At 46.3% G+C, this 60,948-nt stretch overlaps 2 protein-coding genes across 2 annotated transcripts; both read left to right on the top strand.

Annotated features, from left to right (window-relative positions):
* The first annotated feature begins 1,509 nt into the window (after window positions 1–1,509).
* On the top strand, window positions 1,510–6,839 carry LOC146207877 (uncharacterized). Its single transcript, XM_084591209.1, has 3 exons — window positions 1,510–1,943; window positions 3,839–4,020; window positions 5,956–6,839. The coding sequence occupies exons 1-3, from the start codon at window positions 1,644–1,646 to the stop codon at window positions 6,782–6,784; spliced, it is 1,311 nt and encodes a 436-aa protein (XP_084447335.1). The 5' UTR covers window positions 1,510–1,643; the 3' UTR covers window positions 6,785–6,839.
* A 2,573-nt stretch (window positions 6,840–9,412) lies between these two features.
* Window positions 9,413–27,093, top strand: LOC146207876 (uncharacterized). The gene is made up of 3 exons (XM_084591198.1): window positions 9,413–9,969; window positions 16,629–16,801; window positions 25,608–27,093. The coding sequence occupies exons 1-3, from the start codon at window positions 9,676–9,678 to the stop codon at window positions 26,539–26,541; spliced, it is 1,401 nt and encodes a 466-aa protein (XP_084447324.1). The 5' UTR covers window positions 9,413–9,675; the 3' UTR covers window positions 26,542–27,093.
* Window positions 27,094–60,948: the final 33,855 nt, after the last annotated feature.

The raw sequence follows: 60,948 nt of genomic DNA, 5'->3' as shown, positions 1-60,948 counted from the left end.
AAAAGCAAAGACAGTACTGAAAATGAGTTTGCGTACTTAGTAATTACGACACCCGACTACTGAACCGGAGTACCCTGGAACTCTGCTGCCGGCGGCTGTGTCTTGATGCAGGCGAAACGGAGAGGCGTCCGTGTGCTGTGCGATATTATTGCACGTTAAAGCTTCCTAGGAGGTCGAAATTACTCCGTAGCCCTCCACTACGGCCCCTCATTCTCTCTTTACGCTTTCACCCCCCACCTTCCTCTCTTCCCTGACGTCGTGGTACCGGTGTCCGCCGAGGAGTATGGCACATATGTCACCTTTCCTTTCCTGTAAGCCAATTTACAGTTAACTTTCTGCCGACAGAGATCCCCCAAACGACGGCGGGTTTTGTGCAGCGACCATGCTTTAAGTGTTGAGTACGGATACGAAGAGGGTTTCGTTTACTCCACAGGTCTCGCGATCGGAGGAATAGTGTGTTATAGAGAAGGAGACAACGAAACGATGTTGCAACTAGTCGAATGTGCATACAAGTGCGCCCTGCCGCGTTAGGACTCTTTCGCAGCAAATTTGCACTGCTGAAATGCTTAGCATTAGATTAACGTCTAACACCTTCTTTTAATTATCAAAATTGCGCGCAGTTAGTTTCCCGCCTGTCTCCTTCAGTCAGGTATTCATGCTTCATTTGCGTTGTTATAGTACACCCTGGAAATGCCTAATGATTCACAAATTCATTTGAAACCTAAGTGCTGGAGCACATTTTAACGCAAGACAGTAAGAAAAGTGCAAAATATTGTTGCGAAAACAACGCTACGCTAGTCGTCGAGCCATTTCGCGTGGCACAGCATGGGCCAAGCTGCGCATGCGCGAGGAGCCGCATGACGTCAGAGGCAGAAGCTGGTGTCGGAGCTGCCGTCGCGGCCTCGCTTTGCCGCGCGCTCTGCCGGTGCCGGAGAAGTGACGTCATAACCACAGCCGGTGCCAGCTGCGTACCACTCTCCCCATTGGTTGTGCTGAGAAGAGGTGTGTGTGTGGTGTATATAGAGCTAGGAGCACGCGGCCAGAATCGACCAAGTATGGAGAAGGAGAGCCCGGCCGCTGCTCAGCGCGTAGCCACATGCAGCTGTCGCTTTCGCTACAAAAGTAGGTTTAACAGGAGATAAACCATTGCCATTTTTTTAAAAACGGTTAGGTGCAAACGCTGCTCGAAATATTATGGTGGCTGGCAAGTGCTGCGGCGTTGTAATGCATTCCTGCAAACGGTTGTGCTGCTAGCGGCGAGCTCTGACCGGACCTTATATGAAACTTCGGTGGAAGTTTCATGGCCAGAGAAGCATTTAAGCACACTGGCTTAACAAAACGAAGATGCGATGCAGCATGCGGCGAAACCGACAGCACGCCCCTTCCAGTGCCCGTGCTCTGTCACCGCTACCGCGCTCTTGCCTGTCAAAGCGGCTGCGTAATCATGTGATGGAAAAAAAAAATGCCCATACGCCCACAGAACGTTATGCCTTATCACTAACCTCCGCTCCCGGCTCGTGACGTCATGCATTCAGCGAAGTTGTTAGCAGCCAGTCGGCGGTCATCCCGTGTGCCGAAGAGACTGCACCGACAGAACACCTCACGACTTCGAGTTGCTGTGCCCTTGTCCAGAAGTCCAAGAGATGTCCAGTAAGCCAGCATCATGCTCCGCTTCTCTGTCACCCAACGATCCCGTCGAGATAGTGCAGTCGGCCCATGGCAACAAGAAGGCCAAATACGCCGGCCGGACGTTCATGTTGCAGTCGAAAAATGGCCTCCGCCACCGCTGGCGCTGCGACTTGCACCATTGCAGGTCGCGGCTTAGCACCGACGTGTACGGGGATCAACACCTGGTGTACGCCTACCAGCCTCATAACGTCGAAGTACACCGGCTTGCTGAAGAAGGCAGGAAGAGGCGCTCAGAGGGAGGCGACAAGCAGCAGGTGCGTAGCTGTGCACATGGCGAGATTCGCTGCTTTGAATGTAGCCGTTAGCAACGCGAGTCAGTTTTGAATTGTGCGAGGAAAATTTCATCCATGATAAACCGTGTTTGATTGCATTGTGACCCAAGATCGGAAGCGGCTCTTGGATCAGTAAACATATCGACACGTCAAAATCCTACGGTAGCTTTTTTTCATGATCGCCTTTGTTCAGAGTCTTGCGGTCTAAATGAGCATAGTCTGATTTTCTTACGGTAAAGCAGGCAACTGCATTAACAGTGTTCACACCACAACCGGCAACAATGGAAGTGCCGCTTGCAGAGTTCGATCCTTGCCCTCCCTTCCGATAGCATCGAGTGAAATGGTGGATAACACTGACGCCACACACCTACTCTTTTTTTTTTTTTTTTTCTCAAATAGGCTGGTGGCTCGGTTTATCGAAAACTTTATCGTCACAAAGCGATTCTGGTTATAGAAGGTGTCGTAGTGGAGTGCTGCGGAAATTTCGACTATCTAGGATTTTTTAAAATGCACTGACATCTCACAGGCTGTTTATTTTTACCACAGAAGATAATGCATCTTAAAAGCCTCATGAGATGTTATTTGCTAGACATTCTTGGTGATCCGGCTCTTTTTGAGCGAACGCTACGTCACAACCTGCAGCCGAGCCTCGTTTTAGGTCTCGGCTTCTCCATCTAGTGCATGAATGTAGGCAGGTGTCTTGGTTATGACAGCATATTTTTAAGAATGCGCCTGATATATATATATATATATATATATATATATATATATATATATATATATATATATATATATATATATATATATATATATATATAAAGCGATCTAAGCGCAAAGTTTACGTTGTTAAAGATCGGTATATGTTGTTAAATGCTGCTATCAGCGCCTTTGTCAAAGCAACTTAACATGGTTCCTGTTTTCGAACTTTAATTGAAGCCCGCAAGATTAGAGGACTATCACATGGCTCCCACGCCGTGGTATATGCAGCTCATAACATAAAGGCATCCCGATGAGTGGAACTCGGTAAAGCTAAGCTATGATGAAGAAAAAAGCACAAACCAATGAAAGCATCGATGGTATCCGCATTAGCGCGGTTATAAAGATAATGATGCATGATGATGCAGTCGTTGTGTTACTACAGCGTCGCCTGTTTTTCAGAGCGCAGCCCTTAGGCGCCTGTGCGAAAGAGAGAATTTCCGTGCTCCACTTCTGAGAGAAGAATTTCTCAGAAGTGGAGCAGAGCTCGTAGCTCTGCTCTGCTTGCTCATCGGACACCCGAGAAGGGCAGAGTGCGGGCGTCACCGAGGCCGGTATCAACAATCGCCCTAGACGCTCACTCTCTCCCCGCTACCTCGCTCGCCCCTCGCGACTGCATAAAAAATATAAAAATATTTTAAACGATAACTTTAAGAAGGCCGTTTACTGGAAAAGACGGCATCGGCGTTGTGTCGAGGAATGCACGTCAGGCGTGAATGTCGAAGTGTGGTATATAGCACCTTGTCAAAATGTGCGCGGTTGCCAAACAGTGTAAATATATGCAGTATTAGCAACCGCATTTTCTTGTTTTTTTTTCTTGTTTTTTTTTACTGGCTGAAATATAGAACGTTGTATGTTGCGCATCAAGGTCACAGTGCTTCATTTTGGCCGCTCTCTCACCACTGCGCCTTTTCCATACCAACAAGATGGCTGTGTATAAAACGCAGTGCACAAGCCACCAGGAAATCGTTATTGAATTCAGTGTTTCAAAGTAATGCTGATCCATTCCCTTCGAGGCTGTCATTGCGTAGTTGCCTCGCCTTAAACACTACACATGACAGAGTCTGCACGTTCCATTCAAGGTGCATTTCAAGACTGACGTTCGGTGCTCTTTTGCGCAGCCTCGGAGAGTGATCGAAAGCTTCCGGTACGTGCTGGAAAAACGAGACGGAGGCCTTCAGACATGGCACTGCGAGTTCACCACATGTCCCGCACGATGCCGTACCACATACGACGGTCTCATGGTGGCCGCACCTTCAATGCATTCGGAAGATGCGCACGTCCAAATGGGCCAGCCGTTCACGTGCGTATTCCGCGCCCTCTCCCTTTCTTAAACGCATTAACTGTTGGGCTAGTTGGCGATCAGTCTTAAAATTCATCTTATTTAGCGCTAAAGGACACGGCAAACAGTAAGAAAAAAGCGTTTGTGTTGTACGTGTACCTTTTGCACTAAATAAGATGAACTTTAAGACTCTCCCTTTCTGTCTGCGCTTTTATCTGTACCGCTCACTCAGCGCGTACGCCTCGTCGGGATGTAGGCGATTGCTGTATTGCTGGAGCGGAAATGCGGACGCCTGCGCACCAAAAACGCACGCGCATGGACCACTCGCACGCCTGCTGCCAGTCTGAATACTGGGCTCACGATTGTCGCGACTGGATTGCGTTGATATGTGTGCGTCAAAATAGGAAGCTTTCGAGGACCTAATGGACGCAGCTGGCACATATGATTAATGCGAGGGATATGACAGACGCCTTAAGCCCTCTGTCATATCCCTTCATTGTACTGCACTAGGCGAAGTCAGTCTAAAAGTTTTAAATTTTTTTCGAACGGCACAGTGTATCCACAGCTGGAATTCGCAGCTGTTGCAACGTTTTCTTGATTAGACAGTGCATAAGCTCTGAAGGGTGTGCCTGGGTTGGTTATAACCGCAGGCGTACTGCCGGCCCGCATAACCACGCATCAAATTATTCCCTTTATTAACAATTGTTGCAACTGTACATTGACTCCGGTTGCTCTATCTAAAACGGCACCCACGCGATAGCTCAGTGGTTAGGGCGCTCGACTACTGATCTGGGCTACCCTGGTTTGATCCAGGTCGCGGCGGCGGCGTTTTAAAGGCGGCGAAACACAAAGCGTCCGTATACAGTTCGCGATGTCAGTGCATGTTAAAGGACCCCATTCGGTCGAAATTGGTCGGACTCTACTCGTCAACAAGGATATTATCATATATATAGAGCCTATCTTAAACATTGTTCGCCTCTTTATTGTTTTATAGCCAAATGTTTACTCTACTCGACAACAAGGGGCATTCGTCATCGCCATGATTAATAAATGATGTGGATGATGATTGGTTTGGTTTGGGGGGGGGGGGGGGGGGGGGGGTTAACGTCCCAAGCGACTCGGACTATGAGACGCTGTAGTGGAGGTCTCCGGAAATTTCAACCGCTTGGAGTTCTTTAACGTGCACTGACATCGCACAGCAAACTGGCGCCTTGCTTTTCGCCTCCATCGAAAAGCGGCCACCGAGGCCGGGATTCAATCCCGCATCCTTGGGCACAGTAGTCGAGCGCCTTAACCACTGCATCACTACGGCGGAGCAGACTAACGACTCACTAGCACGAAGCGAAAAGGGAGTCGAACGGGTCTCGAAAGCTAACGGAGAAAATCCTGCGAATGCCACTGGAAATAACTGAGCGACAGCAATACAGAAGTGCAGATAGTAGCATGTTAGGACTTATTCTTGCGTTAAACTGAACGCCATACAAGAGCATGCTTCCAAATAAACTTTCCCACATATTACTGTAGAACATCAGTTATCTCGTAGGCGGTCATCAGCTTTCCGACAAAAAAAAAGAAAAAAACAAGCTTTCGATCAACGCAAACTGATTTTTCATACATTTCTATAAACAGTACTTTTACCGTGCACCCGGTACTTGTACCTTGTACCATTCAGAAATGAAAATAAATTTTGATTTGATTTAAGTTTCTCCCCTCCCCCTCCTTTTCCGCCCTGCGACACTATCGACACCGCACTGTGTCGATGGTTACAGATCGATGCTTGTGTATCAGCATCTCATTTTATCTTGTTCTCGTCTTGGCGCGTTATGGTCTGAGATGCCGTTGTTTTCCTGACCCTCAGCTATTGCTCATAATGTCGAACATGTGACTCACGGGTTACAAACTGTTCTTTTTTCGCACCTGTAAGGGATGTGCGGAATATTTCCTTGTTCTTCGCAGGGCCAAACAGCACCAAGAAACTTGCAGTACAATGAGCCAACAGCTGCAGCAGCCGGAGCATCAACATGACAGTGGAGGGGGACCGGTGCAGGTGCAAGATAAAATAGCAGCCGATTTGCAATCACCATCGTCTTCTCTTTCGACTGCCGCGACCGACTTCGGTGACGTCACTGCCTCCAGAGGTGGCCGTAAGTCTCACCGGCTCGCCGCAAGACATGCGCTGCTCACTGGAGAGCAAGGAACCGGTGCGACATCATCAGGTCCCTTCAGCAGCGGCTGCGACGGCAATAGTCAGCCCAGCTTAGCTCAGAATTCGAACGAGTCTGCCGTGACAGTTGATAAAGCGGGTCACTCTGACGTGGTCAGCCCGAAACACGAAGATACGGACAACGCAAGGAATAAAAGCGACAATGAAAACCTAGACATCGAATTTGACACCATGGACACGGCTAATGAGATTACAAATCCAATAATTAATTCTTCGGGCAATCACGCTAGCGACATCGAAGAGCAGCGATTGCCCAGTAACTGTGTCTACGGAGGCACAAGTGCGGAAGAGGCTGGTGAAAGACTGCCGTACAAGAGCGCTGTCAGCCTATTCCATGACCAGGATTTCGGATACAGTAGAAGCCTCCATGCGCGATGCGAGCAAGTTCTACAGATGATGCGTGGCAATGGCTACAACCGCGAGGGGGACCTGCGAACGAACATCCTCGTCCAGATGCAGCGTCTTCTCGAGGCTGAGACGAGCCTAGTGGACCAAAAGCGTCGAGTCGAGACTGTGCGAGAAAGGTTACTCGAGCAGAAACTCCAGAACATCGTACCATAAAAGGTTCCTGCACCCCTGGACATCTATGGCCTTCCAATAAATGTGGTCATATTTATACAGGCTATGGTGAAAGGCTGCCATGGATATCTGAACTCCCGAGCGACAAACTTCAAATATTTATAAAAAACCGACTTATATGCAGATATATATTTTTTCGAACAAAGACTTTCGTTCGCACTGACAGACTGCTTTATCACTTTGTTCTCCGACAAAACGTTTCGGAGAGAAGATGCGTCAGTTTCTCAATCGCTGTTTATTGTATTTTTTTTCGAAAAAAAGCAATGCCCTAACGACTCATCAGACGGCTGACGCCAGATTTCAAGGCCTTGTATAAAGGTTCCCTTTGGGGCCATGAAACAAAACATAGCGAATGAGATGTCTTTCCCTCACCGCTACCTGTCCCGACTTGCTTCTTGTGATTTTGCACCCACGCTCTGAAAACAAAACGGAGAGGTGACGTAGTCTATAACTGGCAAATTTTATTGCTAATATCGACTTGAGACCAATGCTTGTAAGAAGATGGCGCAACTGTACCATAGATTCGACTTAAATTTTGGATTCCCCGGAAAGGTTCGCAGTGACTATGGTGTGTCCTTTAGACAACATTCCTGTCGGGCACTTTATAAGGGGTAACTACCATTTGTCTACTGGTAGATTTCGAAAATACTGATTTTTTTGAACAAGGTGATTCTGTCGGTTAGGGTGATAAGTGTAAGCGGGGCGTATGCGCACAACGTTAGCTAAAAGGGAAGGTTGCGGTTAGGGTTCCTTTATCCGCACTAACCCCATTCGAAAGCTGTGTAATGGGGTCTATGAACAGCACTGTTTGGAGAGAAGTGAAGGGTTTTACTTTTTTCTTAAATGCTCGAAAAGAAAGAAGCGAACGGAATGTGTATGCAGCGTTTCCAGATATGCAGCAGTCATTGAACAGCCTTTAGAATATTTTAGTCTGAACATCCGATTTTCTTGACCCAGTAAATTGGTTGCAAATTAAATTTATGCTCAAAAATATTTAAATGTTTTGAGATGATTGCACAAAGACTCACAAGCTTTCAAATGCTACAATAACAATGCAAATCGTGCCAGTAGATCTCAAGATATCGCGTGCAAGGGTTGTCAGCATGGAAAAAAGTCAGTTCTGAGAAAAACAAGAAAAGTTTGAGAACCTGCAACACTTTATTATAGCCAAAAACAGCCATGCATTTGAAAGGGTTCATCTCTGGAATGCACCAGGTTTTTAGTTAGTCTTCTACAGCTGTGCACTTTCTTTTCATTTGGAAGATTTCTGCTTGTATACGCTTTGCATCAGATGCTGCAAGCAGATGCCAATCCTTCTCGGCTAACCTTACAATGACTGTATCGCTATAATTCACGCTCAGCTGCTGCAAAACGGTTTTGGTAGCGCATTCCTTGCTGGCGTTGAATCTCATGACTGCTTCAGTCACAGCAGACGAGTGAAAACAAGGAGGCATACTTGGTCGTGGGCACCAGGGACCAAAAGATGGAGTGAATACTCTGAGTTTTGGATCTTTCCCCGTTGGCAACACTGCAGTAACTTCTTGTCGGAGAGGCGGATGAAAACAGGCTTCTTTGCAGCTGCGACATACTTCGGCAAGTTATAGTGGTGCTTTGGGAGTGGCTCATGTTTAGCCAAAGCCTGTTGTACTTGCACCAGAATTCCTGGCCTGGAGCTAAATGCATTTTCTCTGGAGTCGGCAACCTTCAGATGAGGGCGGCTCGCTCACGTGTACCGACATCGCTACCATGCATCATCAATGTGCATGCGCAGATTTGTTTGAGGGCGCTAGATGACGCCACACGTCCGTCAGCTGCAGGCGCGCACGTGCTAACAGCGAGGCGCTGTGGTAGTGGTGGCGTTGTGCTGGGAGTCTGAAACTGCGAAGCGATGGCTGTTGCAACCGAAGAAGCCGATTTTCAGTAGCACAGGGCTGTTTACCGGTGAGACTTGCTGTAATATTCTTAGAAATACGAACGTCTGCTTCGATGGAGTGGAATCCCTATCCGTCTTTGATGTAAATACGCACTATAACCGGGGTGCAGGTTCAATGTGCTTCCTTGAAAACTCTGCCAGAAAGTGCAATGCTGTTTTGCTTGAAAAATTTTGAGAATGAGTGCTCGTACACCATGCCAGAACAATGAAGTTCGATTCAAAGCTGAATGCATGACTATCGCTGCTGCATTCAAAAACAGGCCAAATCAGAAGAACCAAAACTTATTCAGCTAGCTTCTTTTAGGTCTTGGACGCTAATGGCATACGGAAGAAAGCGCTCTTTACTTGTGTACGTTGATGAAAACGCATGCAGTTCAGTAAAAACTCGGTAGAACTGTCTGTAAAATGGCCAGTAGTAACTTGCCGTATTTACTCATGCTTTGGTTCTGCTTCGATTGAGAGGTGAGCTTGCTCCCCCCGAAAAAAAGAAAAGAAAAAAGAAACGGAACATGTGAACAATACCGAGGCTCTGAGCAATCTAGATTTATTTATAAAAGAAATGCACACAGTAGAGAACAAGAGAAAAACCGAGAGGGAAAGCGAGGGCTTCCCAATGATTGACGATCTAGCAGGTCGCGAATGAGAGGTGCGTAGCTTTTCACAAAGCCTAAGAGCGCCCTCTTTATCTTTGCTTAGACCATAGCTCGGTCAAAGGCTTGGACGATCTTCGGCAGTGCGCCTTTCCGACCGCCGCTCCTGGTGTCAACTGCTGGCGTGAGCACGGACCGCGCACGCTCGCTAAGCCGATATCTATCTGATAGCAGTTGCAGCATCTGAGCACACCCTGTTACTCTGTCAAGGCTCCGTCTACAGACGAGTAGGCGCTCGGTGAGGAAAGCGTGGATCGGCGCCGCTACAAGGAAGCCAGAGGATTTACAGTATGTCGGTAAACAGCAACAAGTCGCCGCCCCCAAGGGGACCTGTTGAACTTGTGCCGTCTGGTCGGGGCGGCACGAAGGCAAAGTACGGTGGCCGGACGTTCACGAGCACGACGAACAACGGCGCGCGCTACCACTGGCGCTGTGACCAGCGCACATGCAGGTCGCGGCTCACCACCGACGTATACGGCAAGGAACACATGGTGTTTTCTTTTGTACCCCACGATGAAGCCGAGCACCGGCGAGCTGAGAGGAGTAACAAGAGGCGGCGCTCTGAGGCGACTCACAAGCAGCAGGTAAGGGCACACCCTACTACACTCGCCTCCTCTGCTCTGTGCTATGTCTGCTGTGCGCAACATAATTCCGTGTGCACTAGAGAGAAGAAAGCTGATCCAAGAGCTTCTTTTACTTCAGAATTGCAGCTCGGTGCGTTCCGGTGGGAGGAGGGCGGCTTTGCTAAACATCGTGAAACATGCGAGTTGCTGAACGAACAGCGAACGCTCCGCATGCTGCTTTGCTCGGGTACGCAACCATGACGCATCACATTTGTTTGACAAGTTTCGTATCAGTCGGCTCGATCTACATATTCAGCCAATGCCCCAATTTCGCCGAATGATACGGATGAATGCTACGTTTCTTTAGTTTCATTCCTAGTTTGCCGTGCCACAGACACGAACTGTCTAGAGCGCTGAGGTTGTATAATCGGTGCGGAACAAAATGCAAAATTACAAGTGTTTAGGTTTTGAAGATTGTTACAGTTTTCACAGATAATCGCTGTTCAGAAGCGCTGCATTGCATAGCCATGAACGATAAAGATAAATGTCACGCCTCCAGCAGAGCAATTCTGGCAATATTTCGCGCTGTTCGTCCCACAGCACACAGCGCTCTAGACGAGCCCGCTCGCCTCTGTAGACGAAAGAAGGTTGGTGCCCTTGATCGTCTATAGTTTTTTGTTTTTACGCAAGCTTGCCATGAGGCATATTATAGAAACTCATGCAAATTATTTTTCGTAAGGAACGTGAGCAGGTCCCGCTCTTATCGTTGTCGGTGAGCCATTTAAAGAAGTCCTCTTCCCTTGTTGTGGTTAGTCCCACTTCGCGCAGAATCTGTGTCCTTGATGCCCTTGTCCCTGCACAAGTCCACAGCAGGTTGCGAACATCCACTTGTGCAGCTGGTGTGGAACACTTCGGTCATGTGGTTGGTCCGATGTCTGCTTGAGATTCCCATCGGCATGTTACCGATGGGGTAAGGGCCGCCACAGGTCTTATCCTTCTAAGGGAAACCTCTTCCAATCTCGTTATCAGGGAGGGGGAATGTACACGGGGGAATGAGGGCACGTGTACTTTTCCTTAAAGAGGATGCTAAGATGGGAACAGCGGAGCGGGCATCAAAAGGGAGCTTGGTGGGGGGCGCATTAGTGTTTGGAACTTCGTGTGTGAGGTGGTCAACTTTTCTCTGCTCAGCGTTCTCAGCATCGTCTTGTGCCCAATGTATCTGGATGAGTATCTTTGTTTTTTTATTGAGTGCGTGGATTTCCTGGGTTACACATAGCGTCTTTGTCACTTGCTTCAGTTGTTTTATGGTGGCTAAGGAGTCTTTATAGATGTGGGCTTCTGTTATGGAATCTATTTTATTTATGGCCTCCATAGTATCGCGGATTGCATAGAGTTCTATCACAAGCGGGTCCAGATATCCTGAAACATATTCTTTATGTACCTTTAGTTCACTGTGTGTTGGACTAGTAGCGGCTGTCCTGCCGCCATTTTCTATAATTGATGCGTCCGTAAATGCAATGCAGTTACCTGGAAGTGCATCAACCAGAGGTCGAGATGCCAGCTTTTCTTTGCGGCGAAGCCGAGTGGTCCTGTTTGTCGTAATAGTCGTGAATTCCCACGGAGGGGGGTCAGCCATTGGTGGTGTTTGAACTGCCACTTCGTTGTACAAGGATGCTATAAGCATAACGTACTTTCGCTTCATATCCATTGTTTCTCCTCGTTGTTCAATTAATTCTGTCAACGTATTATCTGTGCAAACTCTTGGAGAATAGGGATAGGGGTAAGTTTTGGTAAGGCCGTGATAGTGCGCATTGTGTTTTTATTTATTGTTTCCGATTTCGCCCACTGCCGCCTCGTGAGTCTTTGGAATTGGGCTTGGTACAGTATCCTCGGCTGTAACACTGATTGTACAAGACGTCTTGCCATGTCCGCCCGAGCTCCTCCTCCCCTAGACGAAATGCGTTTTATCAAGTTTAAGGAAGTCGCAGCTACTTTTTTCACCTTATGAAGGCATTGTGTTCCTTTGCCGGATTTGTGAATTTCTAGGCCAAGAACTCTCAACTCGTCCACCTCTTTCAATGCCCGATTTCCAATCTTTAGGATGACTCTTTGCGTTGCCAAATGTTTTCTTCCATTATTGTTTGCAGCATGAATGTAACCGGACTTTTGAGGGGACATTTCCAGACCTGCATATTGGTATTTAAAGCCTCTTGCAGATACCGATTCTGTCTCTCAAGGTGTTTATGAACATACCAAATCGTGACATCATCTGCGTATATCATGAACCGCAGTTCTGGTATTTCAGCGAATTTCCACGCCAATGGGATCAGTGCGATATTAAATATATGCTCCATTATTTACTGGTGCGCAAATGTTGCGGCTGTTTCTTCTCCATGAAGAGATTTTTCTTTTTGTTTTCTTTTTCTTTTTTTGACATCCGAGGTCAGGGAGATAATGATACTTCTGAAAATGATGCAAACTCGGAATATGAACTCGGGTAAATTGCTTCTTTATCGCGTTGGACCATCATCGGTAAAGCTTGATCAAGTTACCGGCTAGAGCTGCCAAAAAGGCGCTGCTGTTTCCAGGCGGCTTTCGCCTCTAGTGTGTTACTTTATGCGCCAGTTCATTGCCTTCTTCCGCCCTCTTATACGGTTTGATAACTGCCATGCGGACAAAGAGCACCTGAGCGTCGTCCCCGTGTCCAGACCGCTTTCGAGCGTAATTATTACAAACGAACACAGCGTAGTTACCCGTGCATTTACGCTACAGTCGCCACAGGGAGCTGCATGAACGGAATGGATGCGGAGGCAACTACAACGTGTAATAACATTGCGGACCGCTTCCGACTGTGCCCATATCTCGCGGAGAACTTAGAACAACGAGCGGGTGTCAGAAAAACGACTGCGAACGTCTAAGCTAGGACGGCGCAGGTTGAAAAAATGTAGCCGTTCTATTTTGACTGTTTGGTGCGAGATGTCATCGTGGCCCGGAACAGCGCGACTAGCATTTGACGCTGACAGCGCCGGAAACATGTTCGATCAAGAAATACGCACATAAAATGTTGCGGTTTAAATGAATTAGAAAACTGAAAAAAAGTTTATTTATGTGGCATGCAGTGATACTATATATATCAATGTGTGGATATTGTTTAAAAATTCTTAAAAATTGTTATAATAGAAGAAAAGAACTGCGCGAATGTGATACGAAGAAGCAGCAGGGACGCAGACAAACGCTGATTAAGAACTGCACTTTGTCAACGAATACAGAACGTAAAGTATAAGCGATCTCAACATCTGACAAAAAAATGCAATGAAAAAAAAAAAACAACGCCGGAACGTGGACAATCGCCCAGACGGTCCAGTTCAAGGCGATGCTCGCGATAGCTTTTGCAATTTAACCTGATTTGCTGTCCGGGTGTTTGTTCCCGTGTCAGCGTTTTCTCTTTTCGATTACAATTTTGATGACATGCTCAGATCGTTTACTTTATTGCCTTTATTCGATCACAACATTAAGTTGTTAGTTCGAGATAGTGTGTATTCGCATCTTCTTCGTCCGTGTCTCGTTCGCTCAGTTATTTCCTTGCATCTCTTTCAAACGCCTAACTGGTAGTGAAATGCGGATGTGTACATACTCATATATTGACTGTGCAAAGACCACGCTATCTGGCTATTAGAATTGCTTCCTCTGTCACGCGCGCGATGTGCCGTGACATCAAATGACACACGCATGGCCTCCGAGATCGTCGCGGTAATCTCAGAGCCCATAATTCACGCTACCGTAAGTTGAACTCCGGTCGGAAGTCTTGCTGCCTGTGAGACTCACACGCGCACAGTGGCGAAGATTGGATCTAAGCTGCAATAGTTCTCGTCTTTTATTCGCGTCTACACAAATAAAATGTGTGTGTTTGTGCGATTCCACCCTGGTGAGTGATTTTGTTGTTGGCTTCGATTAAGATACTCGGCAAATTGTGACGATGAAAAAGGATGTATTAACAAATTTAGTGTTCCAGTTTGGATCCACCGTTTTGCAGCACTACAAGAGCAAGCAGAAAAACGGACAGGACGAAGTAGTTCTACATGTTTGTGCCGCAGTTCGTTACCAAGTTAGATGCCAGTAATCCCGGTCAGATGACCCGATTATCAGACTACGTTACATATTCGCCTAACTAAACTTGAAGTCCCTTCTTTCCAATTCCGAAGCGGTAAGCAATTAGCAGGCGTCACGTGACAAGGCGGGACGCAAATAAGTATCTGGTTTAGAGCTGGGGTTTAGAGATACCAGTGGCCGGGTGAATAAACCGGCGGTGGAAGCTAGCAAAAAACGACTGGAGGATCGGTGGCTTAAAAGCAGAAACGTGACATAATGTTAGTAACGTATAAACAAAAATTCAAGAACTAGAATGATGGTATAGTTAACTAATCTAAACCAATAATTAAGATATAGGGAGAAAAATGAGCATGATAGCTACTGCTACCACCCCGTTTCAAAGGGGACGCTCCTATATTCCATCCATCCATCCTTCCATCCATGGTATAGTGCAGGGAGTGATCGGCAGAACTTCCTTTCGCAATTAAACCGAATACCTGCTAAAAATTAGCTGTGGTTAAACCTTGATGGAAGCGGAAACTTCTTTTGCCTGGCTACGCCTGTGGACGAACTTGTGATTAAACACAAGGTTAAGCAGTGTTTTAATTTGTGGTTTCGTCTCTATTTATGCAAATGAATACGCGGCGATGGTCCGGGAAGTAGTGAGACTTGGCTTCTAGTTTATCTGAATAGCCGACCTGGCATGGCAGGTTGATGCTAATGTCACCCTCCCACATGAAAGGAGAGGACCATGGAGGAAGGAAAGCTTAGGAGAGGCCCTGACGTCATTTTTTTGAAGCCGGCGCGGCCGCGCCGCGACCGGACGCTGCAACGGCTCTCCTTCTCCTTTACCCTTTCTCCGCGACCCTCACGTACCTAGGGCCCTTAGCAACGCTGTTGCTAGTGGCCCGAGTTTCCATAGCAACAGCGTCGCCGTTGATAATGGCCCGACTTGGCTAACCCTAAATTTTGACGTCACTTCCGCCACACTTTCTCCAATGCATTGGGAATGGCAAGGGCCTCTCCTAACTTGTTTCTTTCCTCCATAGAGAGGACTGAGTAGGTGCTCTTTCAGGCACCCACCGACACTGAGGCTGAAGGCTCGAGCTGGCTGCAGTGTGAAGCTTCCGCGTCAAAAGTTTGCTGGATTGTAATTTTTCCCTATAGTTTTTGCCCGTGAGTCATTACGTGTCAGAGATTTTAATTTTCTGTTCTCAACGCTTTTTCGGTCACTCGATTAACCTCTGAAATTTATTAACGAGGTGCGAAAAATTCAATTCCGCATTCTGTTTTTGACATTTATTTATTTCTGGAACCCTCAGGGCCGGAGGCATTAAAGAGGGGAGTGGTTACAGAAGATGATATAGAAATTACAAAAATAAGAACAGTGAGTGTTACAAAAATAATTCTACTATTCATATAATGTTAGCTAATGCGTTGTAGAAATGTTGGTTATCAGTGATGTCGAAAATTTTAGCAGGAAGGTGGTTCCATTCGCGTGAAGTACGAGGCACGAACGATCCTCTCACTGTTCTATTTGTATTTAAATTTTGTGTATTATTTTTCAGAAGTACCTGATTTCTCGTCAGTTCCGCACAATGTAGAATGCAGTTTGAAGAATAATATTAATTGGGTAATAAAGGGTAGGGAGGAAGGGGGGGGGGTGGAAGAGGTAAGTGTGAAATAGAGCAGGGCTTCGGAGTAATTTCGACCCCTTGAAAATCTTTAACGTGCACAGACCTCGCCCAGCCCACGTATACCTCTCCGTTTTGCCGCAGCCGTCAGCCGTCTTGTTCGAACCCAGGTTGTTGCTGCGACTATAGGAACGAAGGAAGGAAAATTCACAAGGAGAAGGAGAAAACAATAGAATAACGAAACGAAGATAGATAGATAGATAGAGAGAGAGAGAGAGAGAGAGAGAGAGAGAGAGAGAGAGAGAGAGAGAGAGAGAGAGAGAGAGAGAGAGAGAGAGAGAAAGACGCGCGTCGCAACAGCCGTCGTACTTCACCGAAGCGGCGACGAGTGTAATGACGGCCTGCACAACAGATATAACATGGTGGTAAAGGAGCCTCCACCGCAAAGAGCGAAGACCTCAGGCCTCGTAGTGCAGAGAGCAACCACCCCGACCAACCCAGGTACTTCGGTGCAGTAGACAGATATCTTAACCACAGTGCCACCGCCTCGTGGCTCAGAAGGGAAAGGTGTAGTATCTGTCAGAGTTCTCGGTGGACACCTGACCGCATCGTAAGAGAAGTGAGGAAGCAATGAGAGTGTTGGAGGAAGGTGGTAGGCGTGAAAGAAGAGCCGTAGATGAGGGTTGATGTTTAATTTCCGCCCCCTGGGGATCAACGTGCACAGATATCAAACAGCACACGGACGACTTTGCATTTAGTCTCCTTCGAAACGCTGCCGCCGTGGTCGGGTTTGCACCCGGGGAACTCCGAGCCTCGGGCGCGTGCCATTATCTGCGTAGAGAAAACATCGCCAGGTCTGCATGTGCTCGGATGTTTGGGCGCCTACCTTGCGGAGCCCTTGGCTCAGGCCAGCGTCTTGTTCGTGTTTAAGAGCTGATGACGTGCTTACTTTTACAGCCTCTGGAGAGGATCCAAGACTACGACTATGTGCTGGAGAAGCAGGACGGAGACACACAGTTCTGGCGCTGCGAGTTCGTGAAGTGCCCAGGGCGTTGCCGCACCAGCAGCGACGGCGTGCTGGTTGCGGGGCCTTCGCCACACCTTGCAGAGGTGCACGCCAGGCGTCGCGCGTGAGTGCTCGTTCGCTGCCTCCTTTCTGCCTGTTCATGAGCGTCCGTCTTGTTTGTGATGTGAACTTCTGCATTCAGGTACAGAACAGCGAATAACGTCGCATCACTTCATTTCCTCGAAAGATTTTGGGTTACAGTTTGTTGAAACATATTTATTTTGGGTACAAATGAATGGAGTTCCCCGTGCAATTAATATCCTTCTTAATTCTAGTCTCTGTGCTGAAGGCATATCTACTAAAGGCTTAATATTAAGCTCTTGCCTGTCAGTATTCCTATTATCGGTTTTTCAGAAGTAGCTGAACAGTGTCTGCGTTCCTTACTATTCAGAACTCGACTTTATACTGACATTTAAATCTGTAGTAATACTAACCCTGATCCATTTCTACGGCTTGAGTTTGCTGTAGTATACTAGAATATTTATTATTTACCCCGTGAAGGAGCGCCTGAAACATTCGGCATGGTTTCATGTACTGGAATTCACGAAGACCCAAATTATTTGAATCAGTAAGCGATCTCTGTCTTACTACTTGTAATGCCTTGTACATTGACGATATTTTTACTTATTTTGATAATGTGTTTGTCCTTATGCCTCACAAGTGCCTTACAAGGTACATAAACTAGAACTTGCTCGTAACACAACAATGTTGATATGGAAGAGAACTGAACAAGGGTATAGGGGGAACATATTGAAGGGCAAACAGCGCAAAAGACACACAGGGGAAGAAAAACCATATGGCGAGCTTTGTCCTTTGCGCTGTTTGCCTTTCAGTATGTTTCACCACCTCGACCGGTTGGCTGTAGTGGTGGGGGAGAGCCTCAGCTCGTAAGCCAACCATGCCTTTTATTCAGTTATCTTTTCTGAAAGATAATCTACGCCGTGCCACCGACCTTTACGATAATACGATGCTCTGGTCTACAGGTTTGGACGCATGCACTAGCTCTAACGCAGATCGTTTACCCCGCTAGCTGGTAGTGCCTAAATTCTCGTTCCAGCCTATCTCAAACGCTGTCTCGTCTTAGCTGTCTGTCGATTCATGTCCTCAGAAAGTCTCAAGGATTCATGGTTGGTATATTTTTATCAGTCTCCACTCTGACTTTTCGCCCTAATCGGCCTCTTGCTCATTTTGTTGTCAAGCAGTGGACATTGCTTTTCATGATCGTCAGCGCTTTGCGGCCTAGGCGGGCGATATGATCGTGTTGTCGTCAATATGCATGGATTTTGTTCCGTACTTCATTGCATAACGTCGTCGACCACCTCACTTATAGCCGTCAACAATAGCATTGGTCGCGCGAAAAGCGCAGCACTTTCGGCTGCCACCAAAGCAATGTCGTACTTCTTTCTCTCCACCATCGCGTCATGCACCATGGCACCCGCCGTGATTGTTTCAGCGATTGGGCTAGGAACATCTCATTGGGGCGCTCTTAACAAACTGTCAGACTCTACCGCACCACTTGTGGTCATCATCATCAAACCATTCCGTTTATGAAGTCATTCAAACGCACGCATGGTTATCCTGTTGCGTGCGGGCAATCGAAAGGGCGGGATGACATGATGACTGAATGGGATATGGTTTAATGGCCAGCAGGCCTAGTGAGAGCGCTCCACCTTGCTCCGCCTTGCTACTCTGCCTACTTCGTCGACGTCTGGTTCGTAGAATGGACCGGAACCATCGAACGATCGTGCCAATCGATTGCTTGAATAATGATGGATGACATGGCGGGGAACAGGGTCAGGAACGATGAGACTATTTAATAAACGTAGGCCCCGGAGCTTCAGGACTGTACGTCGCCAAGATAAGAGGCGAAGGCCACCGATGTGCCGGACGTCTTAGGAGGAGATGGGGACTTGGAGCTTGTCGTCATGGGGTCCGTTCGCCGGCATAAATATAAAAGCATTTAAATTTAAAAGCATGTCATCTCCAAGGCGTCGTGACTTGTTGTCGGGGCTGGTAAATACGTGGGTGGTTGGACCAGGTCATGCAGCCGGACGCTAAAGTCCAAGAACCCACGACTTACGAGTCGACGACCAGACGAACGGATGACATCGATGCTCCAGAAAAAGGGGTTGAGGGACGCCAGCAACACCCCCTGTACGTTACAGGGCTTAGCGCGAGTGCTTCGTCCCACGCCGCTGACTTCTTCGTAGTCTTCCATTTAGTATAAATATCTAATGCACAGTGTATGGCCTCTGTACATTTAAGCTGAGAACAAAGTCCGCCAAATTTTTCTCAACCTGCAGGAGGCGTCTGCTAAAGCAGATGTTTGCGTGTACGGACCCCGAGAATCTACGCTTAGCCGTGCGAAGCATCGCCGTGTTTGGGGAAAAGGGGATCCTGGTGATTGAGCCGACGCCGAGTGCTTGGACCTTTAAGGCCCCTCGGTTGAGGCAACACACCACTTTGGCCCATGCTTCCCATAGATGGCACCTCCGGGCTGTCCCGACCGGGGGAAATCGGCAGTCGCCTTTTCCTGTCCTCCCTTCTATATTTCGCATTCCTATCTTCTTTCTTACAACTGTCCTGTCTTCTTTTACCTTCTGTACTTCTTACTTCCAGGAGGCGGGGGTTAACCTTGTGTGGCTAACCACCCTGCTTTATACCCTATTTGGTTTTAGTCAGGGTGTACGGCTGACGTCGGCAGGATAGCCTTTCAAGTTCCTGTCGCCTCCCCTTGTTGGGGCTCCATGGTGGGTGGCTGCTACTTTGACCGAAAAAATACAACATACTTATGGCTAGTTCCTCTTCATCATCCAATCTCCCTCCAAAACGAGGGCGCACCGACTAAAGTACCCAATTCTTTCTGAAAAGCAAGAGCACTTTCCCCCGATTTCATGTAATCCACAGTGAGTATGCAGAAAAAAGCCGCTAGGCAAGTCTCACCATTCATATTTGCAAAGATCGTAACAGACACCATAGGCCAAGGGTATAAAAAAAAAAAAGACAACAAATGGAGACCTGATTTTGGAAGTGTTGTATCAGTATGAGAAGTTCTCGGGAGTCAATACCTTTGGAAATCTACCGATTGTGATTAGCTCACACCGATCATTGAAAACCGTTCGTGGTGTCCTCTCTGATAATGACTTGAAATACATGACTGAGCAAGAACTACTTGATGGACTAAAAGAGAAAAATGTGACAAATGTATACCGAACCAAAATAAGGCATGATAACAAAGAAATTGAAATAAAGCACTTTGTCATCACCTTCGCACTGAGCACACTTTCCGACTCCGTGGAGGTGGGAAACAGAAAAGTAGCCTCGGGCCTACCATTCCGAACCCGAGACGCTGCTTCAGTTGCCAAAAGTATGGCCATGGCGCTGCCGAGGCAGACTCCGCTGCACTCGAACATCCCACTGATGACTGCCAGACCCAACCCCATCTTTGTGCGAACTGCCAGGGCAACCATCCTGCCTACTCGCGTAGCTGCCCTGTGCAGAAAACAGAAAAAGACATTATCACTCTTAAGGTAAAATAAATTATTACATTCATTGACGCACGCAAGCAGTTGTCCATTCAACACCCATTATACTCCGCTGTGGCGCTGCAGGGCGCGGCACCACAGGGGTCTCGGCACCTACCGAGGCCACACACAGTGAGCCCGGGGCGGTGCCATCTGCGCCCCTGGTGGAAGTAGCTGGCGCTGCTCTACCATCTCCACAACAGGCCACGCAGACACCCAGGTCACCGGGCCTAACGGCCCCGTCCCACGAGGCGAGGTCAAAAACAAGTGTACCCGTGCCTTCGGCACGAACGTCAGCACATCTGATGATGTGATGGACACATCTCCCCCCTCACCCTCGCAGCAGCGGCGGCAAAGTTCTCTTGAGCGTAAAAGAAGAGCCAAAAGACCCAACAACATAGGTTTTTAACCTTATATGCAACTAATCCACCCCCATGGCATTTTTAGTTCACTGGAAATGTCGCGGACTTTTACACAGCTACAGTGATATAACTGACATTTAAAATTTATTTTCTCCAGTCTCATTGTGTCCAGGTGACTAAACTGGGACCACATAACAAAAGCTTTCTTAAAAAGTATAAAGCCTTCCGTTGTGACCGACATAGTTCAATCAGGTTCTCTGGAGGCGCTGCTATCGTGGTCCAAGGTGTCGTTGCGACATGAGAAATCAACCTTAAAACCTCATTTGAAGCTGTTGCAGTCACCGTGGGGCATTTTAAAACTTTAGCGATATGTTCTTTATACATCGAACATCATTTAATATTACACAAACAATGTTAATGCAACTACAGAGTCATATATTTTAGTAGAGCCATATATTCTCTGCAACAATGTTTGCCTCCTGAACGTGGGCAAACACACTTAATGTTCACCAAGCACTGGAGAAACGAGTTTCATTGATTTGTCCTTTTGTTCACGAAGTCTTTTCATTGATTTTAAATGGGATGTTATTGAAAATCCCTATGTGAGCGATACTCTTCCCATCATTATCAGTCTAACATCCTCACCATTAATCACCCCTACTAAACCACGGCGTTGGAAACTCTATCTACTGACTGGGCGCTCTTCCAACAACATGTCGCTTTAAAAAAACTCTTTTCGAACAGCCTCGATGTTGATGAGTTAAACGAAAAGTTCACAACATGTATCATTGCCAGTTCTCATTTAGCCATTCCCCAGACTATGGGAGTAGTACGAACAAATGGAAAGATCTGGACTATGGGAGTAGTACGAACAAATGGAAAGATCTGGTATACAAAGGAATGTGGAGAGACAAAAAAGAAGCAGAACAAAGCCTGGGGAATTTTCCGTCCGTCGATACCCTATACAGAAAACCTAATTAAATTTAAAAAAAGCAAGGGCCAAGGCTTCAAATATCTGTTGTGATGCTGAAAAAGATCTTGGCAAGGTTAATGTCTGCAATAAACAGTTCCGTCACAGCAAAGAAAATGTGAGAGCAAGTCCGCAAACTCGATGACAAATTCTCTCCTTTTGAAGTTTCTTTCCTTACACCCCCTGATGCACAAACAAGTATTCTCGAGCAGGCTGACTTACTGGAAGAGCACTTCTCTCATGTTTCTAGTTCCCTACATTACACAGATTACTTCTTAAAGCATAAAAACGCAGCAGAAAAACAGACTTTCTACAAATGGCTGCCCTAACGAACCCTACAATAGCCTTATTACAGTTCAGGAACTTTATACAGTATTAACTAATGTTAAAAAACTGCACCAGGCCACGACGAGATACACTATCATATGCTAGTCAATCTGCCCGAACCTGCACTAGAAGCACTCTTGAAATTTGTAAAGAAAATCTAGGTGTCAGGCAAAATGCCCGATGTTGGGAAAACTGGCATTGTACCATTCCTGAAACCTGGAAAACTGCCAACCCCCCCCCTACAAGTTCCAGGCCAATAGCCCTAACCAGCTGCCTTGCCAAATAATTCAAAAGTATAGAAAATACAAGGTGAATGTTCATTCTTGAAGCTCATGACCTTCTTGTGTCCACCAGTGCGGCTTCAAAAGAGCTTGTTCAACAGTGGATCATCTAGTTCGGCTTACAAATACAGTCCGAGAAGCCTTCATACATAACTAGCACTGTCTCGCAGTTTTCTTTGATGTGAAAAAAAAAAAAAACATGCGACACCACCTGGAGATTTGGGTTACTCCACGACCAGGTAGACCTTAACATCTGCGGCAGAATATTAAACTGCTTAAAAAATTTCTTGTCCGACCATTCGTTCCAAGTACTCCTCGGTTCTACATTCTCGAGCAAATTTACGCAAGAGAACGGAGTACCGCAGGGATGCATATTAAGTACTACGCTTTTTATCGTAAAAACGAATTCCATAGCCAAAGTAATTGCACAGTCTGTTATGCACTCACTTTATGTCGATGACCTCCAAATCGCGTGCGCATCATCCAGCCTATCGACGTGTGAATTGCAGATACAACTCGCATTAAAGGAACTTAGTAATTTTGCAGAAAAAATGGATTTAAGTTTTCTTCAAAGAAAACAGTTGCCTTCTTTTCTTTCTCAGGAGAAACCTGCTGCTCAATCCAACCTTGAACCTAAATGAAACCACACTCCTGATAAAGCAAGAACACAAATTTCTAGGACTAACGTTTGACAAGAAGCTCACATTCCTCCCACACATAATAACCTGAAAGTCAAAGCCTCTCGAGCTCTCAACGTCCTTAAAGGGCTCTCAAGGAGACACTGGGGCTCTGATAGGACATGTCTTCTCCATATCTATCGCTGAGTGGTATACGCTCCTGTTTAGATTACGAATGCGTGGTCTGTGGGTCAGCAAGACCGTCATATCTTAAACGACTGGACCCACTACATAACCTAATTTTGGGTCTTTCGACTGGTGCAAACAGGACATCGCCTGTGACAAGTCTGTGTAGAAGCAAGCGAACCGCCAATACAAGACAGGAGGACCACTTTCATACGTTCTCAAAATTCGTTCGTTGCCGAAACATATCATTTACTCCATACTTGCGAACGGCCCCTCAAGAACACTGTACATCAATAATCCTCGTTCCATCAGACCTCTTATACTCCGTTTTGAAGAGGAGTGCCGGGAACTCAACTTACTGGATGCACTACCTGAAATTACACGGAGACCTGGCCTACTTCCACTTTGATACAACTTCAGCGCTGTATGTGACCTCACATTACCTCACTTTTGCAAAGCACAAACACCGCATGAACACATTATACAAGGGTTCTTGGCATTAAATGAAAAATAGTCATCACACGGCATTTTGTACAGATGGTTCTAGAACATTTTATTCAGGTGGTACTGTAATAGAAGACAAGCAGGCAAAAATAGTAAGGTTACCACAGTGTGGCTCAATATTTACCGCCGAATGCTACGCCGTATCCCCAGCAATAGAAAAAATTGTCAACAAAAATATTGAAAACAGTATCATCTGTACAGACTCCCTCAGTGTACTCGCATCACTACACCCAAAAAAATGCAGCAGAACATTTAGTAGGGGACATAGTCGATTAAAATTTGCGGGGGGCTAAGTCACGTTGGAATCAGCGGTAACAAGAGGGCTGATCATGTGCCGCGGCCGCTTGTAACGCTCAAGTACAGAAAGTCAAAATTACACACAATGATGCTATAACGTTCGCACGATGAAAACTGAGACAAAAATGGCAGGGAGCATGGAATAATGAAGTTAATAACAAGTGACACCTAGTAAAAGCTGTTATAGAATGGAAACATGCAGTCATCAAGAACGTTTTATTGAAGTTATCTTATGCTGCTTTCGTATCGGACACGCCTACCTGATACATACCTTCATTCAAGCAAAGAAAGACAAACCCATATGCGAACACTGCTGAGAGGTGGTCACCATAAACCACATCTTAATATCCTGTATAAAACTCGATCAACTTGGAAAAAACATTTCCAACATTTCTATGACAAGTACATTTCCGTACACCCTAGCTTACTCATAGGAGAAAATTCACTGGTTTAAACACATTCTCTCGTTGATTTCTTAAAAGATTCCAACGCCCCACTCTGGTGTTTTAAAATAATCGTTTGTTTCCTTTCACTAAACAGATTTGTAAACCCAGAGTTCGGCGCATGATGGCCTTAGCTGCCTATGTGCATAAAACACAACACAAAACATTTTTCACATGGTTTAGCACTACTGTGCAGGCAACCACCGAGTGCTTTTCATTCTTTATCTTGTATGGTTGGGAGCCGTTGTATATGCTAGATGCCATTCTACTCTGGCAATCATGACACACGAGAGTACTCCCATCTTCATAAGCTGCAAAGCGAGCTGAAGAATGGAACGTGGCTTGTTCTGAAACTTCTGAAGAGCAGTGCCATCCGCAACAATCTAGCCACTAAGCATGAGTACCACGGGTTCTTTCGTGTGCTGAAGCAGGCTTCCTCTTTGAACCTCATTGAACCGCTCGGCCAAGTTAACCTTGCCGTGTGGGTGCATGGCCATGAATGTCGACCGCCTGAAGCCATACTATCATGGTATTGTTCTATCTACTTGACCCGCTTGCCTTGTTTTGCGGGTAAAATTTGTGATGAGTCAGACGGAGACCACGGAGCAGATGAAGAAAAGCGTTACCCCGGATATTGCTCCGATTCGTAGCCATCACTATTAATCATTAACCACATCGTACACGGTGATAATTTCCATCTAAAATATAACGAGTTGAATAAAGATCTCAAAGATCTGTCATGAACCATTTTCAGTCTTTAATTTACGTTTTTATTTAGAGAGAAATGCATAGCCCAACAAGTTGAATTTTCTTGAAAAATGATCTATTGATAGGTGGGTTAGGCACTGTGGGTTGTGTTACGCCAATAAAACTAAACATGTGAATTTCTCCGCGCTTTGCAAAGCACAATTAAGCCACCGCGTTACAAATAAACCTTATGGAGCGCGCTTCAGTGTTCGAGCATTTAGGCGTTGTTCTGATCCGGACCTAAAGATGCATAGTCAAATTAATATATCTTCAGCAAACCGCTGAAGAAATAATGCAGGCTTAAATATCCTACGGCTGTCTCCAACCGCGGTGCTAAACTACAGGTGTGCGCTGCGGTGCTCGCTGCGACTTGCTGCTCACGTCAGCGCGGTATAGAGAAGGGGATCTGGCATTCTTCATTAGCGCTGTTAACCCCACACAGGAAGCCTTGGAAGCCCGCCCGCAGTACCCCGGTTGCTCCAAAGACAGTCACGGGTGGGCTTCAAACTAACCTACGCAGTGAATTACGTTTTACGTTTTACGATTTTTTATTTTTAACTTTCCCGTTTAGACGTTAAATACTTCAATTTTTTTCACTTTTTTTTTTGACAGAACCTCTGAAAATGTAGGCGCGTCAACTTCTGTGGACCACGACCAACCAGTTAGCCTGGAAGCGGACCGGCCAGACGTCTGCGGGATCACGGAAGATAGCAGTCGGGAATCAATTCTTCTACAGCGTCAAGAAAAACAGGAAGAGAAGCATGACGATAAGAAATTGCAGGATGATGAGGAGAAAGAACAGCGAGTTCAGCAACGAGACAAAATCGGCAGACGTTCGATCGTCCTCAAGCTCGTCATCAAGTCGGAAGAACCCTCCGGAATCAAGTGGGAACACAGTCAGTCGTCTTCGTCGGCCGCTGCTATCACGCACGATGTTGGTCATGACGACTTAGGCGCGTATGCTGCGGATCAAAGGGGTCGCGCCAACAGCGTCTCGACCAGCACAGATCAAGCCACAGCGGAATTCGGAATGGAGGCTAACGACACTCTCAGTGGTGTGGATCGTGTTGACGCTATCGGTTTCAAAGACAACGACCTAGACGAGGCAGATGATATGATCTGTGATTCAAGTATCGAAAGCGAATTCGATGATACCGGCGAGGATAAAAACGCGCAACCGAGCGGAGACAACGCGAACAAAAACGATTACGACGCCAATGAGAAAATGTTTGACGCAAATGTCGATCGCGTGTTACGAGATCAGAGTCACGCAACCAGCGGTGATTATGTTTCATGCGAAGATGCGCAGGAAAGGCCGCACGAAAACGACGAGCAAGAACTGCGAGCCAATGTTCTCGTCCAAATGCGTCGTCTTCTAGAGGCCGAAACGGAACTGGTGCACCAGAGGCGCCGTGTTGAGGTTCTGCGCGAATGCTTGCTCGAACAACAGGTAAGCAACCACGTGCCGATGAGACTACCCGGCACTCTCGGACACCTAGCGCTTCGGGAGACTGCGCCGAATTCACCTGGAGAGCTTAGCGCATAATGCCAGATTTCAAGGCCGCGTCTTGCTAGCTTCGACCGCCGCCAGTGCTTTAAAAGTGTCACCGAAGTGCTTTTCGGAACTTCTGAAGTGAACTGGGTCCTCCCACTACGTCGTTATGAACATCCCATCAAAAAGATCGGATTCATTCATTTAGAGGAAACAGCAAGACGTTTTGCTGACTTAAACTTGTCAAACACGGTCCGTTTTCTTTATGACACCTTGTTCTCTATGCAGATCTTGTTACTTTATGGAGGCATTGATTTTGTATTCATTTGACTTACTATGAAACACTGATAGATCAGGAGTATCTCGAACGCTCTTCTTGTAGTTGACTTGCTCTGGCCTGTTTGCTTGGATATAAATTGAATGCTTGTTACTTTTATTTCACTGGGGGTTTAAGTTGCAATGGTTTTTGTATGTAATATTGTAATGGTTAGAACATAGTGTTGTACTACTGTTTTCACCGTAGGCACTATGATGACCGTGTGATTTGTTTTGGACCTGCATCGCGTAGATGCTGTAAGTCGTTGAATAAACCCAATGTGAAGGGCAGTTTGTCTACCGCACAGCTGCTGCATCACCCCAGACACCACGCATGCAATAAAAATGAAACGGCCATCAATAATACGTTCGTAACATCGTAGGTAGGGTCGAACAAGATTCTACAGCAGTTGACACGGATATGCGTTTCACAAGTTTCGACGTCTGATCGCGCCAAGACAGCTGGTTACCTTCGGAAAGATCGTCTCTTGTTAGTAAGCGAAGAAGGTAAGCTGAAAAGCTTCTTTGAAAGGTTGCGGCGCAACTGAGTTATTCATTTTACTGATTTCTTCACTGTGTAAGAGTACTTGAGTACTTGCTGTGATGAATTCTGAGCACGGTTCTCGATTCGTGCGCTAATGCTAGTGGAATGCAGTCGCACGATGGAACATATGGACGCAGCTTCCTTGTGCGCAACCTCCACTGAACTCGTCAAAGCTGGCTTCGCCCCATACTAGGTTTCTCTGCGGAGAAGGCGGCCTAATTACAGAGAATCGCTTGCATTCCCTTGGCGCGAAGCAATGCGAACCTCTGAGAAGCCACAGGAAAATACGTCTGAAGGAAGGGCAAGCTCCAATTCACTTATATGGTGCCGCATTGCCATTCAACTCTCGGTGGAAATCCTTACATGCTTCGGGGACAATTATGCGCATTGAGTTTTCTGAAAATAGATGGCGAGCCTTAGTCCAACATGGATGAGCTACGTGGGTGGCTTCAGAGGTCAGCCTATATATAAATGCGCTTGTTTTTATATATAAGAACAAGTGGCGGCCTGGTGCAAGCTAGTCGCTTTTGATGGCCGTTTAAAGGAATGAACAATTATTAAATATCGCTTTCTGGCATTTTAACCACTCAGTGGGTAATCGGAGCGCTATACAAACGAAGCTCTTTGGACAGGTGTCAATTTCTCGGCCAAGAAGAATAATTGCAAAAGTAGAATAAAACTGAAAACCTATTTTTTGCCCTTTTGAGCATTATAGGACGTTACAAAAGCGCTTTTAAATTTCGAACAGAAGTTGAATACCATTCTCCGCTCTCCTTGGATAACAAAGCAGTGTCACGTTCATGCTGCAATAAGCTCTGGCTTCGCGAACAGCCACACACAAGTCTAATTGAGCTTAAAAAAAAAGCCTGCAGTCGTTTGCCCTTACTAGAAAAGTCTTCATATTTGCAAACATGTCTAACGAAGTAATAGAGATTATAGGCTTTGTGCTTGACGACGAATGCATTGTCATGGTCCTGCAAGTAGTGGGAATTTATCTGCAGCTTGCTGTCTCTTACTTTATGGTGTGTCTTAAAGACATACATAGATGCCAACTTTAATTAAGGGTATACTAATTCGAAGTTGGTTTCGTTGGGTTTGTTTTATGGAGTTTGATGTCCCAAAGCGACTCGGGCTATGAGACACGCCATAGTGCAGGGCTTCAAAAGTTTCGACAACCCGCAGTGACCTAGCCCTGCGCTGGAATCGCACATTACATGGGCGACTTGCTTTCCGCCTCTATTACAAAGCGGCCGTCGCAGCCGGATTCAATCCTGCATCCTTGGGTACAACAGACGAGCGCCCTCAACACTGCGCCACCGCGGCGGGCAGGAGCTGGTAATTACTTACGAAGCGGCGTTGCCATCGAAAGCAAACAATGCCGAGAATAAAAAAAAAGAATACGAATGTACACAACAAACCAAGTCATTGATGGAGTCAATCACATCATAACCAGACCGTAGCTAATGACACTCAGGAATGACGAAGACGGGGCTCATTAATGCTATCGCGTTCCACATGTTAGGTTGAGTTTAAGCGTCTCTCAAATTTTAGACCGGAGCTTTGCGCTGCGGCGATGTGCAGTGTGGTGTGATTATTGAGTACACAATATAAAAAAAAATATGTGATGTCGCGTACTTTCGTGAAGTGGAGTGTATGACAGGAAGGAGCATGATCTTGTAATTTCTAAATCAGCAAATTTGCGCATTAATTGCAATGCCGATAGCAATGTTGTTGCTCAGAAGGCATTACCAGCGCGCTTTATAGGAAAGATAAGACAGCCTGGTCAGAAAAAATGAGAAAAATAAAAAATAAAAAAAAGCGGTAAGCAACAGAAAACAGAAAACAAGAATGAAGAAATGAAGAAGGCAAGAAAAAGGAGAAGATAGAGGGGAAAAAAGGTTGAGTGTGTGCTGCCGGGTGTCCGAACGTTCCGATGACTGCGGGCGCTCAAGGCGGTAGACTAAACTTTTCCTGTCCCTCTACACCTTATTTTTTTCCCGCTTTTTTTTTTTTAATAGTTCCGTTTATAGCGGGGAGTCGTTTACTATCTGACTCCTATTGATACAGGACAAAACCTGCACTCAGGATGAGGTCGGGCGAGACGTGTGAAGTGCGCACTCAGTTGCTCTCAGCTGCCTTATCTTCCACTGCTTCTCTCTGCTGACCAAACCGCCACGGTGGTGCAATGGTAAGGGCGATCAACATGTGTACCCGTGGATGCGGGATGGAATCCCAGCCGTGGCGTCCGCTTTTCGGTGGATACAGAACGTAAGGCACCCGGGAGCTGTGCGATGTTAGTGCACGTTAAAGAACACCAGGTGGTCGAAATTCACGGAGCCCTGCACTACGGCGTCTCGCACAGCCCGAGTCGCTTGGGCCGTTAAACTCCATAAACCAAACCATATACCAGTTCTCTCCACCTGCCTTTTGTCCGTGGACAACGTTGGCTTCGCTCATCAGTGGCAATATACTAACTGTGAGGGCTAGGAAGGAAAGAGGGGAGGGGGGGGGGGGGTGCAGTGCTTGCAGATATTTCCACCGGCCCGGAGAGTCGAATACGCCTGGCTCTGACTCTCGCTACCAATATGCAACCACTTTCCCGATATTTACACAGCTCAGCGGCAGCATCACAGACGATGGGCGGTGTCCCAACCGCATACAGGCCGGCTTCCGTGGGCATTGCTGCCTGATACTTTAAGTCAAATCTCTACACTGGCATTTCATATTCACTTTTCGGAGCCTATAGGAGCCTCCTAAAGGGAATTATATCGTTATTTTCCATGCCTGACCACCTTCCCGCATCATACCTGGCCAATCTCATCACTTTTTTAGCTTTCATTCCTTTGTGCAGTTCTGTACCGATGACTCTTCTAGAGAGTCATAGCTCTGCGCAGTTCTTCCTACATTTCCCTGAGCGTTGGGGATGTGTTATTGTATTGCCCAACTGCAGTCTCTACTAAAATTGCTGTAAAATTAACCTTGTGCGCTATAATAGAGCTTCATTTGAACCTTTCTTAATGGTTATTACTGCAGTAGGTTTAAGAAATGCCCGAACGAGAGATAAATAAGAAAAATTACTTTTCCTTAGCAAAGTTCCGCAGTCCCCTCGTTCACCCCTGAATCGTTGTAGTACTGATTCTCAGAGGCTGCCTTTAAAACGCGAATTAAATAGAGAGTATAATGTATGCCCATCTGGGCGCGGGAATACATTTGTCAGAATGTTGTCATGACAAACATGTTCTTAGAGCCAAGAATTAGTTCTTAGAAAGAAGTAACAAATACTCCCATTGTGTTCGGGGAAAATTTCCCTGAGCAGGCATAAGGTATTTATGCTCCTATGACAGAGTAGAGTCAGTTCTCAACATTAAATGCGTTAAAGTAGAAGTTACCTGATATTCCCCAAGGCATTTTTTTGGCTTACTCTCTGCTTTTTGTAGACCTTTTGTGGACCCGTAAACCTTTAGATGGATGTTGAGCGGAGCTCGATATTATTGTTTTTTATTTCAGCAAAAAATGAGTTTTTTTTTAGTATGTTAACGGTTGTGCTGCAGCGACGAGTACACATCTGACTGGAAGGCCTCATTTAAAGTTCGCACCGGTTGTTTTGAAACACGTCGCGACACTTTCCGCCGTTTCGAAGAGAAGGGCAATGTTGCGTAGCCGCTGGTATACGTGCCCTAAATTTAGTATCGACTCAAATTGCGCGGGAAAACAAATGGTTTTGGTGATATTTATGTTTAGTTTATTTTATAGTTTACATAGGCCCACTTTGTGGCAGGAGCCACGTCTTTGTTGTTAGAATGACGCATATTAATTAATCACAAGCGTCCTTGTAAGGACTTCACAATTTTAACAAGAATTACCAATCCTCACAGAGAATTATAACCTCCACTGAAATTCAATCTTGCATGTCTGTATTTCTTCTTTCTCTTGTCCAATGTGGGATGAAACGTAGGTGTTACCTTAAAAAGAGAGAATTGCTGCAATATAATTTTGCAGTTTTTTTTTCTGGCAGTTTTTCATTAGGAGCTCGCAGGAGCAAAGTAAGAGGAGGAAGAAGAATAAGAACCGGGCAAGCAGAACATCGCCGCCCGTCCTGCTCTATCGAGCCCGGATTCAAAGTGAGTTGACTGTAAGCGCTACTCTAATTTCCCCCTGTCGCCGCACGCTTAATGACCTTCTGCCTATAAAGCTGGTCATGCTAAGCAGCCTGGTGTTGCCTTGAAAAGGCCCAACCAGAAAATGTTTACCAAGACGGGATCAAGCTCGCAAACTGATTCGTCCTCGAAAACACCCATTAAAGGAATAGTGAGCAGGATACGCGAAGTCAAGGGCCTTCTTGCTCTCGCCGTCTTCACTACGCTCATCGTCGTGTGTGCCGTACTTGTAGCCCTCCTGGTGTACGTGCTCTTCGACAGAAATGAGCCAGCTGCTATCAATAGCAGCACGACCTTTGTCACCCCCGACGAAGAGCATAACACGACGAACACTACCCCGAATGGCAGCGGGTCGCCGAAGAAGACGTCTTCCTCCAAGACAACAGCTAATGCCACCAGGAGTGCAACAAATTTAAATAACACCGGACCAGCCGCATTCAGCAAAACCGCAACATCAACTACTGCTCGCGCCCACCCACATCACCGCCAAGATGCCCCTGGACACATCCACATCTGTTTCTCTTCGGTTGGTTCAGCTAACACCTGCGCTTCAACTTCAGACAAATATTCAACCAAAGACCAGAACGAATCGACTCTAGTACCCCAAATCAAAGCGGCAAACAAAACTAGGGGATTCATCGGTCAAGAAAACATCGCTCGAGACAGCATAAACCCACTGTACGCCCAGCTAAAGATTGAAATATTAGGAGAACCTGGTAACCTCTTCCTGTCGTCAGCGAAAACAACGGAGCGCAGTGCTGACGCTGTAAACCATATCGCCACGATTATCACTGCAATAGGAGACACGCATAATCGAATTGACCGCGACAGGCCAGCGCCCCATGTTATTGTATTGCGCGATGGGTACTCTCTTCTCCTTGCTAACGCTACAGAAGGCCATAAATGAGAGCCATCTACAGTGACTTTCGCAGAGAAGAATGCACTTCTTGAGCGCACTGCACCGACCAGAATCTTCACAGCCTAAGCTTTGACGTCTAACGTGCTGACAAATACTGCTAATAGCTTGGTTGTAGAAAGCGCCGGAGAGGCGCCATCTGATAATTATGTGGCTAATCGAAAGTATGCAATTGATCTTGATGAATCTAAATGGGAGGACGATGTTTCATATGCTGCACCACTAATAAGTGAAAATTAGCGAGTAATAAACGCATTTTCCAATGAAAACAATCGGCACTTACATTGTCACCATTTATTTTTTGCCGAAGTAATACAGTGTAACTCTAAGCCTATTCATGTCGATTGCACTGCATCCGAACAGCGTACGTTCTCTCTTTTGTAGACGCCACGTGCGCGTTTGATTCCAGTACGATGCACCTCTGCAGAATATATTACTTCTCTTCTCGTTAATATATAGGGACCAACTTATTCCCATAAACTATCCTTTGACGACATTCCTAAGGCAGTATCATTGATGCGCAGCTGATACCAGGTTTTATCCATGATACTGCGCAGATTTTCGCTCGCTTATGGAATGCTATAAACAGTTTTAACGTGCATCTGGTTTTCATGTACCAGAAAACTATTTGGCAGTAAGGCACGTTCATATTCGTGTTTCCTTTGCTAATTCTCGTTCTTTCTTGCTTCCCCTTCGCCGTAAACACGTCGCGCGCTTTTTCTGAAAGCAGCTGAAGCTTATGCTGCTATTTATTCTCAATACAAAAGGCGATAAAATGTGTACCGTGCAGGCCTTCTACACGATCTCGCAATCTGCAAACCGAGCTACCAGCTAACATGTTTAAAGTTTTGGCGCGCCGAACGCTGAGTTAGTTTTGTATACATATAAAGAGCAACGTGGTTCCCCAGCGTTTTGAGTTATTGATGTCATGAGATTCTTTGGACTATCGTGTCTCCAGAACAACGACATTCTCGAGGCTGAGGAAGCGGCAATCGCTCTCGCTATCACCCACCAGGGTGAGGAGGCTACCACAAAAATAATTACGGACTCGCAAGAAGCATGCAGAAGGTATAGCAGCGGACGCATATCCACTGTGGCCATCCGCATACTCAAGGCAAGAAAAATCAGCTTTTCGAGATGCTTCATAACGTGGACACCAGGCCATGAGACTGTCAAAGGTAACCAACGTGCCGACGCCAATGCCCGAGCATACGCCAACCGGGGGGGCGCACAACGACGGGGAACCGGACGCAGTCACTAGACGCTATGGAGCCATCCTTGAACATCAAAGAGCCTTAAGGAGTATCTATCCACCTCCCCACGAAGACCTCAATAGAGAGCAGTCGGTTGCCTGGAGACAGCTACAGACTAACACAAACCCCAATCTGAGTCTACTCAGTAAAATCCACCCCACTACATATGAAAATAAATGCCCATTATGGGGAGAACCCCCTACACTCTACCATGACATGGGCCTGTCAAGAAACACAGGCAGCACCAATAAACACCACACCAACACCACACCAATTCCGGAGCAGTGGGAGGCTGCGCTGTCCTGCTCGACGCCTGACGACCAGCTCAAGCTGATTGACAGAGCGCGCAAGACGCAAAGGCCACTGGGGCCCTGGACTGAGGGCCCCACCAACGCCGGGAGAATTCCCTTAGTGTAAATAAAGTTTTTCATTCATTCATTCCAGAAAACAGAGGGGGGTTTCAAAACACGCAAGGAAATAGGTTTTAATGGAGCAATAACAGCGAACCGAAAAATAGTCTCGTTTCATGGCTATAAGAACAATGCTCCGGCTGCGCAGCAATGACGTAAGATTGATATATAAAGATAAAATATTCAGAGAATTTGGCTAAATATAGTATACTATCACCGACAAACGTAGAAAGAAGCTGGCCAGCTCACCCGATTAATGAGGTGAAGCTGGCCGCATGGCCGAGCCAACGCCTCCTATAACTTATAGGAGGCGTTGGCCGAGCTCACTCGAAAAGAGGAAGAAGACGGTCGGCCACGCGCCAAGATGAATAATAATTGGTTCACAGGAAGGGGAAGGCGCAGTATCTGTCACACTTGCTCTGTGGACACCTGAACCGCGCTGTAAGGGAAGGGATGAAGGTGGGAGTGAAAGTGGAAAGAGAGAAAGGGGAGCCGTAGTGGAGGGCTACGGAGTAATTTCGACCACCTGGGGATCTTTAACATGCGCTGACATCGCACAGTTGTTGTTGTTGTTGTTGAAAACTTTTATTGTCCAACGGAGAAGGACCACACCGCCTGGGCCGCTCTGTCTCACCCCCCTGTAAGGGGGAGGGGACTTAGCGGCCCAGCCGCACGGGATGGTCGCATTAGATGCTGGCCGGTTTGGTTTCGCCGGCGGCCTCTGCTACCAGTTGGACGGCGGTGAGTTGGAGCTCAGGGTCCGAGCTTCGCAATAAGGTTTCCCAGGCTTCCCTACTGCTAATGTTTTGCGCCCTGCCTGGGGAGTAAGCGCACTCCCAAATTATATGGTCGAGGGTTCCTCTCGCCCCACACTTTTTACATTTATCGTCCTCGCAGTCCGATCGGATATGTTTATTTAGTACTGGGTTTGGGTATACTCCAGTCTGCAGGCGTCTCCACGCCATTGCCTGACCTCTATTTAACGCCGTGTTTGGTGGGGGGAAACGCCTCCGGCATTGCCTGTAGTGTTCTGTAATGTCTTGATACGAAATTAATCGCCCTTCTCTATTATGTTCTACCTGAGCCGAGCCATCCTGTACAGCTCGGAGGTAGAGATCTCGAGCTGCACTGTGGGCCGCCTCGTTACCGCTGACAGATTCGTGCGCCGGGGTCCAGATGATGTTGATCGTCCTATCAATCACTCCTTGTGTTAAAATTTTGGTGGTGAGGGGGTTTACCCTCCCCCTACTGAAATTTTGGATTGCAGTTTTACTGTCGCTAATAATATATCTAGCTTTGGTGCCAACGCAAGCGATCGCTATCGCAGCTTCCTCCGCTATCTCGGTTTCTTTCCCTAGTATGGTAGCCACCGTGATGAGGGTGCCTCCCCCATCTACCGCCGCTATGGTCATGTATCGACTGTGTCTGTTTCCTGCCGCATCTACGTAGGCAACTTCATTTGGGGGTTTGCTCCGATATATTGTTTCTATCGCTTCCGCCCTTTTCTGTCCCCTTTCCCTATTAAACTCAGGGTGCATGTTTTTGGGTAGGGGAGGGATTCTTAGGCGCGCCCTGATTTTCCTGTCAATGTCAACCCTTTCCTTTTGCCCCCTGTCTGTGGCTATTCCAAGGTTACTTAGCGTAGCTCTTCCCACTCGCGTCGTGCTGAGTCTTTCAAGTTGCGAGGTTTTAACCGCTTCCGTGATTTCTGAAATCGTATTGTGCAGTCCTAGGGCCAGTAGCTGCTCCGTCGATGTACATGTTGGGAGGCCTAGGGCCTTTTTAACGCATTTTCTGATGAGCGCGTCTATCTTTCTCCTCTCATCTGCCTTTAGGTTCAGATATGGCGTGGCGTAGCCCACTCTGCTAATGATGAAGGCTTGTACCAATCTCAGGAGGTTTTTTTCCTTGAGGCCGCCTCCGTTACGTGAGACCCTCCTGATGAGGTTTAATGTCTGGGTCGTGTGGTTTTCTAACTTTTTAATGGTGATCGTGTTCCTTCCGTGTGTTTGTAAGTGGAGTCCCAATATTCGTATTGTCTCTACTTTTGGTATCTCCCTTCCTTCCACGTACACCTGTGGGTCAGAGGGAGGTTTGTTCCTGAGTGCCTTGTCATTATACACGAAGATTTCTGATTTTTCAGGCGAACATTTAAGTCCTCTGTCCGCCGCGTACTTAGAGATGACATCTGCTGCCGCCTGCAGCGTTTCATTGATCTCTGCGTCGCTCCCTCTGTTGATCCAGAGATTGATGTCGTCCGCGTACAGGCTGTAATTTAAGTTGTAATTCCCAATTTTCCGCAATTCCTTCGGGAGCCCTCTCATGGCCATGTTGAAAAGGGTGGGTGACAGTACCGATCCCTGAGGTGTCCCCCTGTTACCTAGCCTGATCACCCCAGATTGTATTTCCTGGAAAGTTATAACCGCCGTGCGGTCCGTTAAGAAATTTCTGACATAGCGATAAGTTTTTAGCCCTATTCCTGCCTGCTGGAGCCCTTCCAAGATGGCTTCGTGCTTGACGTTGTCGAAGGCCCTTTTTAGGTCCAGTCCCATAATGACTTTCGCATCTTTGGTTCTGGAATTATGTCTTGCTGCAGCCGCAGCATGACATCCTGTGTGCTCAGATGGGGCCTGAAGCCATACATCTCGTCTGGCCATTTCTCTTTTTCCTCCATATAATTTGAAATTCTGGTCTGAATTATGTGTTCCATTAACTTTCCTACACATGACGTGAGCGATATAGGCCGGAGATTTTCCAGTTTCGGTTGCTTCCCGGGTTTTGGGATCAGGATCACGGTAGCCTCTTTCCACAGCGGTGGGATCTCCCCTTTTTCCCAGCATTTCTGCATGTAGCTGGTAAGGGCCTCTATCGAGTTGTCATCTAAATTCCTGAGCATTTTATTCGTGACTCCATCTGGCCCTGGAGCTGACTTGGTTTTGAGTTTCGCTATCTCCGCCCTTACTTCAGCTCTCGTGATGGGCGCATCTAACTCCTCATTTGGAATTCCCTGGTAGTCGGGTAGCTCTCTAATTTCGGTGTCCCCTATGTATGTCTCGACGAGTTTCTTCATGAATATGTCATCGTCCTGCTCTTCGCATGCGTGTCTAACCTTAGCCATTTTGACTCGTGCTTGTGTTTTGGACATTTCAGGGTCTATTAAATGTCTTAGGATATTCCACGTCTGCGGGAGGTTCATATTCCTTTCCATGTCGCCACATTTGTTAGTCCAATTTTGTTCACATAGTTTAAAGGCGTAATCTTCTATTTCTTTGTTATGACGCGCCAGTCTTCTTCTGAGATTTTTGTTGTTTCTGCCCTGCCTTTTAAGTCGACGTTCCATGCCCTGTTTGGCCTCCCACATGTGTAGGAGTCGGGCGTCCGCTATTTCCGGAGCTTTTTCCCCTTCTAGCGTCTTAGTTGTTTTCCTGGTGTCTTTCTTTACCGCTTCGCACCAGTCCTCTATATTTCCTATCTCTGTTAGGTCTCTGTTCCCCCTAATCTCTCTAAATCGGTCCCAGTCTGTGATTTTCGTCCGGAAGCACTTTTTTCCTTTGACTTTACTCCTGATTTCAACCGTGGTTTCCACTATTGAGTGGTCGCTCCCCAGGTTGAGTTCCGTATTTAGCCATTGCGTTGTTTCTACGTTTTTAATCAGGGTCAGGTCCGGTGAGGTATCGGCGGTAACGCTGTTCCCCGCCCGCGTGGGGTGTAATGGGTCAGTGAGCAATGTTATCCCCAGGTTATGCGTGTCCTCCCACAACTGTCTCCCCTTTGCGTCTTCCTTAGTGTACCCCCACTCCGGATGATGGGCGTTAAAGTCCCCCACTATAATTAGCAGCTGGTTCCCTGCTACCTTAAGTGCCTTGTTCATTATCGCCCTGAAGCGGACCTTCCGTTGTCTCGGTGGGCTATAGATATTGAGTAGGAAAGTGTTTGATTCCTCCTTTTTTCCTGTTAGAATTTCTACAAAGACGTTTTCTATGACGTTGTCCTCTAATTCGTGTTGGATTGTTGCTATGTTTCTCTGCACCAGTGTTGTAACTCTCGATTTGTCCCCTTTCCCACTGTGGAAGGCGCGATACCCTTGCAATTTGGCCGGGCCCCCGGTCTCCTGCAACGCTATAGCAAGGGGGGCTGATTCGCGGATCGACAGCGTGCTCTGCAATACCGGTCGCTTGCGTCGGTACCCGCGACAGTTCCACTGCCAAATTTGGATGTTATTGGGCGGTCTGTCCATTATTCGACTTTGTTTTGTTCTCCTCAAGTATAGTCACTCTCGCATTTAGGTTGGCGGTTTCCCCCTTTAATTGCTGGAGCGCCTCTGTCATGAGGTGAAAGTGATTTTGCATCTGTATCTGCATATGTTGAATCTGCTTGGCTAAGTCCTCAAGTTTACTGTCTCTTTCCTTAGCGAAATTCTTAAGACTTCTGTCCAGTTTCGCATTTACTTTCTCTAGCTTTTCATCCACTGTTAGATCTGAGCTACTATCTTCCCTAACTTTGCGTTTAGATGGGGGTGGAGAGGTATCATCGACCAGCATATTATTATCCGCTTCCTTGTTGTCGACTTGAGCTGTAAGATGTTGGCCTTCGATTTTGTTGGGCGCCCCTATTTCAGATCCGCCTGCTTTTGTTTGAGATTTAGTCGCCACTATATTGCGCTCTGTTTTTAAATTTTGTATTTCCTCCTTTAAACTAAGGATCGTTGCATTCATGCTTCGTTTCGCCTCCATCGAAACGCAGCCGCCGAGGTCGGGTTCGAACCCGGGTTCGAACCCGGGAACGAGCAGTCCCGGTGCCCGCGCATGGAGTACGAGATCGTCCGCCTCACTTTTCCATCTGCATGGTCTGCACACAGTGCAGGTCACGGTAGCGACTACGACATACGAGGGTGCGCAGCACCCCAGCCTTCGCCTGCTGCCAAGGTAGTTCTCATAGAAGCTGACTGCTCTTATAGTCTTGTTTAGTCGGCAGCGGTCGAGGATGGACTTTGACTGCATATCTTCGCTCGATAGCCTGCTTTAAACCATTAAAACATGTCGCCTGACTGCCACCGTCCACTTTGAATCAGTATACGCCGTATTGGTCTGTGGGAAGAATCCGTACTTCTCCAGCTTATGCACTCGGCGTGTCCAGTCCGTTCGTAGGAAGGTCGCCGAGAGGTATTCGAAAACTCAGCGTGGCCACCTCGTACGTGGCAGGAAGAGAAGCAAAGACGCTGAGAGGAGGTTGCCGCGGTAATCAACATTGCTCAAAGCTTTCCATACTGAATTCAAAGCTCGACCATCCTACATTCCCTTGCGCTGTCTCATTGGCGATCCGCCCATGACATCTCCCAAGGCGAAGCAAGTGTACGTGGCGTCCTCTGTGGAACGCATAGTAACTAAGTCTAGGGATAACGTCGAAACTCGCAAATTAATCCAGTAGAACTAGTGCTGCTAAAAATTTAACGCGAAATAAAACCAAGTGAGCCAGGCTATCGCGGTCACTCAGCCTCCTCGTCGCTCAGTCCCTTGGTCTTTCAGCTGGGTATTTCAAGCTCGCGGGATTAAACTATATAATCGACTGCCGTATATTTATGGAGGTTAAATGGCCAGACGCCCATCTGCTGTGCGATGCGATCGCACAATAAATAACCGTGGGTAGCCTAAATTAATTAAGAGCACTCCATCATGCCGTCCCTCATAGCCCTTGAGTCGCTTGAAATGTTAAGCTCGAACATCATGTGCGCACCAACACAACACAAAAAAGCGCTGTATTGACGAGAGCCGTCGTTTGCACTCGTGTATTCAGAGTAACAAGTCATAGCGTGTACCTCCCAAAGAATAACTGAAACTGTCCTATTTAGAATCTGTGATACTTTTCTAGAATTGAGCCAGCAAGCTTAGTAAACGTAAAGTATAACTTTCTTTGCCGTGATAAAGCTCAATCATGGCGGCAAATATCCAATTGATATAACCTGCGAGTTGTAGCTCCCTCTAAGTTCATGTTTGTGGAGTGCGGTATTCTGAAAGAAAACTTGCCGAAGTCATTTTGACGATTTTCAAAGAACAATATTATTTATAGATTATCAAATGAGACAATAAAAGTAAAGTTCTAAGGCGGGGTTGGCAAACGATAATGGTCTTACAAAGCAACAAGCACGTGAGACGTGAATGTGGGCATCAGTTGTGAGTGGTGCCAAATTCCGTCTCACCACTTCCTTGCGCGTACACATGCTCAAAATTAGCGAATTGTCACTGTAGTCCCTTCGGCCATTCGCAATACGCTTCACGATGAGAAATCCGGTTTGTCTTCGCAGGTTGATCTCCCGGTAGTATTTCAATACTTGGCGTCATATGTCATTGCGGCAGGGCTATGTCGAGCTTGCAGTCCCGGCATCATTGTATGCCATCCCCCGGAGATCCTTCATCGCTTCAATCAATAAACACATCGCTTGATACACCTCAAATACTTCCTTTTAGGCTATCCTTCATCGAAGCTTCACCGCCGCTTCGATTTCTTGCTTCCTTGATAGTCTGCATTTTATTCGATGCATCGGCTGATGTCATAAAAATCTTTGCCATCACATTGTGGTTGGCTAAGCCATCGCTACCACCTCCAATTTGTTCTTTGTTGAGAATTAAGGCGTCAGGTAATGTAACCAAAACATTTCTGTCATATTGCCATCTGACGCAGTCTCGTTGCCTTCAACAATTACATTGTTAGTAATAAAAGTAATATTAGAAGTGTAGTTTGATGTAAGCAAAATCTTTTCTGTCATGTTTTTTGCCGCCGTGTCATTGGCGTCTCCGGCTTCTGTGGCATTGATAATTATTGTTTCGTTAAACGATTCGTCTGACGTAACCAAAATTTTGGCCGCAGTCTCATTGGCGTCTTCAGTTCCCACCTCGGCGGTAGCTTCTGTTTCATTACGCGCATCGCTTAATGTAACCAGGATCATTTCAGTCATATTGTCTTTCGACGCAGTTTCATTGACGCCTCCGACTTCTGTGGCATTGATAGCTGTTTCGTTAAACGCATCGCTTGATGTAACCAAAATTTTGACCGCAGTCTCATTGCCGTATCCGGTTCCCACCTCGTCGATAGCCTCTGTTTCATTACGCGCATAACTTAATGTAACTAGGATCCTTTCAGTCATGTTGTCTTTCGACGCAGTTTCATTGACGCCTCCGACTTCTGTGGCATTGATAGCTGTTTCGTTAAACGCATCGCTTGATGTAACCAAAATTTTGGCCGCAGTCTCATTGGCGTCTACAGTTTTCACCTCGTCGATAGCTTCCGTTCCATTACGCGCATCGCTTAATGTAACCAGGATCCTTTCAGTCATATTGTCTTTCGACGCAGTTTCATTGACGCCTCCGACTTCTGTGGCATTGATAGCTGTTTCGTTAAACGCATCGCTTGATGTACCCAAAATTTTGGCCGCAGTCTCATTGGCGTCTCCAGTTTTCACCTCGTCGATAGCTTCCGTTTCATTACGCGCATCGCTTAATGTAACCAGGATCCTTTCAGTCATATTGTCTTTCGATGCTGTTTCATTGACGCTTCCGACTTCTGTGGCATTGATAGCTGTTTCGTTAAACGCATCGCTTGACGTAACCAAAATTTTGGCCGCAGTCTCATTGCCGTATCCGGTTCCCACCTCGTCGATAGCCTCTGTTTCATTACGCGCATCGCTTAATGTAACCAGGATCATTTCAGTCATATAGTCTTTCGACGCAGTGTCATTGACGCCTCCTACTTCTGTGGCATTGATAGCTGTTTCGTTAAACTCATCGCTTAATGTAACCAAAATTCTGGCCTCAGTCTCATTGGCGTCTCCAGATCCCGCCTCATCGACTCCTACTGTTTCATTATGCGAATAGCTTGTTGTAACCAGGATTTTTTCTGTCATATTATTATTCACCACAGTTGCATTGATGCTTCCACTCACCGCTTCGTTGACAACTGATGTTTCGTAAAACGAATCAGTTGATTTTGTTGCCATTCTGTCACTCGTCGCATTCTCAGCAGTGCTTGCACTTTCCGTTTCACCGGTTACAGTCCGAATTGTTTCCTCTTTGACAGTTTCTGCGTTGTTAATAGTGCCGGTGGACGCCAACAAATCAATCGTAGAAGATTTTGCGGTCGCAGCCTCAGCGGTGCTTCCACTTTCCGGCTGACCACTGCCCATCTCACTGGTTGCTTCTTTGAAAGTTTTTCCATCGCTTGGCCTACCGCTTGATGCCAGCAAACCAGTCTCTGCACTAGAATCCACGGTTGCACTTTCGACGGTCGTTCTCATTTCCGTCTCACTGCGTCCCGTCCCTCTCGTTGTTTCCGTGACAGTTAAATCACTCATTATCGTAGAGCCTTTGGTTGTAGTCTCGGCGGTGGTTTCCCTTTCCGACACACTACTTCGTGTCTCACTGGTCGCCGCTTTGTCTGTTTGCGCATCACTTGCCGTACTGCTTGATGCAAGTAAAGCAGTCACTGCAGTTGAATCTCCGGTTGCGGTCTCGGCGGTGGTGCCAGTTTCCGTCTCATCACTTTCTGTGCCACTGGTTGATTCCACGAGCGTGTGTGCATCACTGATAGTGCCGTTTGATATCAATAAATCACTCTTTGTTGTCGAGTCTCCGGTTACAGTCTCAGCGGTACTTTCACTTTCGGTCTCAATAAAAGGTTCCGTTTCAGTAAACGCTTCACTTGATGCAACAAAAAGCTGATCTGTCGTACTTTTTTTGGCCGCAGTCTTATAGGTGCTTTCACTTCCAGACTCGTTCACAATTTTTGTTTCACTATACGTATCACTTGATGTAACCAAACTTTTCTCCGCTGTACTGTCTTCGGGCGCAGGCTCCGTGTTGCTTACACTTTCCACCTGATCGCTACCCAACCCACTGGTTGCGTTGTTGATAGCTTCTGTACTACTTGATGTATTTTCTCTGGTTCCTGTCTCAGCTGGGCTGATATCTTCATTATTACTGCTTTTAATATCATTTGTTGCATGCTGAAGAGTTTCAGTTCCATTTATATAGTCGCCGGATGTCAGTAGTATACGCGTAGCTGTAGTGTCTTTGTTGGCAGAGTAGTCTGAAGTTATTGCGACCTTTGTAGTCCCCTTTGCTGCTGTTATCTCCGCTGTTGAAGGCTTGCGCCTTTTAGAGGTGCCTTTTGTAGGGGTGTCCCCTCCGTCAGCAGTTGCCGTTGAGTCCATGAGTTTGGCTATGCCATTGATGGCATAAGCAAATACGATAGCGATAAGGAAGAGAGCGAGGATTATGAGGACCACTGAAAAGTACAGTAGGAAGCGATTTACCACGCTTTTAAGAGCATCTCCGGAAGTTACTGTGGCCTCAGTCTCCTGTAGGGATTTTCCTTCGTCGTTTTCCATGTTTGCCGGTGGCGCTGACGCTTGTAGGAGTCGCTACGGCGAATTCCAGCTCAGGATTCCTTGCGGTGGGCGCCCGCCGCTTTGTGAGCGCAGACAACGCTTGGAAGCTCGATTGAAGATAACGTGGTGCGGGAGACTTCTTTAGAGAAAAACCGAAATCAGGTCTACCCATTCACAGCATCCTCTCAGTTGAGGGCGTGACGCTTCTTCTCCTTCTTTTGCTAGTGATGCGTTTTACCTGCAGATCTTTTTTGTCGTCGCCGCTTTCATAATGCGAAATTAAGTGATGTGTATTGATTTTGAAGGATTTCAGCACGGCTGGTGGCTATGACTGTGAAAATGTAGGAAGAAAATAAAACTTTTGTGTTACTTCTTCAACATCTAGAAAACAACAAGAAAGAGATATGTTTGGCACTTTGCTCATCAACTTTGCTGCTATAATTTCAGGCCAGTTAAAGAAAAGACACACGATGGCAGTAATAAAGGGACTTATTTAGTGTGCTGTAATAAACGTATCGGTACATTATATACGCTAAATCGGGCTACTGAAATGAAAGCGAAGTCACGCTTTTTTCATGTCTATTATCGTATAAATATGACAATGAAGCTTTGAAACATCATGGCGTGCTCATTCACAGTCTGCTTTCTGTGGCAGCGGCTGCTTGGGAAAGGATTACTTACATGCCGTGAATGAGAGATTCAAGGCATATTTTGCTAAATGGTGTCTTCCTCACTAAATGTTTTCAACCTCATGTGAGCGCCTCGCTCTGGCCGATAGAAAAACTCTCGTTATGATCATAACACCGCTACAAACTGACGTCACTATCAACTATCACTATCACTGCTATTGAATGCATCCATCGTTCACTACGCTGCTACTCTATTCAGCTTGGACAAGGAAGCTTTAGTGGCTGTCAATAAAAAAGATTAAAAAGCCTTTGTGGCTGCGGCTAGCGTGCACGTTTCACACCTCGATGGCCGTGTATTCAATTCTTACACTACATAAATTAACTTTCTTTTCAGCGCAATTACTTTTGTTTGGTGAAAAGAACCTCCCTAAAATTTTGTGTCGATTCGAATACTTATTAACCTAGTATTGATTTTATTTTTTCATCTTTCCGTGTGCCGATCCACGCCGTGTTTAGTTGGTATAGACGTTGAATGATTTTGCAATAAAAACTGCAGCAAATCTGGTTTAGTTAATCAAATGAGAAGTGTGTGCACCAACAGATGCCACACTTGTGAAGCTTGCGCTTATAAACGCGTGACTAATTTTTCAGGCGTTTCATATCAGACGCCCGAACAGAGAGAACGCTGTTTTTGACCCCAGGCAAAGAAAACTGCCCGAGCTGGGAAGATACCCGAGCCGGTGAGGCACCATGGTCGGGCCGACGCAAAGCCAGAATATTTTTTTCAGCAGATGACACGACTGAATAAAGAGCGGGGAGTTGAATACTACAAGCTTCGCATGTGCGAGACTTACCAGCGAACATAATCCGCAGTTGGCCGTCTAAACTAATTTTGCTGCTTTGTTAAACACGAAGTGCTTTAGCCCCTTTGTCGAAGCGCCACCAGCGATCTCGGTATCAGAGCGGAGAACCCGTTAGCAAACCTAAAGGAAATCAATCAATCAATCAATCAATCAATCACTCAATTAATTAATTAATTAATAATTCAATCAATCAATCAATCAATCAATCAATCAATCAATCAATCAATCAATCAATCAATCAATCAATCAATCAATCAATCAATCAATCAATCAATCAATGTATTTTATTTTTCCAGAAAACAAGCTGGATGGTTTCCTGGGCTAAAAGCTCCTCAAGAAGCTTGACTAAGGTCCAAGAGACCACTACGTGGCAGTAACATACAAAAAGAAAACACAGCATCAGGATATAGCACCAACAATCATTATTAGTTGGTTGACAAACAGTTCAAAACATGATATTTACATTGGACATTAAAAAGAAAGACAAAAATCAAACAATTTACTAATTACATCCTAAAACTGTAAACACGAAATAGTTCAAAACACGAAATTCACATTCGGGATGACAAAAGAAAAAGAAAGTAGTGAAACAAATTCAGTAGCTTTATCGTAAAAAAATTTGTTGTTCGATCTAAAAAAAAAATGAAAAACAGCAAACAGGAATTTTATTTCTTAAAGAACAAAAGAAACAGCAAACAGAAAATGACATGGGTTACCTTCAGGCGCCTACAAGCTGCGCTGCCGTTTCAATAGCACATGCGTCAGCAAGTGTCTTGCTAAGACCTATGGTGGACGAAACCAGTGCGTGACGTTACGCTCTGACCTTCCAGCACATATGGCGCATGCGCATTCCTGGTGTCACCCCGTTAGCGAGGCTAAGGAATAGGAGGAGGTACATTTTATTGAAGAAAATGTTTTGGGCACGGGTTGGGGCTGTTTTCCCCTCCCCATGATAAGTTCGTCTTCTAGGCCATGGCTCCGGTTGCAAACTAGCGATGTCGTTCTGTGGCACTTCTGCTCGCTCTGTGAGTTGGCAGCTGAATACGAGTGAATGACTGGGACGAGTTGCCGCCGTTACAATAAGAGTGTACAGCTTGAAACTATATATGCCCCACGTTATCATCAATCTATACCTGACACGTCCCCGCTCGCCGTCGGGACAAGAAAGCGCAGATAGAGAAGATGAGAGTGCTCCCCACTGTGCTACGCCGGTAATAAATCTTACATCACGCTTACATCTACTCACAGAGAGGCAGCGATTTCTAAATCTGCGTTACAATCAAAGAACATCTCATCCGTGAGATGTGCGCTATAGTATGCTGGCTGTTCAGTAAGAGTTACAGTCGATCGCAAACACGGTGTAAGGATTTATTTAGGTATCGAAAATCGGTGGCCTGACCAAGACGTAGTCGGTTGGATGGTCGGCCGATTGCCATGAACCTTTATTCACAAGGATGGCATGAGGCTTAAGGATGAAGCGAGTAGGTTATGTTGGGTGAGGGCGAGGACGCTGGACTCCGAAATGAACTCTTGCAGGGCCTTGATCTGACGCTTGGCGGCGCTATTAGGCAACATCCATTGTTCCTATGCCTGGAGAATGTGGGCAGAGGTAAAGTGGGCGAGGTGACTCTCCGAACCAGGACAGGTCCAGAGAGGGTGGCGCGAAACAACGGAATAAACAGGGTAGTTAGAGAAGCTCGGGAGCTGGCTGGGAGCCGTCGTATATGCTAGATATCTCTCTGCCCCGACACTCATAGCACAGGAGAGTACTTTCAGCGTAAGCTGGAAAGCAAGCTCAAGAAGTCAAACTGGCTGGTTCTCTAACTTCGGAACAGCAGTGTCATCCGCCATAATCTCACCACCAATTGCTACGGGCCCTTTCGTGTGCTGCAGTAGACTTACCGCTTTAACTACCTCATTGAACCACTCGCCCATGTGATCTCTGTCGCGTGAATGCATGACCGTGCATGTCGACATCCTGTAGCTATACTGTCCCCCTGCTACTGTGCCATCTACTCAACCCGCTTGGCTTTTTCTTCAGTTCTTCAGTTAAGATTTGTGAGGAGGTGGACGGACAACATGACGGTAGGTGAAGAAAAGCGTTGCCCGTGATGTTGCTCCGATTCATAGTCTTCACTATTTATCATAGTCCACATCGCACAGTGCTGATAACTTGATATCTAAAATTAAACAAGTTAAATGAAGAATATCCTCAAAGATCTGTCGTGGGCCACTTTCAGTTTTTAATCTATGTTTTATTTACAGAGAAACGGCTAGCCAGCAAGTAGAATTACCTTGCAAATTGAGCTATTGATAGGCGGGTTAAGCACTGTGTGCAGCGTTCGGTAGATGGAAAGAAAAGCATTTTTCCGCGCTTTGGAAAACTTCATCAAGTCCGCACATTACAAATAAGCCTTATGGAGCACGCTTCTGTGCTCAAGTGTATTTAGGCGTTGTTTTGATCCGAAATTAAGGAGGCATAGTCAAGTAAACATATAGTTAGCATAATGCCGGCTTAAATATCCTAAGCTCCTTGCCAGCTGCGGTGCTAAATTACAGGTGTGCGCTGCGGGGCTCACCGCGACTTGCTGCTCTTACCAATGCGGGAGAGAAAAGGGGATCTGACACTCTTCATTTGCGCTGTCAACTCCACACAGGCGCAGCACATTTGAACACTGCCCGCAGTGCCCCAGCTGCTCCAAAGACAGTCATGGGTGAGCTTCAAAGTAATCTACGCCGTAAATAACATTATACAAATTTTTATTTTAACTTTCATTTTTAGACGTTAAACACTTTAAATCATCAAATCTATTTTATTTTGACAGGACTTCTGAAAAGGCTGGCACATGAACTTTTGTGTTAAACACGACCAACCAGTCAGCCAGGAAGCTGACCGGCGAGACATCTGCGGATCTACGGAAGACAACAATCAAGGATCACATCAGCAACAGCATCAAGAAAAGCCGGTAGAGAAGCATGATGATAAGAACTTGCAGGATGATGATGATGAAGAACAGCGAGTCCAGCTAAGAGACAAAATCGGCAGACATTCGATCGTCCTCAATCTCGTCATCAAGTCAGAAGAGCTCTCGAGGGTCATGGGGGAATACAGCCAGTCGTCTTCCTCAGGAGCTGCTATCACGAACGATGTTGGTCATGGTGACTTCGGCGAGTATGCTGCGGATGAAAGGGGTCGCACCACCAGCGTCTCGATCAGCACGGATCGAGTCACGACAGAGATAGAAAAGTAGACAAACGCCACTGTCAGTGGTGGAGATTGCGTCGACGCTACCGATTTCAGAGACGACCTAGACGAAGCAGGAGATATGATCTGTCATTCGAGTACCGAAAGCGAATTGGATGACATCGGTGTGGATAAAAACTTGGAGCCGCGCGGAAACAACGCGAACAAAAATGATGACGTCGCCAATGAGAAAGGTGGGACGAGAATGTCGATCGCGTGTTGCGGATGCCGAGTGACGCATCCAGTGGTAGTTATCAGGCTTGATGCGAAGAAGGGCAGGAGGGGCCACACGAAAGTGACGAGAAAGAACTGCGAGCCAATGTCCTCGTCCAAATGCGTCTTCTAGAAGACGAAATGGAACTAGCACACCAAAGGCGTCGTGTTGAGGCTCTACGCGGATGCATTCTCGAAGAACGCGTAAATAACCACTTGCCGCTGAGAGTACCCGCCCCTGCTGGACACCTAGCACTTCGAGCGACTGCACCGAATTCGCCTTGAGAGTTTAATGCGAAATTTCGTATTTCAAGGGCGTATATTGCACTTTCAACCATGGCCAGCGCTTTAAAAGTACCACAGAAATGCATTTCGGACCTTTTATATGAACCATGTTCTCATTTCATGTCATCATGTACATCCCAGTAAAAAGAAGAGGTCGGAGTTATGCAGTTACATAAAGTAGCGGAACGTTCTGTTGACTTGAAGTTCCCGAAAACGGTTTTTGTTCTTAATGTGACCTTGTTCTTTATGCTGATCTTGTTCTTTTATGGAGGTATTGATTCTCCATTCTTTTGACTTACAATCAAATGTTGATAAATTAGGAGTACCTCGGAAGCTTTTCTTGTATTTGACTTGTTCCGCCATTTTTGTTGGCATATACGCTGAACGCTTGTTATTTTTGTTTCACTGGTGTAAGTTCTAATTCTTTTGTTGCGTTGATATGATAATTAGTACACGTAGTGCTGAGTGCCGTACCAATGTTTGTATTGTAGGCACTATGATGCCCACATGATCTTTTTTTATTTGCTTCGCGTTTTGGGTCGTTGAATAAACTGTATCTCAAGTGCTGTTTGTCTACCGCGCAGTTGCTACACCAGCTCAGCTAACACACATGCAGTGAAAATAAAACAGCCATCGCACATATTAGGTTCGTAACATTTTAAACTAGGGTCGAGTAAAATTTCTATTTCGTAACAGTGGACAGGTACGTCCTTTTCACAAGTTTCGATAGCTGATCGCGTCATGGGCGCTAGCCATCTTCACAAAGACGTGCGATTTGTCCGTATGCGAATTTAATTCCAGAAACAAAGAAGTTGAGCGCACCAGCTTATTTGAATGGTCTCGGCGCAACCGAGTTCTTAGTTCTGTTTATTTCGTCACAGCATATCCTCTGTGCAAGAGTTCGCTTCCTGAGATGAATGTTGAGCGCGATTCCCGGTTGGTGCACTTATATTCGTGGATTGAAGTCGCACGATAGAACATATGGGGCCAGATTCCTCGTGCGTGCCGCTAGTGAACTCGTCAAAGGTGGCTTTGCCACATTCAGCATTACTATGCGGAAAAGCTGACCTAAAACGAGTGGAACGCGGGCCATTTCCCGGCGGGAAACGATCCAAGCCTTCAGAAAGAAGCCACAACAGAATTTAAGGTGCTCGATTGCTGTTGCCGAGGATGCGGGATTGAATCCCGGCCGCGACGGCCGCTTTTCGATGGAGGCGGAAAGCAAGCCGCTGCTGTCCGATGCTAGTGCTCGTTAAAGAACACCACGTGGTCGAAATTCTTAGAGCACTCCACTACAGCGCCTCTCACAGCCTGAGTTGCTCTGCGACGTTAAACCTCATAAACTAAATCCTAATCCTATAATATCCACCAACCCTTTGTCGTTTCACTACGTCGACGTCTCTCCACCATGACAATATGCTAACTGTGTGGGCTCGGAAGCAGGGAAAGAAGGAGGAGAGTTGCAGTGCTTACGGACATTACCACCAGCCTGGAGAGTCGAATACCTCTGGCTCTATCGCTACCGCTATCAATATATGACCACTCTGCCGCTATTGCCCCTGGGATTCGAAGCGGTGTTCCTTTACAAATGGTGGGTAGTGCCCCAACCATATGTATACGCCGGCTTCCCTGGGTATTGCTGCCTGATACCTGAAGTCAAATCTCTGCCATGGTATTTCATCTTCACTTGCGGCGCCCATAGACGTCATCAGGAGGCATTATATCTTCTCTTTTTCTTTGCCTGACCACCTCTCGCATCAGAACTTGTCCATCTGTTCTCTCTTTTAGTTTCCGTTCCTTTGGGAAGCTCTGTTGCGGTGACTTTTAAAGAAATAGTCATAGCACTGCGCAATTCTTCCTCCATTTCCTTGAGCTTCGGGAATGTGTCATTGTATTTCCTAACTGCAATGTCTGCTATAATTACTATAAAATTAGCATCGTGCACTATGATAAATTTCTACACAATATCGCTTTGTACATGTTTTAATTATCCTTACTGTAGCACGTTTACCAAACCAAAAGTTATACTTCTGAACTACGTTAAAGTCTCGTAGCCTGCTCGTTAACCCCTGAAAGGTGCTAATTCTCTGAGGCTGCTTTTAAAACATGCATGAAGTAATACGTTCGTCAGAACAAAGACACCCACTAGCCAAAAAGCAAAAACAAAACAAAACAAAAAAGACATTAGTTATGGTTTAGCTCTGGTTAACCCTAGTTAAATTGCGATAGCAACGGCGGAAACTTCTTTTGGCTGCTACATTATTCCCCTATCACGCCCTATCAGTGTAAGGGGCTACATTATTGAGGACACTTAAGCTCATCCTTTAAGAGTACGACGCGAGAGCGTAAGATATCAGCCCACATATAAATAAGAAGGGTTCAATGCAGCTGATTCGAATATGGAGCGAAAACATTAGCTGCCGGTGATTGAGCGTTCTTCTTCTTCTTTTCCTCCTCCTACGTGCCCACCATGGAAATTGGCCAAGATGTGGTGCTTTCCACAAACTCAGTTACAGGCCCAAGCTTGTCGCAAAGCGAGATTGTAAAGAATTCTAACAATGCAACTTTTGGTAAATCATAACAATCCAGTTTTTGGCAGGAGCCACGCTTCCGTCGTTAGACTGCCGCATATTCTTTTATCTTAAGCGTCCGTGCAAGCACTTCTGAATATTATTAAGAATTCAGCATTCCTGATAAGAAATTATATTCTACATCGGCACCCAGCATGGGATGCCTGTTTTTATTCTATTTTCTCTTGTCAAATGTGAACAGAAACGTGGGTGTTATAATGAGAAAATACAATTATTGCAACTTAATGTTCTCATTTTTCCCGCCAATTATCCCTTACGAGCACGCAGAAGCAACGTAAGAAGATGAAGAAGAATTATTCGGCCGAGCAGAACATCACAGCCTTGCGGGCTCTATCGAATTGAGTTTTACAGTGAGTTGACTGTAAACGCTACACCAATTTTCCATTCGCCGCCGTACGCTTATGACCCTCTGCCTACAAAGTTGGTTACGCGGAGCACCGCGGTGTTGCCTTGGAAAAGCCCAAGCGGAAAATGTTTACCAAGACTACGTCCACCACGCAAACTGATTCGTCCTCGAAAACACCCACCAAGGGAATAGTCAGCAGGATACGCGAGGTGAAGGGCCTCCCGGCTCTCGCCGTCTTCACTACGCTCATCGTCGTGTGTGCCGTACTTGTTGTGGCCCTCCTGGTGTACGTGCTGTTCGACAGAAATGAGCCAGTCACTATCAACAGCAGCACGACCTTTGTCACCCCCGACGAAGAGCATAACACGACGAACACTACCCCGAATGGCAGCGGGTTGCCGAAGAAGACGTCTTCCTCCAAGACCACAGCTAATGCCACCAGCAGTGCCGCGGATGGGAATCGCACCGGACCAGCCGCAGTCAGCAAAAACGCAACATCAACTACTGCCCGCGCCCACCCACGTCACCGCCAAGATGCCCCTGGACACATCCACATCCGTTTCTCTCCGGGTAGTTCAGCAAACACTAGCGCTTCAACTTCAGCTAAATATTCAACCACAGACCAGAAAGGATCAACTTTACGAACCCAAATCATAGCGCCAAACAAAACTAGGATATTCATCAGTCAAGAAGACATCTCTCGAGACAGCATAAACCCACGGTACTACCAGCTAAAGATTGAAACGTTAGGAGAACCTGGTAACCTCTACCTGTTGTCAGCGAAAACAAAGGGGCGAAGTACTGACGCTGCAAATTCTTCAAACTATATCACCACGATCAGCACTGCAGCAGGAGACACGCATAATTGGATTGACCGCAACAGGACTACGCCCCATGGCCCCGTGCTGCGTTACGTATTCTCTCTTCCCTTTGCTGATGGTACAGAAGGCCATAAACGAGAGCCATCTACAGTGACTTTCGCAGATAAGAATGCGCTTCTTGAGCGCACTGCTCCGACCAACATCTTCACAGCCTACACTTCGAGCATTAATGTGCCGACAAACACTCTTAATAGCTCGGCGATAGAAAGCAGCGCTGGAGATGCATCATCTGATATATATGTGGCTAATCGAAAGTACGCAATTGATCTTGATGAATCGAAACTGGAGGACGATGTTTTATACGTTGAACCGCTAATAATTGAAGATTAGCTCGTAATAAATACCGTATTTACCAATGCAAACGCTCTGCACTTTGTCGTCATTTCATATCCGCCGAAATAGTGCTTTGGAGTTCTAACCACATTTATGCCTCTTGCATTGGATCCGAACAGCGTACGTTCTCTGTTTTGTAGGCGCCATGTGCACGTTTGATTCGAGTACGGTGCTCATCTGTGAAGAATATATTATTTTTGTTTTCATTTATATTTATATATGGATCATTTTACAGCGCCCATAAATTTCGCTTTCTCCACGACACTCCTAAACCAGTAAACACACAAGCATCGATGCTTTGCTGATAGCAGGCTGATCCATGATTGTGCGCACATTTGACCTCACCTCCGGAGGGCCACAATCAATCAGTTTTAACGCACATGAGGGTCTTTTCGTGACCCCGGAAATTCTCAAAGCATTATATGGCCGGAACCCATTTTCATATCCGTTTTATCTTTACTCATTGTTGCTTTTTTAATGCTTCCCCTTTGCCCTAATCACGCCCCACGCTTCTGAAAACGCTAGACGCACATGCTTCTATTTCCAACGCAAAAGCATATAGCACCATGCACCTTCTACGCGTTCTAGACAGCGTGACAAACTACGAACCGAAATGCCAGATATAAAGTACTTTCAAATTTCGGCACTACTCACACTGAGCAGGTTGTTTGCTTGGATTGTGGGGTTTAACGTCTCAAAGCGAATCAGGATATGAGAGACGCCGTAGTGAAACGCTCCGGAAATTTCGACCACCTGTGTTTTTTTTTAGCGTGCAATGACAGTGCAGCACACGAGCGTCATGCCTTTCGCCTCCATCGCAAAGCGGCCGCCGCATTAGGGATTCGACCCCGCATTCTTGGGAACAGCAGTCGAGCGCCATAACTACACCACTATGGCGGGGCACTGAAGAGGTTATGTAAACACATTAAAGAGAAACTTGATTAGCAGACGTTCTCAGCGATTGGTCTCATGAGATACTTAGGACTATCTTGCCTCCACCGCAAGAAAGCGGGTTTCAAAAAAATAAAAATAAAATAAAATAAAAAAAAACTAAAAATACATCTGCAGGGAAACAGTTCTCGACACCTTTCGGTAAGCAGAGAAAAAGGACAAAGAAAAAAATGACACCAAAATGACAGCAAACCAATTTAACCATATCTGCCACATCCTGAAGAAAAGGGGTTCAAGTTACAACCATAATAGGAAGTGATAAGAAACATGTTGGGATGAACACGTTCAGCTTATGCTGACATAGCAGATTCATGGCGTGAAGTCATTACTGCTCTATTCACCGCTGTATGCTCTTGCGTGATCCACTAGTATCCTGGTTTGTTGCTCATATTTTTTTGCAGCCGTGGAAGAAGGTAATACATACTTATAAGAGGCAGCGCGAATAGACACGGACGAACACACAACAGGACAGGCGCTGATCCGGCGCCTTTAGGTTTGACTCAACCCGACCTCGGCGGCTGCGTTTCGATGGAGGCGAAACGAAGAGGCGTCAGCGCATGTTAAAGATCCCCAGGTGGTCGAAATTACTCCGTAGTCCTCCACTACGGCTCCTCTTTCTCTCTTTCCACTTTAACTCCCCCCTTCCTCCCTTCCCTTACGGCGCGGTTCAGGTGTCCACAGACAAAAGTGTGACAGATACAGCGCCTTTCTCTTCCTGTTAACCAATTATTATTATTATTATTAGGTTTGACTCAGCTTTCGCTCCGTCTGGTTTTTCCTTTATTAGTTCTGTTGTTGTTTTATACCATTGACACTGCTTTTTATTTGATCGTTGGTCTTGACTGCGCTTGCGCTGTTTTTTGTTATCGTTGGTATCTGGCGTTCCCTTCACTGATTTCCTTTTCCTTGCGTTCGTCAGCTCGGGATAAGTTTGACAGAGATTTTAAACTGTTTCAGATAAGGACCTTTAGGTGCAATAGAAGAATGACGTTTCTTGGTTGATATCTTTGTTCCTCTTGTTCTCTTAATGTCACATGGGTTATGGGTTGTGCATATAAGCTGCTGCCCTCTTTCAATAAATCTGTTGATAGTCAGCGCCTTTTCTGTTGCTGTGTGTTCGAGCGTGTCTACTTGCGCTGCCTCTTATATTAGTATGTATTCTCATCAACAAGCAGCCCAAATCAAGACTCTAGAAGGTAATATTCAAGAATTATTGAATTAATGTTTCTTCTCTTGTGCAAGCAAAGCGGTGTAAGTGGATTGCTCTCCTCAAAGCCAGTAGGTCCCCAGAGGTCTAGTTACGCAGACCATGGGTTTGAAGGATAGCATCGTATTTCGGTTTGGTTTGGGTTGTGGGGTTTAACGTCCTAAAGCGACTCAGGCTATGAGACGCCGTAGTGGAGGACTCCGGAAATTTTGATCACCTCGGGTTCTTTAACGTGCACTGACACTGCACAGCACACGGGCGCCTCGCTGTTCGCCTCCAACGAAAAGCTGCCGCCGAGGCCGGGATTCGATCCCGCATCCTTGGGAACAGTAGTCGAGCGGCGTAAGCACTACGCCACCCCGGCGGGGCGCATCGTATTTCGTCCAGCCACTGGTCGCTTTGAAATTTGGCCACTTTTGCTGCGCTGTTGCAAAGCCAGCGAGTGCTCGTTAGAAAAAAAAAATGCATCGTTCGACGAGCCGGACTGTTGACTTTTTCATCAGCAAGAATGGACACTTACTCTTTCTCCTCGGAGCGGCTAAAACGGATGTGCCAGCGCGTGAACGGGGGAGTTATATGCGCTGTAAGATAGTGTCACGGAGGCTTAATTATGCGCCAGACAAATTCCACAGTATTTTTATAAATGTCGGGAAAGTGGTTTGAACTCAATGTTTAACATTGTGTACAACAGCACAGTCACAGTCAATATATATATCCGCGAACCCTCCATCAGAGTAAAAAATCATTGCGTGTGTCTCTCAAAGAACGATCGAAACTGCACTATTTAGTCTGTGAAACTTTTCATGTCTTGAGCGAGCAACCTTACTAAACGTAAACTAGAACTCTATTTGCCGCAGTAAAAGTCGATAATTACGGTGAATATCCAGTTGATATAACTTGTGAGTTGTAGCTCACTCTAATCTCGTGTTTGTGAAATTCTTAAAGAAAACTTAACAAAGTCGTTTTCACATTTTTTTTTTCCGAGAATAGTATTTATCGGCTGTCAAATGAGACCATAAAATTAAAAGCCTTAACGCCGTTTTGGGCACACAATAATAGTTCTACAAAACATTAAGCACGTGAGACATACATGAATGTGTGCATCAGTTTAAGCCTCGCGCGTTTGCCGATGCTCATAAGTACCAAATTTTCATTGTAGTCCCTTTGTCCATTCACCATATGCTTCGCTCTGAGAAACCCGGTCAAGTATCACAGGTTGGTTTCACGGTAATATTTCATTATACGACATAATAATGTCATTGTATCAGGCCCATGTTGAGCCTACAGCCTCGGCATCATTTTCTAACATCTCACTAAGAGCCTTCTTCATAGTTTATGTACATAAATGCATCGCTTAATATACCCGAAATACTTGATTTTATGCTGTCCTTGATTGCAGTCTAGCCGCTGCTTCGACTTCTTGCCTCCTGGGTTAATATAATATAATTAAAAGCTTTGCTGCGACATTGTCTTTGGCCCTTTTCTAATTGCCGCCTCCAACTCTTTCTCTGCTGATAATTACTGTTTGAGTAAATGTGTCACTTGATGTAACCAAAATCATTTGTCATATTCTCTTTTCACTCAGTTCCATTGGCGCCTCCGACTTTTCTCACTTTGATAACTGTTTCGTTAAACGCATCGCTTGATGTAACGAACATTTTGGCCACAGTCCGATTGTCTTCTGCAGTTCCCTCCTGGTCGACACTTTCTGCTTCATTACGCGCATAGTTTGATGTTACCAGGATCTTTGCTGTCATATTGTCTTTCGCCGCAGTTTTATCGATGCCTCCGATTACCGCTTCGTTGGTAACTGAAGCTTCGCTAAAGGAATCACTTGATCTAACTAAAGTATTTGCTTTCATACTGTCATTGGTCGCACTCTCAGCAGTGCTTGTACTTTCCGTGTCAACGGTTACCGTCTCATTTGTTTCCTGCTTGACAGTTTCCGCGTTGTTAATGGTATCGTTTGACGTCGAAAAATCGACCACTACAGTAGATTCTGCGGTCACGTTCCCAGCGGTGGTGGTTCCGTTTCCCGGCTCACCACTACCCGCCTCACTGGTTTCTGCTTTGACTGTTTGCGCATCACTTGTCGTACCGCTTGAAGTAAACAAATAAGTCACTGCAGTTGAATGTAAATAAACAAACCGATAATGTGATGTGGACAAATCAGTGACTGCGGTTGCATTCTCGGCGGTGGTGCCACTTTCCGTCTCATCACTTGCTGTCTCACTGGTTGGTTCCACGAGTATTTCTGCTTCGCTGATAGTACCGTTTGATGTCAGTAAATCACTCCCTGTTGTAGAAGCTCCGGTTGCAGCCTCGGCGATACTTTCCCTTTCGGCGTCATTAAGAGGTTCTGTTTCCCTAAATGCTTCACTTGATGCCACAAAGTTCTTCTCTGTCTTATCGGTGCTTTCATTTCTCGACTCGTTGATAATTTTTGATTCACTGAAAATATCACTTGATGTAACCAAACGTTTGTCTCCTGTACTGTCTTTGGGCGCCAGCGTCGTGGTGTTTACGCTTTCCACCTCATCGCTTCCCGACCCGCTGGCTGCGTCGGTGATGGCTTCAGCACCACTTCATGTATTGCCTTTGGTTCCTATCTCAACTAGGGTGATATCTTCCGCATCAGTGCTTTTCATATAATTGGTGGCATCCTGAATAGATTGAGTTTCACTGCTATCGTCGCCGGATGTGATCAGAATATGCGTAGATGCAGTGTCTTTGCTGTCAGAGTCTAAAGTTATTGCGACCTTCGCAGTCCCATTTGCTGTTGTTACCTCCACTGAAGAAGGCTTGCGCCTTTTGGAAGTGCCTTTTGTAGGGGCATCTCCTCCGTCGGTAGTTGCCGTTGAGTCCATGAGTTTGGCTATATCATTGATGGCATAGGCAAACACGATAGCGACAAGGAAGAGAGCGATGATAATAAGGAAAACTGAAAAGTACAGTAGGAAGCGATTTACCACCCTCGTACGGGAAACTGCCAAGGAGACCTTGGCTTCAGACTCATGTAGGGACTTTCCTTCGTCGTTTGCCATGCTTGCCGGCGGCGCTGATGGGGAATGCCAGCTCAGGATTTCTTGTGGTGACCGCAGTTATGCAGACTGCTCAACTGCTAGCTCAATCGAAGATAATGTGGTAGAGGAGACGTCTTTGGAGAAAAACACCAAACCAGGTCAACCGAGTCACTGCATAGTCTCGCTTATAAGGGCGCGACGCTTCTTCTCCTTGTTTTGCTAGTGACGCGTTTTACCTGCAGTTCTCTTTTTTTTTTTTTTTTTTTTTTGTCACCGGTGGCGGGAAGCGGAAAGATATGTATATTTACTTCGAAGGATTTGAGCTCGGCTGGTGGCGATGACTGTGAAAATGTAGGAAAAGGATAAAAGTTGTGTGTTACTCTGAAATTCTAGAAAGCGACAAGAAAGAGAAGTGCTCAGTCGCTACTAATAAAAAAGTATAGCCTATTTAGGATTATATAAAAAAAAAGCCTAATATGGGTATGTTGCTGGGCGAGTTGGTTATTCATTATCAGAAAAATAATTTTCATTCCTTTCTGCCTAGATCTGTTTTGTGCATTCTATTAGTCTTCGCCAATGTTGGTTAGTTCCGCATTCGCCTGTCGTAATTTTTAGTCGAGCTATTCTGTCTTTGCCCCATAGTTTTATTGCAATAAAATGTCATGTAATTGTGGTTAGTTTCTTTAGCCCGTCCTGTTTTTCAGTTTGCTAGGCGTATGACCTTTTTTGTCAATGTCCTTTTACTAGCCTTTTTCGCTTTTGTCTGATTAGATTTCATTGTTTTCATTCAGCGTCTTTTAGTTGTTCATGTTTTTAATTCTTTTTCCTATTTTAGCGCCTTTACTTTCGCTGACTTTTACAGCCTTGCCTTTTAGACTGAGCTTATGCCTGCGCTGTTTTGTTGTTTTTGTTATTGGTGTCATGCATTCATTTCTGCTTTTAGCCATGTCATTTGTTGGCTTCCTTCAATATCGTTTTGTCTGGGCTTCATGTGCGCCCCCGTTCTGTTCCTTTGCATCTGCCCCGCTCCACACATTCCGTGTCACAGCGTTAATTGTGTTCAATATCAGATGCCGTTCCTTGGATGCTTGCTGTGGTTTGAGTTCTTATAACCGTGCTCATGCGCACCTTTGGTCTTCGTATATAAGGCGTGGATCGGCTGTCTCCCAGAGCACAGTTGACGGGTCGGTTGTACTGGCGGCACCGGTCTTGGAGAGCTCGCTCTATAGCCGTAGCGTCCTTAACGAACTCACTCACGGTTTTAGGTGGGTTGCGTACCAAGCCGGCAAACACCTGTTCTTTGACACCGTGCATGAGATGCCGCAGCTTTCTTGGCTCACTCATATCAGGGTCGGCACGGCGAAAAAGGCGAGCCATGTCTTCCGCAAACATAGCCACGCTCTCATTCGGATTCTGCACGCGCACTTCAAGTAGGCGCAGCGCATTGTCTCGCTGATCAGTTCTCACAAAAGTGTCTACCAGCTGGCGGTGGAAGTCATTCCATGTGGATAAGCTGGCCTCGTGGTTTTCAAATCACGTTCTAGCGTTATCCTGAAGGGCAAAATAAACATTGCAAAGCTTCTTATCTGCGCTCCACTGACTGATCGTGGCCGCTCGCTCAAACTAGTCGAGCCAGTCTTCCACATTTTCAAACGCTTCCCCGCGAAATCACTCTGGCACCTTGGTGTTCTGAAGAGTCACCGGCGTAGGGTTGGGAGGTGCTATGGCTTGGGAGACTTGACGAACTTGGGCGTTTGAAGAGTCGCTCGGCAAATGGCTGTACTCCGGGGCTAGGCCTAGAAGGCGGCGGCTAGGGCAATGGACAGTCGTGTCGATGCCTGGGATCCGCTGTGGACTGCCGGAAGGAGTCTTGTGCATACTGAGCGCGCTCCACCAGTGTCACGTCTCGATAGAACGCCAAAAAGGACCTAAGGTAAGACGGTTTTAATGTTCGACCAGAATGAGTCTTGCGTTCAAACTTCCTTCTCTTCCAGGCTTGCGCTTGTAGTCCCCGTCGTCATCTTTGGCGTCGTCTTTTATGCTGCAATATTCAATGCATATGGCAGATTAGATTCACCATCGTCTCTAATGAGTGATAACATTTTGACAGCTAAATTTTATTAGCTGCGCTGTCCCCGATTACTGATTGTGCCATTTCAGCTCTGTCTACAGATCATACAACTGCCGTCCCTGCCAACAACCCCTCGTCGTCCACATCGCGCCCTGATCCACTTAACAGCATGATTGCAGCTGATCTGCAACCTGAATCCGCCGATGTGTTACACAAGCTTTTGTTTACCTACAGGGACCTTTTCGACTTCGGTACCCGCCCATTGGGTCAAACGACAGTTGTCACCCACAGCATTGACACCGGTGACGCCAGTCCTATCATTCAAACGGAGGTCGAAAAGATGTTAGCGAACGACATAATCGAGCCTTCCAGTAGCCCCTGGGCATCCCCTGTCGTGTTGGTCAAGAAGGATAACAGTTGGAGATTCTGCGTTGACTACCGTCATTTGAATAAGATAACCAAAAAAGATGTATATCCTCTTCCGCGCATCGACGACGCGCTTGATAGTTTGCACGGAGCCAGCTACTTTTCATCCATCGACCTTCGTTCCGGCTACTGGCAGATTTTTGTCGATGAGAGAGGCCGTGAAAAAACAGCGTTCATCACACCTGACGGCCTTTATCAATTCAAAGTCATGCCTTTTGGCCTATGTAACGCCCCTGCAACTTTCAAACGGATGATGGACTCATTGCTGCGCGGCTTCAAGTGGACGACTTGTCTTTGTTACTTAGACGACGTCATTGTTTTCTCGTCCACTTTTGACAGCCACCTCTCTCGCCTTTCTACCATTCACGAGCTATTCCGCCACGCCGGCCTTCAGCTCAACTCAAAGAAATGCAGTTTCGGCCAT

This window comes from Amblyomma maculatum, chromosome 1 (genome assembly GCF_055883805.1).
Source record: "Amblyomma maculatum isolate TAMU_Amacu chromosome 1, ASM5588380v1, whole genome shotgun sequence".
Classification (NCBI taxonomy): Eukaryota; Metazoa; Arthropoda; class Arachnida; order Ixodida; family Ixodidae; genus Amblyomma; species Amblyomma maculatum.
This window is presented reverse-complemented; position numbering and strand designations above follow the sequence as displayed.

Bases quoted from the DNA above. Each gene is read 5' to 3' on its own strand.
- LOC146207877 (XM_084591209.1), top strand. From the start codon at position 1,644: ATGTCCAGTAAGCCAGCATCATGCTCCGCTTCTCTGTCACCCAACGAT. The intron at 1,944-3,838 runs GTGCGTAGCTGT...TCTTTTGCGCAG, and splicing joins AGGGAGGCGACAAGCAGCAG to CCTCGGAGAGTGATCGAAAG. The intron at 4,021-5,955 runs GTGCGTATTCCG...TGTTCTTCGCAG, and splicing joins CAAATGGGCCAGCCGTTCAC to GGCCAAACAGCACCAAGAAA.
- LOC146207876 (XM_084591198.1), top strand. From the start codon at position 9,676: ATGTCGGTAAACAGCAACAAGTCGCCGCCCCCAAGGGGACCTGTTGAA. The intron at 9,970-16,628 runs GTAAGGGCACAC...TTACTTTTACAG, and splicing joins AGGCGACTCACAAGCAGCAG to CCTCTGGAGAGGATCCAAGA. The intron at 16,802-25,607 runs GTGAGTGCTCGT...TTTTTTTGACAG, and splicing joins GTGCACGCCAGGCGTCGCGC to AACCTCTGAAAATGTAGGCG.